The 72,089-nt window shown below is 37.2% G+C and overlaps 1 pseudogene; it reads left to right on the top strand.

The window, feature by feature from the left end:
- Positions 1-12,398: 12,398 nt before the first annotated feature.
- Positions 12,399-25,665, top strand: LOC135228328 (inositol hexakisphosphate kinase 2-like; annotated as a pseudogene).
- Positions 25,666-72,089: the final 46,424 nt, after the last annotated feature.

The following is a 72,089-nucleotide window of genomic DNA, read 5'->3' as shown; positions in this document are numbered from 1 at the left end:
GAATTTTTCTCTGTAGAATTCTATCAGATAAAAAGTGCTAAGAAGAATGCCATGACTTCTCTAGCACTAGGGTATATACACAAAACTGGAACTTCACAATGACCAAAACCTGACTCAGAAAGAAATGGTAACTTTTATACTTTGAGGTTTATAGGTAATATTACTGATTCATATTTTTATGAAAAGAAGAAATAAATTTTAAGTAAATTAAGTGATTGGATGTTTCTTTTACCCATTTAATTTCCTAAGGCTTCCCTCTTCTGGAAGCCCTGGTGCACTAATGTTTAAGAGCTGTGGCTGCTAACCAAAAGGTCAGCAGTTTGAATCCATCGGGCGCTCCTTGGAAACCCGATGGGGCTGTTCTACTCTGTTCTATAGGGTTGCTTTGAGTCAGAATCGACTCAGCGGCAATGGTTTTGGTTTTGGCTTTCCCCCTTCCAGTTATTCAGGGGAGAGAGATATATGCATGTATGTTTAAAACAAACAAACAAAACTTACCATCAAGTCAATTCCCACTCATGATAACCCTGTGTGTTTCAGAGTAGAACTGCTTTCCGTAGGGTTTTCAATGGCTGGGATGTGTTGGAAATAGATCTTCAGGCTTCTTTCTTCCAACGAGCCTCTAGGTGGATTCGAACCACCAAACTTCCAGTTAGCAGCTGAGTAGTTAACTGTTTGTGTCATCTGGAGATAGACACACATATTTATCCACCTTAATACTTATTTTTAAAGTGGGTGAAAATACTGAAAACCAAATTAATCAAAACAACAGAATTAGAGTAAACCAAGTGGTGAGTTTACTCAGTTCAGTAGTAAATGTTCTTCTCATATTTCAGCTCAGCACATCATACCTTTAAAACAGAAAATGCTTGTAATGCATTCATTTTTCCCACCAGGGTTACCAGTACCACACTCTCTTTCCACCTAGCCACAGCTCTTCTGCTACTGCCTAATTCAGAGGCTAGGGGATATACAGGTCTGCCATGGGCAAATACAATTGCGTTTCCTCTCCAACACAAATTCCCATGACAACCAAACAAAAAGGGGAAAAATGAGAGGCCAAGGATATTAAATTTCCCTTAGACTCACCACCTGATTCTCATTTGACCCACTGTCTGGATCATATTAAGCCCATCCTGATCTCTTTTATTCACATTGCTTTTTTACAAGCTGGGCACATGGAAGCCTAAGTTCTAGTACTTTTCTATGTTACTGAACAATAATCCCAGCAGGGCAAGAGGACATTTAAGAAGTCATTTTCTTTCCATCTTTTTTAGGCTATTGGGCTCTTCAGCAGAGGCTATCAGTTGCAGTGATATAAGGACACCTGTCTACCAGAATGAGCCTGAAATTACTAATTCATTTCATATGGGTCGCCAAACTGTTATTAAATAGCACTAGCTCTTGTTTATTGCCAGCTTAGAACAGATTCAAACTGGAGACTCAAAGCTAAAAGGCTTAACCTTCAGCCCCATAACCCTGGGTCACTCCCAATCTGTCTCTGGGGCACTGTTAATTAACAACAGAGTGAAAGGATTATAAATTCCAGAATCCCCATGCACCATCCCTTATGGATACTCAACCTACTGATAGCAAGAAAACTTTCCAGTACACAAATGTGTTCATATTATTGTATCTACACAAAACAAATAAAGTAGAGACATGAGGAAGCACTTATCCTGAAAATTCAGGCTAATATAAAAATATTTCAGCTGAGGTTTGGAAGTTTACCTTTTCCAAATTGGAAAAATGTGCCAGATGATGTCCCTGCATCATATTTATCTTTGCATGTGCTGGTGCCAAAGGGCAAAGAAAAGAGGAAAGTTTCGGTGATTATCCAAACTGTGAAAACCCAGCCAGTCAATAATGAGAGGGAAAAAAATGAGAGAAATCCTTAAGTGACCAGATTAATCTGACTCACAATTAACCAAAATCCAATGCTGCCTTATGGTTTAAAAATAGTCAGAACTATTATAGAGTGGGGGAAACAGGGATATAAAGCACTAGTTTGCAAGTTTTCTACATATTTGGTTTTTTATTGGAATATCCTAATATTAAAGAAGGAGCCCTGGTGGTGCAGTGGTTAAGTGTTTGGCTGCTAACCAAAAGACTGGCAGTTCGAATCTACCAGCCGCTCCTTGGAAACCCTACAGGGCAATTCTACTCTGTCCTACAGGATCTCTGTGAGTTGGAATGGACTTGATGGCAGTGGGTTAATATTAAAGAAAGTCCTAGGATGACCAAATGTCTTTTCTGAGTCATGTGCAATAAACACAAGGATAACTGAGAAAAAAAATAGGGAAGGACTTTCTCCTTGTAGTCCAAATCCCACATACCATCTTTGATGACTAAAAATAATCCTGGGAATTTAAAGGTCAGAAGCTGTTCATCTGAGTCTGATTTTAAGGAACAAATTCCACCCACCACAGGGTATGTTGTAGGGAAATTTTCCTAACATGGATTGAGTGAAAAAAAAAAAAAAGCTACTTTCACAAGTTTGCAACCCTAAGGCAGCATCTCCAATGTGCCTTGCCTGATCAGTGTATACCACCAAACCAAAAAACCAAATCCGTTGCCATAGAGCATATTCCAACTCATAGCAACCCTGTAGTGACCCAGAATAGAACTGCTCCATAGGATTTCCAAGGGGTGGCTGGTAGATTCGAACTGCCAGCCATTTGGTTAGCAGCCAAAGGGTAAAGAAAAGAGGAAAGTTCAGGTGATTATCCAAACAGTGAAAACCTAGCCATGCAGTACTGAAAGAAAAAGAGTAAGAACAGAAATCCTTATGTGACCAGATTGATTTGATTCAGCGATTAACCAAAATCCAAGTGCTCTAAACCACTGCACCATACTTTCCACTATAGATGTGTATTTCTGTTAGTCCCGATACCATCAACCAAGAAGCTTACGCCAGAATCAGGTTAAGAGCTCTATTGGTCAAAATGGGCCTTCGTGTTCTATTATCACTTCAGATGACAAATCCATTCCAACTTGGCTCTCAAGCCTTATGCTGATTCAGGGCATATAGATGATTACTTGTATCAGAATTGATAACCTATTTCTTTTAACTATTTCCACAGTATTTGTGGTTTGTTTTAAAACTGGTGGGATCTGGTACTCAAAATCAGATAGCTGTAAAGAACATAATCAAATAACACTTTTTAAAGGCTATCTCTGGAAATGTTGTTGTTCTTGTGAGGTGCTGTGGAATTGGTTCCAACTCATAGCAACCCCATGTACAACAGAAGGAAACACTCTGCGTCATTCTCACAATCGTTGTTATGCTTGAGCCCATTGTTGCAGCCACTATGTCAATCCATCTTGTGGAGGTTCTTCCTCTTTTTCAATGACCCTTTACTTTACCAAGCATGATGCCCTTCTCCAGAGACTAATCTCTCCTGATAACATGTCCAAAGTATGTGGGATGAAGTCTTGACACGTTTGCTTCTAAGGAGCATTCTGGCTGTACTTCTTCCAAGACAGATTTGTTCGTTCTTTTGACAATCCACAATATATTCAATATTCTTTGCCGACACTGTAATTCAAAGGTGTCAATTCTTCTTTAGACTTCCTTATTCATTGCCCAGCTTTCACATGCATATGAGGTGGTTGAAAACACCGTGGCTTGAGTCAGGAGCACCTTAGTCCTCACGGTGACATCTTTGCTTTTTAATACGAGGTCTTTTGTAGCAGATTTGTGCAATGCAATAAGTCATTTGATTTCTTGATTGCTGCTTCCATGGATGTTGATTGTGGATCCAAGTAAAATGAAAATCTTGACAATTTCAATTTTTTACCTGTTTATCATGATGTTTATTGGTCCAGTTGTGAGGGTTTTTTTTTTGTTTGTTTGTTTATGTTGAGGTATAATTCACACTGAAGGCTGTAGTCTTTGATCTTCATCACTAAGTGCTTCAAGTCCTCTTCACTTTCAGCAAGAAAGGCTGTGTCATCTACGTAACACAGGCTGTTAATAAATCTTCCTCCAATCCTGATTCCACATTCTTCTTCATATAGTCCAGCTTCTCGGATTATTAGCTCACGGTACAGATTGAATAAGTATGGTGAAAGGATACAATCCTGACACACACCTTTTCTGACTTTAAACCATGCAGTATCCCCTTGTTCTCTTCAAAAAACTGCCTCTTGGTCTATGCACAGTTTCCTCATGAGTATAATTAAGTGTTCTGGAATTCCCATTCTTCACAGTGTTATCCATAGTTTGTTATGATCCACACAGTCTAACGGCTTTGCATAGTCAATAAAACACAGGTAAACAACTTTCTGGTATTCTCTGCTTTTAGCCGGGATCCATCTGACATCAGCAATGATATCTCTGGTCCCACGACCTCTTCTAAACCTAGCTTGAATTTCTGGCAGTTACCTGTCAATGTACTGCTATAGCCGTTTTTGAATGATCTTCAGCAAAATTTTACTTGCTTGTGATATTAATGATATTGTTGGATAATTTCCACATTCAGTAAGATCATCTTTCTTTGCCATAGGCATAAATATAGATCTCTTCCAGTCGGTTGGCCAGTAGCGGTCTTACAAATTTCTTGGCATAGGCGAGCGTAACTTCTAGAGCGGCAGCATTTGTTGAAACATCTCAACTGATATTCCATCAATTCCTGGAGACTTGTTTTTCCTCAATGCCTTCAGTGCAGCGTGGACCTCTTCCTTCAGTGGACCTCTTCCTTCAGTGCTATCCGTTCCTAATCGTATGCTACTTCCTGAAACAAATGAACAGCAACCAATTCTTTTTGATACAGTGACTCTGTGTGGTCCTTCCATCTGCTTTTGATGCTTCCTGCATCTTTAATATTTTCCATGTAGAACCCTCCAATATTGCAACTTGAGGCTTGAATTTTTTCTTCAGTTATTTTAGCTTGAGAAATGCAGAGCATGTTCGTCCCTTTTGGTTTTCTAACTCCAGGTCTTCGCGTATGTCATTGTAATACTTTACTTTCTCTTCCTGAGCCGCCCTTTGAAATCTTCTGTTCAGCTCTTTTATTTCATCATTTCTTCTGCTTGCTTTAGGTACTCGAGGTTCAAAAGCAAGTTTCAGAGTCTCTTCTGACATCCATTTTGGTCCTTTCTTTCTTTCCTGTCCTTTTAATGACCTCTTGCTTTCTTCATGTATGATGTCACTGATGTTATTCCTTCCACAACTAGTCTGGTCTTCAATCATTAGTGCTCAATGCATCAAATCTGTTCCTGAGATGGTCTCTAAATTCAGGTGGGATATACTCAAGGTCCTTCTTTGGCTATTATGGACTTGTTCTAATTTTCTTCAGCTTCAACTTGAACATGCATATGAGCAATTGATGGTCTGTTCCACTGTTGGCCTCTGGCCTTGTTCTGACTGATGATATTGAGCTTTTCCATAGTCTCTTTCTACAGATGTCTTCGATTTGATTCCTGTGTATTCCATCTGACGAGGTCCAGGTGTATAGTCACCATTTATGTTATTGAAAAAAGGTATTTGCAGTAAAGAAGCCATTAGTCTTGCAAAATTGTATCATGTGCTCTCCAGCATCATTTCTGACACCAAGGCCATGTTTTCCAGCTACTGATCCTTCTTTGTTTCTAACTTTGTATTCCAATCACAGTAATTATCAATGCATCCTGACTGCATGCTTGAACAATTTTAGGCTGCAGAAGTTGGTAAAAATCTTCAATTTCTTCATCTTTGGCCTTAGTTGTTGTGTAAATTTGAATAATAGTTTTATCAACTGGTCTTCCTTGCCAGCATACAAATATTATGCTATCACTGACAGCCTTGTACTTCAGGATAGATCTGAAAATAGGTGCTTGAATTGAGTGTATTAATATTTACTGAGTACCAACCACGGAGCTAATATTGTGCCATCATGCTAGGTTTCTTTCACATGGTATTTAATTTAATGTTCTCAGCAATCTGAGAAAGAGAGTATTATTATATCTAGTGTACAGATAAAGAAACTGGGGCTTATTTGTTAAGAGTATTAATTTTTGAATTTTGAAAACAAAAACCTTACAACTCAGTAGAAGTGAGAGAAAATGATGGAGTGGGGAGGTTAATTTTATAGACTAGCAGATTCAGGCAATACTGATGCAAATCTCTATGTTTCTTTAAGTAAACATAGCTAGAAAACCTGGGTTAAAAATTGTCCTGAAAAAGTTATATTTTGAATTCCATTCTCAGAACTCATGTAACTCCCTGACTGGAAAGCAAAACTCACTGAGGGAGGTATCTTTCCCTGTAGAATAAATTTCTTATTTCTCAGCCTGGCATTGCCTTACTTGGAATAGGCCTTGGAGATGCCTGGTAACTAGATCTCTGAATTCCTTCTTTTCTAGGATCATCTCCCACTGCTTCCTTTGAGCCCTGATAACTCCAGCTAAACTGAATTCCTAGCTATTGGCAGCAATAAGCAAGCTAAACACGGGCTTACTTGTGCTTATTCTATATATCTATTCTATATATGCCATTACTTAATACATAAAACAGAAAGAATAAGTACAGTTACTGAACTGTAGTGAACAGTTTAACATGCTTACCTTGCTTATTATTGGGTAATCCACCCCTCCTGCTGCCCTCTTCACTCACCTTAACATATTTAAATCCTACTAGACGCTATGACTGGAAACCCTGGCGGTGTAGTGGTTAAGTGCTATGGCTGCTAACCAAAGGATTGGCAGTTTGAATCCACCAGGTGCTCCTTGGAAACTCTACTCTGTCCTATAGGGTCGCTATGAGTCAGAATCAACCCGAGGGCACTGGGTTTGTTTTTTTCTTTTTTTGGTTTTAGACATTATGACGGTCTGATAAGGCATCCCTTTACTAATTTTTTGCTGATTACAGAGACTTTTGGGTTCAGTTATTCCTATGCTCTGTGGCTCTTTTTGGCTGTCCTATGGCTTTCCCAGTTTTGTTCTTTGCCATATAGTATTGTGTTTATCTTATCTCCATTACTTCTTTAGAAATCTTTTGGAGCAGGTGGTATTATACCCGGAAACCCTGGTAGCATAGTGGTTAAGAGCTACGGCTGCTAGCCAAAATATCGGCAGTTTGAATCCACCAGGTACTCCTTGGAAACCATATGGGGCAGTTCTACTCTGTCCTATAGGGTTGCTATGAGTCCGAATCAACTCGAAGGCAACGGGCTTGGTTTTTTTTTTTTGGTATTATACCCATCTTTTTTCCCTACCTCTACCTCCAGCACCTAACACAATGCCTTACACATAGTTAGTCCTCTATAAATATTTGCTAAATTGATATTAAGTTTGATCTCTTAAGTGGAAAAATCACATTGCAGCCAGCCTGATTGTATTGCTCAATATTGCTGCACCAATGGAGCAAGGCATATGCTGTAAATTCTTCACCTAAATGGTAGGAGCTAGCAAAGGAAAGGGTTTTCATAAAACATTATCTACAATCAAAAGCAACCCAAGAAATACGCAAATGCTATAGAATTTTTCCAGTTTATTCTACCCTTCCAGTGTCAATTCATTCCTCCGGTTAGCATATCTGCTGCAATCCAGTGTTAGATTCAAAATAAAGCTAATTTGCATTGGCATAGTGACTTAACTCACTAGTGTATTATTACTATGTAAGCAGGTGTACATGCGACTACAAATAAATGCTTGCTGATAGAATCCCAGCAGGGCTTCTGATGAGTTTTCATTTTGTTGAACCTTACCCAGGAAATTACTGTGTAAAAAGCTTTACTATTAGTTTTTTTGCCTGAAATATCCTTTAGCTACACCTGGCCAAATTCATGGCAATTACACTAACTATACATAGAGACATTCCAAAAATCCCATCAGCTTTTTATGTTCATTTCCTCAAATTTATTACCGAAACAATAGAAATCAACAAGCACACACATTTAAATCCCAAAATGCACACATTAAGACAAACTAAATATTTAAAAAGCCAACAAAACTTGTAAAAATGGGATAACAGAAGTCAATCTTTTCTTAAAATGGAATCCACACTATAAGCTATCAGTTCCCAACTCCAAGCTGCGGTTCTTTAATATCCATAAGAATGATAGGTACATTGTAAACAATGCTTCTCAATTGTAGCCCTATACAATTATAACATTTTAGAAAATATTATCATTTTATTGTTCTATGTGATACATCAAAACGCTGACAATGGAAATTGGGATTCTTAATGTTATAGCACACAGACAATATATAATACATTACGTGACATAATCAGTCTCACCATATACCCATAAAACTCGTTGCCATCAAGTCAATTCCAACTCATAGTGACCCTATAGGACAGAGTAGAACTACCTCATAGGGTTTCGAAGGCTGTAGTCTTTACAGAAGCTGATTGCCACAACTCTCCCGAGGAACGACTGGTGGATTTGAACCACCAACCTTTCAGCTAGCAGCCAAGTGCTTAACCACTGTGCCACTCGGGCTCCTCCATATACCCATAGCCATGTAATGATGAACTTTGTTATACTGATTTCAATACATATCTAGATTTGGGGTATAACAATGTTGGAATTACGAAGAATGTAAGATAGACTCTGTTTTCAAAAATTCAACTCTAGTCTAATGGAAGAAATGATAAACATTAAAATGTAAAAGATAATCATAAATATAAGGCAAGGTATGGCAAAATGCTTGCTACAGACAATTGGTCCTATAGGTAGTGGCAGAATAAGACTTGCCAAGAGGGGAAGTTGTCAGCAATGTGTCCATACGTAGGGTGGCCATACATTATGGTTTGAATGGAAGAATTCCAATTCATGCCTGTACTCCTAGGGCAATTTAACATCACATACTTTCACTCTTAAAAATGTTTCAATTTAAATGATATTTATATATTCAGTCTACCACAACAGCAAAAGGGCAAAAGTCTGACCTTGAAAGAAAGATAGGATTCAAAAAAGCAGAAATGAGTGCTTCTAGAAATCCACAGTAGGTAAATGGTATATGCAAAGGGACGAAGGCAAAGCACAGGCACCTATAGGCTAGATGCAGTAGCATGTTGTGCAATGAGGCCTAATCCGTATCATGAACTAAAAACAAAAGCTTGCATTGCAGACCTAGCCTTGTGGAAGCTATCTTCTGAGCTTTCTCTTGAGAGAACAATAGGGCTTTTTTCCAGGGCATATTTTAAGGGCCATTACTCTGTGTTGAATATGTGGCAAAAAGAAGAACCATTTGGAGACACACCACAGTCCCACATAGTCTCACGTACCTCTGCCAAGGGTGGCCAGATTTAACAAATAAAAATAGGATTCCCAGTTAAATTTGAATCTCATGTAATCAATGAATAATGTTTTTATAAGATGTCCCAAATATTGCATGGGACAGAAAGCATAAATATGTTTTTTTAATATAAGTATGTTTCAAATAAGGAGCCCTGAGAGTACAATGGTTAAGTCCTCGGCCGCTAACGGAATGGCCGGTGGTTCGAACCCATCAGCATCTCCGCGGGAGAAAAGACCTAGGGATCTGCTCCCATAAAGATTTACAGCCTAGGAAACTCTATGGGGCAGTCTACTCTGTCCTTGTAGGGTCGCTATGAGTCAGAATAAACTCGATGGCACAAAACAACAACAACAAAATGTTCCAAACATTGAATGGGACATACTTATACTAAAAATACTTGTTTGTCTGAAATTCATATTTAATTGGGTGCACTGGATTTTATCTATCAACTGTCCTCCTGCTTCATTTCTCGTCCTTCAGGGGTTTCCTTTGACTATTTCTGTGGATGACACATTCCACTCTCCAACCCTTGGATCAGAACACCAGATGCCTTCACTTTCAAAGATGATTTCTGTTTGGGGCTCAGGGGGTTTATATGAGGACTTTTACAATTATTTAGTGATGCTTTTCTGAAATATTTTCTTCGGCCTAACTTTATTTATTACATGCTACAAATTAAAATACAAACTCTGTTACTAATTTACATTAGTCCTCTAAGGTAACTAATACAGATGCTTAATGATCTCCTAACATGAGCTCCATCAATGCCTTTTTCTCACCGTTGGCAATGCCACAATTTAAGCCAAGACATATAACCAGATTCCATTACCTAGTATTTACTGAACTCTGAGCTATGTGCCACATCACGTAAGAGAGGACACAGGGTCAGGCAAGTTTTGGGGCTCACTTCAAATGTCTCATAAGTAGTTAGTGGTAACATTGTTAACTTTTGAACCCAGGAGCTATGAAGGCAGATGTAGCCAATTTATTGATACTATAGCATTCCAGTAGTGCAGCAAACAGTCCTCATCATAACTCTCAAAGGGGTTTCACAATTCCCTGAAACGCAGATGAATATGGGTTGTTGCTTTCTGATTAACTATGCAAATATTGATGCATCTTTCCTCTTTCTATTAATAAAACAATAATAAAAAATAACAGCAGCTATTTATATATATAACTCTTGTGCCAGGCACTATGCTAAGTACGCACTTTTTATGTTCTATTTTACGCAGTGTCATTAAAATGCCGTTAAATTATTTTATTCAATAATCAGGATTCCCTAAACCATTTGAACTCTGAAAAATGACATTATCAGTTTACAATCTTCTGACACATGGACGTAACTTTCTCACAGTTAACACCAGGAGATAAATTTATACTTCTTAATGTTATCGATTTGACAAACACACGGTGCTACACCAAGGAACAGAATTTGAAGACGGAAAAAAAATATTTTTTTTCATCCAAGGAAAAAATGTATTTATTCCCCATGAATAAGGTCAGTATCAAAAATACTCAAAGGCTAACACATCAAGACTTTTTGCTGGTTGCTATAGATATTTATGAGAAATACTCTTAATGTTGTAGTTAATGGAAGCAAATCCTGGAAACTCAACAAACAAATAGCAAATAGCAGCTGATCCGAGAAACTGCTAAAAAAAAAAAAAAAAACTTACAGCATTGTTTTTAAAGTATAGCTCTGACCCAACATCAGTTACCCTCTAGCCATGAAAGTCTGTTACAACTTCACAGACACCTTTCTTGGCTTTCTTCATTTCTGGCTGCCTGCCTATCTCAGAAAGTGGTGTTTTTTCCCACCATTCTGGAGCTATCCTTTAGATTCCCTTTTTCTTTTGTGACCAAGAGGCCCAGTTCAAAGCTCTTCTTGGTTCCAGTCTTTAATCTGAGGGACTAGCCTTAATCATGTGCAATGGACTGTACAGGCAGTGTAATGACTAATGAATTACCTCACCTTCCAGGCAGGACTCACCTCACATATATAACAATAATGATAGAGGGGAGTGATCTCCTTACTTTTATGCCCACAGCATAATAGTGCCTTAACCACACAATTGTCGTATTACTTAAACCGATTACACACATATACAGTAACAGGAAACTGATGTTCCCCCCATATTCACTAAAGAATAAAACTAAGGAAAAATAATCTACAGGAATATTTTCTATTATAGATAATAAAATCCGAAGAAGACCTAGAAATGACATAAAAAATTAATGCCATTCTTTGATCTACTTGTCAACCACTTAAGGAGATAGCTCAAATAAAAGGAACAAACCCAGAACAAATAATGCTATGACCTCTTCACTGAAATATTTTGTGTATGCAATTTCTAATTTCAGAATTTCTGAAGGAAATAAATACTTCATTTTACAGAAACTGAAGTTTTCAATATATAGCATTTTTTAAGTTAGAGCACATTTCTATATGACAAAGCAAAATTCTATCAGGCATTGTAAAATCCCCAACAAAACACAGAGTCACTTAGAGGTAAGGGATCACTAGAATGGAAAAACATGTCTAGGGTCTGACATTTGCAAGTAACGCCCTTCAGTTTCTCCTTGCACCAGAACCCCCAGACGCCTCTATTTATAGGAAATAGTTGGAAGCCTAGGAGCTTCTAGCCCTTTTTCCGTAAGCTTTTACTACTTGCTGGTCAGAGAGTTGCTAGTTGTCTATCCATCATGAATATTGTCAAGAGAATTTATGCTTTGGTTGCGGGTGGGATTAGATATTTTTTAAAGTTCCTTCTAATTCTCAGTAGCTTATGGCTTTGTTATTATTTTCTCTCTAAATAACTGATGTTTATGTCAAAGCATATTAAAAACCTGGCTACAGAAGCAGATCAGTAAATGAATTATTTTATCCGCATAGAATAATAGCTTTATAGAATATTTGGTTGTTATGAATCATCATGATTTTGAGTTCAGTCCTCCATGAGACATGAGCTTGAAATTCCCAGAGGGCATCATTAACCTCTGCTTCGCATACCACTAATGTCAGGTAGCTCTGTGAGTGTCTTATTACAATTATGAACATATCATCTTCTCCATGAAGCTCTTCTAGACACTCAGGTTTGCCTCATCAAGTCTGGTCTGAAATCTGTAATTCATAAGTCTGGTTTCCTTGGTCTATATTTCAGTTAGGCATGGCGGCAAACGTAAATCCAGGTCCATGAAATCAAGTGTTTAATCCATAATATATTCTTATTCTTTGTGTGAAGGTAGGGAGTGGTATAAAATTTGGTCTTCGTCATTACTGGGGTTTTGGGATTTTCTCCCTCTCCCATGGTTGTGTAGAGCTTCCTGGGCTTCACATAGCATCAAAGTATAGCAGCAAACACCTTACCACCCAGTGGTTACTCATCCATCCACATTAGTTGTCATTATGTCTTTTGTCCCTGCTAATCTTTTCTAGTGACTCTGCTGCTTCCATGCTTGAGACATAGACATGTTTTTTTTTTTTATGCCTAGGGTTCTGCCTCTTAATGTACTATGCACCTAACACCCAACACAACCATGTGGGGACTTATCACCTCACTTAGGGATTATCACAGATTGGGGCACGAGTCGCTGCTACTTATGGAACCCATCTGACAACCAGCTTCTTTCCAATTTGCAAGAAATCTCTCCTCTTGTTGCCTGTAACTGTTTTTTCCTCTCTTTCCTTCACTACAGAGATCCAGGAAAAGTCTATTCAACTGGAAGAACAATTAACTTCAAGCAGGTTTTTTTTTTTTTTTTTTTTTTTCTATTCTGCTTCAAGCCTTCCCCACCTAGTTACTTGCTTGAGATGGAGGGGAGAAAAAAATAATAGAGACCAAATATAAACATATCTCAAGACGTAATTCTTCACTAATGCTATCAGGCATTTACTTCTAGTGGGTACTTGTTCTTTACCTTTGAATGTAGTATATCGTTCTATTTGTCTTTAACCTGATGTTTCCTCCTGCTATCTATATGGCAAATGCAGGATATCTGTGATAATGAATAAGTCATGGGTAGTCAGCTTCCGAATTTCTTAGAGGGGAGAAAGGTCTTAGTCTTTCCCATTCTGTAGCATTTAGCTTCTATGTCTACTCCCGTTGAAGTAGCAACACCATTAATTTGATGACTGTGCCACCCTCGATTCTATGATTATTGCCTGCTCTATAAAAGAAGTGATGAGCACAGTATAAAATGGTGGTCGTCACTGCTTGCTGTTTCTTACATAGGTGATAACATTCACTGACTAGCTGTACTCTCTGCAATTCAGCCACTAGCTTCTGTTTCCCCCGAACTGCTTTGTAAATTGTTATATGAAGCAATGCTTTGTAAATTAACTGAGTCTCTCAAACAGACACATAATGTATTTTGCATATTCATAAAGTAGTTTTCTTCAGAACAAATTATCACGACTTTCTTTAAATTTCCAACTGGCCCTCAATAGGTCAAAATGATGAGCTATTTACATCCGAAGCCTCGTCTAGTTCCAAGTGGGAAAAGCAGTGGAAAAAATAAAAGCTTGTGGTGCAAAACAACAGTATCATGGAAAATTTCTGTCACACCAGCAGAATTTACTGAGCAACCATTTTGCAGAAAGTCCTACACTGAATATGATGAGAGAATTTTATCAGTTATGAACTTACACCCTGAGCTGCGTTATTGAAGTAAAACATAAACATTAATGACAAGGGCAAATATTTATCCAGAAGCCTACAACAGAAGATCTAAACAATAGAATTATTCTAAAAGGTTTATTAAAAATAATGGCATGCTTTTTACAAGTGCACCACTGTGAACATTGAAGAGTCATTTGAAATAATGCACAGCAATCCATTGGGCTTGAGTCACTAAACTGTGATGTCTTGGCGGCCCGAATCTTGTGATCAGGAGACAAGATGGTATTTTTTTATCTTAATGGAGAATAGTAATATCTTGGTGGTCTCAGTGATGACATATGGATTTTGGAGTTTCTTCATTATTTATGTATTTTGTCAGGTAACAATATTTTTAAAGGTTTGAATTTTTATTATGCAAATTTATTCTATATATCCCATTACTTAATACATAAAACAGAAAGGATAAGTAATAGAAAACACAGAAGAGATGGCAGGCCTAGATCTGGTCTGGTTTCAATCATTTAACCTTGTGGAGTTAAGCTGTTTAAATTTCAATAGCATCATTAATCCAAAACAGTTCAGGCCATAGGCATGCAAATTAAACAATAAGCTACTACACAAACATCCAATGTGTTTTATAACAAACAACATATATTATGTAGTGTATCATATATAGTACCTGTGTATCTAAAATACACACACTAAAATTCCTAAAATAGTCTACTCTGTATTTGTAAAATGTATTGTTTGTAAAATAAATGAGTATGAAGAAGGTGCTATGGACCTATCTATCATTGACAGAAGATTCGCATTGTTGTTTTCTTCCTAGTTTCAATATTGGACATGCATTGACTTTGCAATTCTTTCATCCCAGACATGTTATAAATATATTCTGAGGATAGGGTGAGAATAAAAACCAGATAACATTATGTGGCTTAAAAATCTCAGAAGAGACTGATCCATTCAGCATATTTCAAAGAGAAGAGTGAATACACGCTGGCTGCCAGGGTGCAGAATGTGAGTCTGCTGTGATACCACTGTTTATGGTAATAAATTATTGAATCTCAAAGCTGGAAAGGGCACCCACAATAATTTTGCCTATCTCTTTCCTCTAACATGAGGAAATCAAGATAAAGATAAATTAGGTAATTTATTCAAAAAACAGAGCCCATAATAACTCTTGATAGAATCAGGCCTAGAACTCTTATTATAAAAATTCTAAGGTTTGAATTACAGGAGGGACTTTAACAATATATATCACGGCAATAAAATACCTTGTGCATAATAGATGCTTTAAAAATGTGCATTAAATGCATGTATTAAATAATTAATTTTCTGGGAACTATTTTTTTTTATTCATAAAATAAATTTTGAAAGTGCCATCATTTACTGAAAACGGTAGCATTTTCTAGGTATAATTTCAGATTAGTGAACACCAGATCAAAATTTCTCTTTTTACTCTCATCTTTCCCAATATTCACCATCTCATTACTTCATCTTTTCTTTAAACTGAAGTATTTTTTTTCTATTGTTTTCTTTCTTTTTTCCATTTACTTAATTTGAAAAGCAAAAGGTAATTCAGATTCTTAAGGTGAACATTGTTTCATGTTCTTTTGTTCAAAACCACTTATACTGACACCTTTCAGATTCCATTGCCTTTATTTTAAGACTCCCCTGTGCTTGTTCTTTGTCTTTTATGAGGAAATTCCCTGAGATTTACTCTGCGCTGTGAGACAAAGCCTCAGCAGCTGTGTCTATGCCCCAGCAATGCCAACAGCCGATTCCCTTGTTCTCCTTCTCATTGCTGGGCTCTTGTTTGTATTGAAATGGCCAGAAGGGACCTAACACGAGCCCACCTGCAATGTCTGAACCCTCAACTTTATTCTCAATGTGAGTATGAAAAGCCAAAATATGCCCACCACACTACAGACAGCCAGCACAAGGCACACCAGTTCCTTCAGTGCAGCTCTGAACAATTTTAAATATTCCTGTCAGGTTACATTTTACACAACACTATCATGATACATGGAATACGTTCAGACATCTGTGAGGTGAGGGAAATGGATGCGATGATGAGGAATTAAAACAGGAGCACTAGCTGCCTGAAAAAACTTCCCTTAGACAGATCAGAAATCTAAAAAAAAAAAAAAAAAAAAATCAATTAATAACTCATTCAGTCTTCCATGCAGATCCTTGTAAAGAAAATGAGGCTATTTTGTCAAAATAATAATCATGTTTTCTGAGGACTGGCCTACTAAAAATATAGCTTCTCCAGAGAAGCAGCTACACGCTCTCTTTAAATAGCTCCATTTGGCTTGCGTCGCTGGTTGTCCTTATCTTAACTGAATAAGAACCGTCTAATATCCTTCTAAATGAAAGTAATTTTTGTACTCAGTCACATTGCACATTCTGCAATTCCTTCCAGATGTGATTATGTAGAACTATCTCTCACACTGACAATGGGCAAAGGGGTTTTGAGATGTTACATAGAAAATCACTTTTTCTGGTCCTTCTGGGATTGAAACAGGAGGGTAGTCCATATGACATTGAATATAGGTGAGTCACCTGCTGAGCTTTGAAAAGAAATGCATTCTCCTGGCCTGTGAATAGGAGCTCTGCATTCCCCTTTGAGGCTAACTGAAACCCTGTGATGAAAACCACTGTATAAATGCAATACTCCTTTGTTCACAGCACCGGCAGGTGTCGTTAAAGCCTTCTGTCCTAGCTCTGACAATGTTCCAGAAACCTGACCTGCCACAATAGGAAGGCCCTGAACAGGATAGTTAATTGTGCCAGAATGGACAATCCCATTGTGAAACTTAGTAGGCAAAGACAACAGATTTTGACGGTTTGATCGTATACTGAAAACAAGAATGTGTGTGTGTGTGTGTGTGTGTGTGTACACACACATATACTTACATAAACATACATATAGTCCTCATAATGATGCTAGGCTGTGACTTCCACCTCGAAATCCAGTGACTTTTGCGATGCTCTCACACATCTAAAGTACAATTTGATTGGAATGTTATGAGCAAGTCCTGCCTGTGATGCACTCAAATTATCCAAGATCCATGACTACTCAGTTTGAATCCTTGTCAATACACAGAGCTATTTTTGTACAGCTGAATTAACCATATCAACAATGGTATATCTAGCTTTTTCACTGTCATTATCATCATCCTGGAACACAATGCCAAGCTGCTCAGTGACCTCCCAAATGCTCATTAAGATGGTAGAAAATACCTGCTGCAAAAAAATTAGATCATATTAGACTATACTGTAGGGAAAACAGAGAATTAAGACAGTTACTTTGGAAAATTTAGGGCAATTAAAGAATTCCAAAACAAATATGCAGATAAAAGATGCAAAAAATAAAAATTTAATTATGTTCTAGAAGATCACTTTTGCAATCATCCAGCCTAGAATGTTTTTTTCTTGAGCTTCACGGTTTAAATTCTGTAACAAGGAAAATTTCATAAAACTTGGAAGACATTGACCACATAACTTTTGATTTTAGAACCAGGTAATCTCAGTTCAAATCTTTATTCCACCATTTAGCACATATGTGACACCAAGCAAATTACTTATCTTGTATATACCTCAGAATCTAATAAGTTTGTTTTGAAAATTAAGTGAGATAATACATATTTTATAATAAATGACAAATTGTGGCTATGTAACTATTTTCAGGGAATTCTACTCTATTGTAGGTGTAGGATATAAAGAATTCATAAAATGTATCTTAACATATTTTTATCACTTTCACTCATATGCTTTTATACAAATGATTTTTCATCCTAAGACAGTTTGATTTTTTATCAATATGGAAAGTATTTAGCAAAGACAAAAATAGTAATGACTTAAAAAAGATAGAAACATTTTTCTTACATAAAATCTAAGCTGGTGGAAGTCCAGAAAGCAAGGCGGCTCTGCTTTATGAGGTCATTCAGGGGCCCACTACTTCGGTCTTAATGTGCCTAGAGCAGGCATGGGCAGATTACCTTACGGTAAGCAAGGTAAGTAAGCATGGGCTTACTTGCGGTTACTTACTAATCTGTAGTGAACAATTTCATATTTTTTCACCACATCAAAGATTTTGCTTCTAGGTATGGCTGGCATCTGTCTCTCCTAACCCACAGCACCTTCCTACAGAATGAAAGCCTCTTTCAAAATTCACAATCCCTGACAGGGACAGAAGACCCAGTAAGCAAGGTAAGCACAGGCTTACTTGTGCTTACAGTCTGTTCACTGCAGATTAGTAAACACAAATAAGCCCATGTTTACCTTGCTTATTGGATAATATGCCTCTGGTAGAGTATCATTCTCATCCATATATTGAAGGAATCACCACCTCCATGTCTGTGCTCTAGGCAGCAAAAGGGTGGGAAGAGGAAATGGTGGGCAAACAGACTTTTAAGAAGTGTATTACTTGGAAATTAGTCAGATTACGTGAGCACACCTAGTTAGAATTTTTTTGAATGTGCTCATTCAATATTCAGTGAGTCTAATTGCTAAAACAAAGGAAGAACAGATATTGGAAGACAATTATGAATTTGTTTCAGAAGGTGTATGCATAAGTTAACTAGAAGATCAGAAAATCTAGGAAAATTCTCAATGAGATGACTTGATACAATAGCCACAACAATGGGCTTAAATATATCAAACATATCAAAGACCACAAAGATGGCACAGGACTGGGCTACTTTTTGTTCTGCTGTATTTTTTTTTTTTTTATACATAAGGTCTCGATGGGGCTCCAACTTGAGCCTGTGATCAGCTTCCAGGTTATCTGGACTGAAGAGCAGTTTCTTAATTCAACAGAATTGTAATCCACATAATCACACAAAATGAGAATGAAACACAACAATGATGTGGGCATTGGTGTATGGCTTTCAAAAATATATATTTATACCCTCATAGGCAGATACTAGAGGACCTGGGTGATGCAAACAACACAGTCAGCTGCTAATCAAAAGGTTGGAGGTTCCAGTCCACCCAAAGGCACCTTGGGAGAAAGGCCTGATGATCTACCAAATCCACTGCTGTCCAGTCGATCCCAACTCATAGTGACCTTATAGGATGGAGTAGAACTGCCTGATACAGTTTCCAAGGAGTGCCTGGTGGATTCGAACTGCCGACCTCTTGGTTAGCAGCCATAGCACTTAACCACTACGTCACCAGGGTTTTGCCTGACAATCTACTTCTGAAAAATCAGCCACTGAAAACCCTAGAGAGAATAGCTCTATGCTGACACATGCTGTCTCCATGAGTCGGAATCGAATCCATAGCAACTGGTTTCAGGCAGGACCTAGCTACAGTTTGGGAAATGCCTCAAAATTTTAAAGAACACTATAGATTGATCAGCTCAGTAGTTATCAAACTGTGATCCAGGTATAGAACCAGCAGTGTGAGCACTGCCTAAGAACATACTTAAATGCCTATTCTGAAGCCAAGCTCCAGACAGATGGGATCAGAAACTATGTGACAAGGTCCTGGTATTTCAACAAGTCCTACTGGTGATGGTGACGCATGCTAAAGTTTGAGAACCACTGGACTAGCCAATATTACTTGGTAAAACATCTAAGCAGTAAATTTGGCGTCATCTGGATAGAACAAACTTGTTATCTTGCCATCTAATTCTTGCCTTCTTCTGTTTTTAATGGTCAGCAAAGATGTCTTTGTTCAGGGACATGAATGATGTCTCTGCACATTAAGATTCCCTGGAAAAATCCATGTGACATTAGTTCATCAGGAGGAACATGGGCCATGTGCTTGGTATATAAAAAAAAAATACTAATCAATAGTTGTTAACCTCACTTGTTCTAATTTCATACAAGATACAAAGGGGATTCTTAACAAATACTTCAAGAAGAAGATAGCTCAAATATTCCAATGAAAAACAGTGACGTTGTTTTAAAGCTGGGAAAGTCCATATGGTTTAACAGCCTCTTTAAAAAGGAAGAAGTCACAGCCCAGAGGGAGTCAGGTGATTTTTCCAAGATCAGACTGATTTTTAGAGGCAAAAGTAGGATGAAAAATGTAGTCTCCTTACTCAAACTCAAGTACTTTCTTCTTTAAAATCCACCCAACTAAATGAAGTAGAAACAGGGAAGTATGTGATTGTTTAACGCAATCTACGACAAAATCATAAAACAAAAATCAAGTACAGAAAGCCACATTTATGTGCAGAGAATAATGGCAGGGGATGCAATTAGTTCCCTATAACGTGGAGGAAATAAAAATTTAGATTCACCACAAAAGACCTACTTCATTCTTTTTTTTTACAAGAGATAACAGCTTTTTCATTTTAAGTCTTAAGTAAGACACAACACCCTGGAATGCAGAGGTTTCAGCTACAAGTTTTTCTATTTCTTAAAAATCCTTTAAGCATACAGAAATCAAACTCCTTACCCAGGAAAACTCTTTTTATAACATCAAAAAGAGATAAAACCACAAAAGAAAGAAAAAATAACTGTCAAAGGGAATTGTCATAGCAACCAGATAAGAACAAATTTGGCATAGAAAGCAATCTGATTATTTCTTCCTTTTTTAATCAAAATTACATACCATCAAGTTTAGAAGCAAAACAATTGGAAAGAGAGTGAAGGAACTTCTCAAGTATATCACATGCACATTACTGTTGATTAACTCTCTCAGCGCTGGAAAAAAAGTATTTGCAAATATTAGTTAATATGGAAATCATTCATTTCTCGTGAAATTTCTAGCCACATTAATTCCTGCTACTCCATACATTTAAAAAGTCACCAAACATTGATTATTCTTTTCCAGAAATATTTTTCAAATTCGTTTATTTTTTAGGTTCCTATGAAACCTCAGCCAGTTCAGATTTTTAACCTTGTTTTTGGCAATTTCTATTGCCCACAATTAGTCTTTTATAGGTAATTGATACCTACATAGCTTTCAGAAATGTTCAATGTTTTCTTGGTTTATTGAAAACAGCGTGATGTTTATGAGCCTGTGTTTGGCCTCCTACCCTTAGTGAACTCTTTCTAACAAGGCATAGAGCAGAAATCTGTACTATACGCACCCAGGTCAGGGCACCTTTTTTCCCTTTTGTGCAGTTTCACGTTTCTGGAGAAGTGAGCTGATGAAACGAGAGCGCAAGATAGGATGACCCTGGTAAAATAGCTCAGCAAATTTCCATGAGGTCAAAACATGTTGACCATATTTCTTGGGTTGGTAGATCCTGGCTGCCCTCTTCAACTTCAGTAAATTGTGAAAGATGTAGGTTATCCTAAAGGCCACTGGGTAGATGCTTATATATTTTCTAAAATAAAATACTCTTGTGGCAAAAAAAAAAAAACAGATCCTTCTAACAAAGAATTAGATGAGACTACAATGCACAGAAATACTTGTGACATTGCAAAATGAATGACCATGAAGACACATTTCTGACTCTTCTATTTATTCCCATATCTACAACCAGTTGTTCAAGTAAAGTGAGAAAACTCTGAGTTTACCTCAATGCTCATTTGCAGAGAGTTGCATCAGTTAATTAGGCATAGCTATCTAAAGGCACGATCACGGAGTGCCAGAGCCAGTATTCATTAATCCCATTTCCCAGTGCACACCCACCTGTGCCTTTGAATAGCAAGGAAAGCTTATCCTTTTTAAAGTTGTGGCTACACAGTGCTGATCAATGAGATGGCTACATTAGCAAACAAATTCTATCTTCTTGAGTCTTAACTGGAAGTCTGAGGACTTGTATCCCTAACTAGAAATTGTAAATAGGGGAGTAAATCAAAATGAATATTGACTGCATTAAAAAAAATTAGAACACCTTGCAGATATGCTAATAAAGAATGTCTTAGATAAATGTTCCTGTTTGTTTTAACCATAATGAAGGACATTCAAGGAGGAAAGTAGAAAATACTTCTTAATTTTATGGTAGTTCATAAAAAATAATTATGCTAATAAAAATTTGTTAATTTTGACCCTTACCATGCAGTTAGCAATGAATATGGAAGTTGCTCTGTGTGTTTCTTGCTAAGTGTAATATAGAACACCTTTATTGAGATATCATTACCATACTACACAATTCCCCCACTTAAAATGTACAATTCAGCAGTTTGGGGTATATTCACAGAATTATACAAGCATCACCACAGTCAATTTTAGAACATTACCCATTTAGTAGTCACTTCCCATTTACCCTTAGCCCCCGAGCCCTAGGCAACCACCGATATACATTGTCTCTAGAGATTGGCCTATTCTGGAATTTCACATAAACGGTTTCATACAATATGTGATCTTTTATGACTGACCTCTTTCACTTAGCATTATGTTTACAAGATCCATCCATGTTATACCATGCATCAATATTTATTCTTTTTTAATGGGCAAATAATTTTCCACCATAGTCATATACCACATGTAATGTATTATTAAATTATTCAATGCGCAATGTCCATTCATCATGAATATTTTGATTATTTTACTTTTAGCTATTATGAATACTACTGCTACCAACATTCACATACAGGCTTTTGTGTAAACACAAGCTTTCATTTCTCTTGACTATACACCTCGGAATCAAATTTTTAAGTCCTATGGAAACTCTATATTCAAGCTTTTGAGGACCTAGCATGTTGTAGTTATTGTTGTTAGGTGTCATTGTCTTGGTTCCAACTTATAGCGGCCCCATGGACAACAGAATGAAATACTGCCCAGTCCTGCGCCTTCCTCACAATCATTGCTATGTTTCGGCTCATTGTTGCAGCTACTGTGTCAATCTATTTTGCTGAAGGTCTTCCTCTTTTTTGCTGACCCATACTTTACCAAGCATGATATCCTTCTCCAGAGACTGGTCCCTCCTGATAACACGTCCAAAGTATGTGAGACGAAGTCTTGCCATCCTCGCTTCTCAGAAGCATTCTGGCTGTACTTCTTCCAAGACAGATTGCTTCATTCTTATGACGGTCAATGTATATTCAATATTCTCTACCAACATCATAGTTCAAAAGTATCCATTCTTCTTCAGTTTTCTTTATTCATTGTCCACTTTTTACATGCATATGCATATGAGGCAACAGAAAATATCACGGCTTGGGTCAGTCTCATCTTAGTCCTCAAAGTGACATGCTTTTTAACACTTTAAAGGGGTCTTCCGCAGCAGATTTGTACAACGCAATACACCATTTGATTTCTTGACCGCTTCTGTCATGTGTGTTGATTGTGGACACAAGTAACATGAAATCCTTGACAGCTTCAATATTTTCTCCAATATTATCATGATGTTGCTCATTGGTCCAGTCATGAGGATTTTTGTTTTCTTTATATGGAGGTATAAGTCCATACTGAAGGCTGTAGTCTTTCACCTTCATCAATAAATTCTTTAAGCACTTTTCGCTTTCAGCAAGAAAGGTTGTGTCATTTGCATATCACAGATTGTTAATTGTTTTCCTCTAATCCTGATCCCACATTCATCTTCATATAGTCCAGCTTCTTTGATTATATGCTCAACATAGAGACTGAATAAGTATGTGGAAAGGATACAATCCTGATGCACACCTTTCCTGATTTTAAATCACAGTATCCTCTTATTCTGTTTGAATGGCTGCCTTTTGGTCTATGTATAGGTTCTGCATGAGCACAATTAAGTGTTCCAAATTCCCATTCCTTGCAATGTTATCCATAATTTGTTATGATCCACACAGTCCAATGCCTTTGCATAGTCAATAAAAACAGGTGAACACATCTTTCTGGTATTCTCTGCTTTCACCCAAGATTCTACATCAGCAATGATATCCCTCATTCCATGTTCTCTTCTGAATCTGGCTTGATTTTCTGGCAGTTCCCTGTCAATGTACTGCCACAACAATTTTTGAATTATCTTCAGCAAAATCTTACTCATGTGTGATATTAATGATATTGTTTGATAATTTTTGCATTCTGTTGCATCACCTTTCTTTGAAATGGGCAGAGATACGGATCTCTTCCAGCCGGTTGGCCAGGTAGCTGTCTTTCAAATTTCTTGGCATAGATGAATGAGCACTTCCAATGCTGCATTCATTTGTTGAAACATCTCAATTGTTATTCTGTCAATCCCTGGAGCCTTGTTTTTTGCCAATGTCTTCAGCGCAGCTTGGACTTCTTCCTTCAGTGCCATCAATTCTTACCATATGCTACCTCCTGAAATGGTTGAACATTGACCAGTTCTTTTTGGTACAGTAACTCTGTGTATTCCTTCCATCTTCTTTTGATGTTTCCTGAGGCATTCAGTATTTTGCCCACAGAACCCTTCTATCTTACAACTTGATGTTTGAATTTTTCTTCAATTCTTTCAGCTTGAGAAATGCCAAGCATGTTCTTTCCTTTTGTTTTTCTAACTCCATGTCATTGTACATGTCATGGTAATACTTTACTTTGTCTTTCTTGCCACCCTTTGAAATCTTCTGATCAGCTCTTTTACTTCATCATTTCTTCCTTTTGCCTTAGATACTCTCCACATTCAGGAGCAAGTTTCAGAGCCTCTTCTGACTTCCATTTCGGTCTTTTCTTTCTTTCCTGGCTTTTTAATGACCTTTTGCTTTCTTCAGCATGATGTCCTTGATGTCATTCCACAACTCATCTGGTCTTTAATAATTAATGTTCAGTGCATCAAATCTATTCTTGAGGTGGTCTCTAAATGCAGTTGGGATATACTCAAGGTCATACTTTGGCTTTTGTGGACTTGTTTTAATTTTCTTCAGCTTCAACTTGAACTGTCATATGAGCAATTGATGGTCTGTTCCTCAGTCAGCCCCTGGCCTTGTTCTGACTGATGGTATTGAGCTTCTCCATTATTTCTTTCCATAGATGTAGTCAGTTTGATTCCTGTCTATCCCATACAGTGAGGTCATTTGTGTATAGTCACCATTTACGTTGTTGAAAAAGGTATTTCCAGGGAATAGGTCATTTGTCTTTCAAAATTCTATCATGCAACCCAGGCATCATTTCTATCATCAAGGCTTTATTTTCCAACTGCTGATCCTTCTTCTTTGCATCCAACTTTCCCATCTCAATCACCAGTAATTATCAATGCATCTTGACTGCATGTTTGATCAATTTTAGAGTGCAAAAGTTGGTAGAGATCTTCAATTTCTTCATCTTTGGCATTAGTGGTTGGTGTGTAAATTTGAATAATATTCCTATTAACTGGTCTTCCTTGTAGGCATATGGATATTATGCTACCACTGACAGATGGGCACATGCTAGCTCAGTGACAGTACTTCAGAGGAGAAAGCAGACAACCAGATCTTCAAGTGCCAACAGAGCACATATGCAGTCATTGGGGTGCACGTTTGTGGCATGCAGGTGTACCAGATAGGCAGTGGGCAGGTCATGTTCATGAATAAGTACCATGGGTGGAAGCTGTCAGCGTAGGCTTCAAGAAGGCACTTTTCCAGTTCTTTCACAATGGGCATGCCTATGCTATGAGCTCCTGGGCCCTGTGCTCAAGAAGTTGGCTGAGCTGAAGTTGGTGTTAGAGTGACGGGAGTCCTACTGCTTCTACTCGAGCACCCTATTACTCATCTACAATGGTAAGAAGTGGCTGGAGTTGGCTCTGGACTCAGATGCTGAGAACTTAGAGAACCTGTCAGGGGAGTCAGCTGACGAGACTGCTGGTGCCTATGCCTATAATCCCAATGGCACCAGCTCAATGGACATGCGCATGATCGGCTCCGCACACACCACCTGCAGGCTATATGCAGAGGACAACATGGTGCACAAGGACCAGGACACTGGTTATATCTTTGGGCAGAGCCTGATAGATGTTGTCACAGAAATAAGGGAAGAGAGTGGAGAGTGAGCTTCCTCACTGTACCAGCATCTGAGAGACTCTACGTCCCAGCTGTGCTGCTTCCAGGAGGAGTTAAGGAGGGTTGCCCCTGCGGCCTAAAGCTGACTCACAGAGGCCTGTTAACCCTGGCCTCAGCCAGCACCAGCCGCCTCAGAGTCTTTATTTAACTATTTCCTCAACATTCCACAGTTGATGATGCAGCCAGCTCTTTCTTCCCTAAGTGCAAACATTCCAATATAAATATTTTTGTTAATTGTAAGAAGATAAAATTGAGTAATAGCCATATTAACTTTTTTAAAAAATTTGGTTAATACTTTTAATTACCTGATTACAATTATACAATTTCCACTATTAAATATTTTGTGTAAAACAAGTTACAATATACAAGATTTTCATGCAACAATACATATCAAACTACAGAGATATGCAAAGTTTACAGGCCTTTTTGAAGCTTTATCTTCAAAACACCTTCAGGAAAATAAACATTTATTCAACCAGATCTCCCAGCTTTAAAAACTGTAATTAGAAAAATACATTTTATTAAAAAAATCAAGACAATGATTGACCAAATACTGATTAATCAGTTACATTTTAAGACATTTAATAATCTGAACATGAGTGCAGGTGAGATAAAAGTCTGTAAATTATTAATATAAAACTGTAGTATAATAATCAGGTGGACATGACTGCTGACAGTTAATTCTACCGGGTAATTGAATTAAGTAGGTAATTTCCTACACAGTATAGGTGAATACTCCAGTCTTTTAAACACAACTGTATTACTTCCTCTTAGCTACATGGAGAACACTCCAATTTGGGAGAGATGGAAGAGCAATAGCTAGCCTTGCCAGGACAGTTTCAGTGGGTACTAAATAAATAAAATATGCCTTTAAAGTTGTTTTTGATGAGCTCTGATTTCCAAAATTTAGTATTTTTTTAAAAACAATGTATCAAAGGAAAGCAGTTGTGCTTCCGATTATTAATGGATGTTTGCAGCTGTTTCTTCTCGTTTTGAGTCGTGCCACATCAGCAAATGAAGGTCTCGAAAACTTTACTCCATCCATGTCATTAAGGTCGACTCTACTTTGAAGAGACACCGCTTCCCCAGTCATGTTTTGATTGCCTTCTAACCTGAGGGGCTCATCTTCTGGCACTGTATCAGACAATGTCCCGCTGCTATTCATGAGGTTTCCACTGGCCAATTTTTTTAGAATTAGATCGTCAATTCCTTCTTCCCAATCTGTCTTAGTCTGAAAGTGCCACTGAAATGTGTCCACCATGAGTGACCCTGCTGGTATTTGAAATACCAGTGGCATAGTTTCCAGCATCACAGCAACATGCAAGCCACCACAGTATGACAAACTGACAGACGAGTGGTGGGGATCTAGCATACTGCTCAGCAATTTTATATTCTCATTAGCGGTATATGAGCACTCCAAACTTTCTCCATATCTTCATTAACACTTGGTATTATACATCTTTTTTTTTTTTTTAATTATAACCATCCTAATAGATGTGAAATGGTATCTCATTGGAGTGTGATTTGCATTTCTCTGATGGTTAATAATGTTGAGTATTTTTTTATGTACTTATTGGCCAATTGTGTATCACCTTTGGAGAAATGTCTATTCAATCCTTTGCCCATTTTTAACTAGGTTGCCTTTTTATTGTTTAGTTGTAAGGATTTTTATATATTCTGGATACAAGTCTCTTACCAAATATATGATTTGTAAATATTTTATCCAATATGTGGGTTGTCTTTTCAGTTTTTTGATGGTATTCTAGAAGCACAAAAGTTTGCAATTTTGGTGAAGTCCAATTTTATTATTTGTGTGTGTATGTGCATGCTTTTGGTGACATATCTAAGAAGGTATGACAATTGGTTTTGTTTGTCAACAAGCTAGGCCGTTGTACCTAGTAGTTTTGCCAAACACTAGACTAGTTCCTGTTCCATAATGTAATCTAATTATCTTCCATAATTTAATATAATGTGATAAATCAGTTTAAAGGGGAATTTCTTAGGGTATGATCCTCCTTCAAATTATAATTATTTGGGCATAACTCTCCCCCTTCTCTTGACTTTGCACTCATCCTATCACCTGACCTACAGATCTTGGAATACAAGCCTGCAGAAGTCTTCACCCCACTGCCTAACCTACAAATTTTGGAACTGGCAGCTCCCCACAATCCCATGAGCCAGCAGAAGTCTCAGCCTGTTGTCTGACCTCTGGATTTTGTATTTGCCAGTTCCCCACAATCTCATCAGCCAGCAGAAGTCCTCAGCCTGTTTCCCGACCTACGGATTTTGGATTTCCCAACACTGATAATTGCGAGAGCCAATCCCTAGAAGTAAATCACTCTCTCTTCATTCATACATACATACAAACACACACATACACATATGTATATATATAAAATCACAGGTTCTGTTTTTCCAGAGAACTCTAAAACATAAAAAAAAAAAAAAAGGCTTTGCATAATCCAAGGTCATGAAGATTTACTTTTATATTTTCTTCTAAGAGTTTAGTTTTAGCTCTTATATTTAGGTCTATGGTTCATTTTCTGTTAATTTCTGTACATTGTGTGTGGAATGGGTCCAACATCATTCCTTTGCATGTAGGTATGAAGTTTTCCCAGTAACATTTATTAAAAACTTTTGTTTTACTATTGAGTTGTCTTGGCACCCTTGTCAAAAATAAATTGACTATAAACGTGAAAATTTATTTCTGGACTCTCAACTCCATTCCATTGATCTATATGTCTATCCAGTAAACACACTGTCTTAATGACTGTAGCTTTGTAGTATGTTTTAAAATCAGAAAGTGTGAGCCCTTCAACTTTGTTCTTGAATGTTGTTTTGGCTATTTCTTTATTTTAAAATAAAGAGTGTATGGCTATGCACAGCTAGTTCAGTTAACTGAAGTCTTATTTATATGAGGACAAGTCCTGAAACTTAACCCTTGCATATTCAAAAGCATTCCAGGAAGAAGAAACAGAAAGTACAAATAATCCAAGGTGGATGTCATTGTGGCTAGAGCAGAACTACCATGGGGAAGAGTATTAAGAGATGAACTCAGAAAAGTAAAGATAAGGAAGGGGGTGTGTGTGGCTAGATCATGTAGGTCCTTGTAGATGATAAGTATTTGGCTTTTACTCTCATGAAAATGGAGATCTATCTGATAATTTTGAACATAGAAATAACGTGATATGACTATTTCTATCAGGATCCCTATGGTTGCTATGCATGGAATAGATTGAACGAGGTTAAGGAAAAAGGTTATCTAGTGTAACAATCAATGTGGGTAGTGATGGTTGCTCATACAACAGTGGTGGCAACAGGACTGACAAGACCTGGATACATTCTGATGGATTATGAAAATAGAGCTAACAGAATGCTGATGAAGCAGATGTAAGGTATGAGAATATGGCAGAAGCAAAGGATCTGTTGAGGTTAACGTTCATGAATAGGAGCCAAAGTAAGAGTAAAGATGAGCGACTGCAAATTTATCAACCTTGGAAAGCATCCTAACACATGTTCCCTTTACAGTAGTTCAGCTTAATGCTGCACTACTCTAATCCTCTTTTCTATAGTATCTAATGATATGGCTCAAAATAACCTTGTGGGACCAACTGAAAAATTAAAAAAAAAAATTGAAGAGTAGTTCAATATATTAAACTATAACAGTCAACAGAATGCTAAAATAGAAATTTCAACTAGCCACACAGATACAAGAAACGTGATTTTTTTTTTTTTTCCATTTGCTAATTTGCAAAGAATATTGTGGCATATTGATTCTTGGCTGTAAGAGAGCCCCAACTTTTGGAAGAACATATAAAAGGTTAGAGTATGGAGAAAAGATACTGTGAAGAGAATATCTGTGAAAAAAAAGCAGGGCTCTGATGGATAAAGGGCCTCAAGGTAAAGCGAGAGGAGCTTATCATGTCCTACAATTAGGAGTCATGGGGAATCTAAAAGAGAAGAGGTGTGCTCAACAAGTGTTTTGGAGATGGAACAAGGAGCACACAGATCACCTTACGCTCCCAAAGTTTATAAGAATGAGGGATAAATGAGTGTCCCCATGTTCCACATTGGTGACAGTACCTGAGTGAGGACATTCTGGGTCTTCTCTAATAAGACACCTAGGGAGCAGATGAAACATATCCACAAGACATTGGAAGTGACCACTCTGGATGGACAAAGAAGTGGCATGTAACCAAGAGATATATATATCCATTTTGCTAAAGCAACTGCAGAAGAAAGAGGCCCAGCAAGAAACCTTTAAGGAGTCCTCAAAAGTACCATACTAACAAAATAATCAAACAAAAGCTTAGGCTAGGCTCAAAGTCTACGAAGCCAGTTTACAACGGTATTCTTCCAAGTAAGATTTTTCATGACCCTTGTATTTACTTCATCTCCAAGGACAATCTGAGGAATAGAAAAGACACCAAATATTCTCATTACCTCCACCCCTTCATGCCATGCAGGCTTTTAGATTGAAGCAAGTCCAAGCTGAAGTAGGAGAAAAGATTTTATTTTAAACCAAATCCAGAATTTTGATTAATATCTTGAAATAGAAATTCTAACTTAAGACTTTATGCAATTTAAAATGAGAGGAGAATCTAGGTCAGCCTATTTCTTAAGAGTGAAAAGAAAAGCTAAGGGTTCAGCCAGAATTTTCATCTAGGGCCAGAGGAAGGTTATTCTCATTGAATCAAGTATAAAGGAACAGTGAAAGGCAAAAATAAAATTTGTTTTCTTATTAATACACTAATTGTGCTTGTCCAATGATATTCAATGAACTATGATATCACCATTAGAATAATATTGAGGGAAATTACGTAATGGCAATAAAAAATGTTCAAGACATGCTTTTAATTAATAAAAAGCAAATTAAAACTATTATTCTGTCTTTGTCAGATGAACACCAGTATATTTATAATAGATAACACTATTTCTTCATTTTGATTATTTGAATATTCTAAATTGTCTGCCCTGAACTTTTGTCTAATAGTAAGAAAAATGTTATAATTTTAAAAGTACATGTTCTTAGAAAATTGATCCAGTATTTTGAGCCATTTTCTCATTTCTATAATTTTCATTTTAACATTTAGATTTTACCTCTTTAAAAGCAAAAACTGATTAATATTTTAAAAATGATTTATAGTTTATAACAAAGAAATTTCATATAAAATATCTGGTTTCCGTTTTGTAACAATTCATTAGGTGTACGGGTAAAGTATCACCATGCTCATTTACAAATGAGCTTAGAGAAGGTAAATGAATTACATAATGGGTAGAACCAGGATTTAAAGAAAGACCTTCTGAATCTACAGTAAGATTCTTTACAGTTGAATAAGTTTTTTCTACTTTAGAAGTATTATTCAAAAGGACCATCACATTAAAAAAATGTTTTACTTCCATTTTTCCCACTTACTTCTTATCCAACAAATTCCAGATGTGCAAGAATCAATGTTCTGTAATTTAGTTACAAGGACATTATTAGAAGTCTTAAAGTTTTACCAAGGTCCTGAAATTTACATATTTGTGTGGTATAGACTGTGAATTTGGAAGTCTAAATATGTGTATGTGTTTATGTGAATGTGTGTATGTGTATATGTATGTGTTGAGAATACCTGTAACATAGAAATGAGAAGTATTTTCTTAGAGTGATAGTAAAACTATGTATTTCAATTATTAAAGAGTGTACATATATATGACAAATAAAAACTCTGGTGAAATCTACATTAATAATAAATCTGTATTTTTAATTTACCCAAAATATGCATGAGAGTGATTTCTAAATTTTATTAATAACTGAGAATCTTGGCACATTAACTCTCCTACTATAGCTGGGCTTCTCAGAAATGTCTCTAGCAGCTTCGAAGGGTCATAACAGCTTAGATGTGCATTGTCAGGGGACAGGTGCACAATTCAAACGTGACTCAAATGTTCAGGCTACTTTAAGTCTCATGACTTACTTGCTTTTCATTCTGAAAGAGAAGACAATCAGGGTCTTCCAACTCAGTTAAACTAAGAGGATCCTGATGGGTGGGAGAAGGAGTAATTAAACAATTTTGGTATAAAACCAAAACAAATCAAACCTGTTGCCATCGAGTCGATTTTGACTCATAGTGACCCCATGGGACAGAGGAGAACAGCCTCAAAGCGTTTCCAAGGAGCACCTGGTGACTTTGAACTGCTGATCTTTTGGTCAGCAGCCAGAATCTTAACCACTACACCATCAGGGTTTCCAGTCTTGTATACTCAGGAAAATCTAATCTGATTGAGTAAGAGTGGGCATTAGGGATGTGTACACAAGGACAACGCAGTCATTCTACTCTTAGTCAACGCCGTACAGATCCAAAATCAAGTTCTGCTCACCAAATGAACAGGCTAAGTATACTCAAGGCTCTCTCCAATAATTTTAAGAATACAGTATCTTTTCCCTTAAGTATACCCTTAGAGGTACATGCTTTACAGCATTCCTTTGAGGGTTTCATTTTCCTTATCTGTAAAATAGTAAGAATAACACAGCCCGTAGATAATTATGGAAGGTCTAAATGGAGCAATGTATGTAAATGATTTTGCTTTTATAAGATGATTTTTTTATCATTATTTTTGCCATTATCATTTCTCTAGTTACGTAAGACATACACTGTGGTTATTAAAAATAGAATCTCCATAACTAGACTACATGGGGTGGATGCCTGTCTCCATTTTTTCATTAGCCATGTTGCCTTGGCTAAGTTACTTTACTTCTCTTTGCTTCTTTTTCATTGTTTGTAAAATGAAGATGATAATGCAATGTACCTCATAGAGTTATGGTAAACTAAATGAGATAACAGAAAGAGCAACCAGTAAATTTTAATCAGTTACTGAAATATTAGTAAGTATCCACAGAGGCTTCTAGCAATACGTATATGATTCTCTACTCCAGGCCCATTAAGCCTGGCTCTAGTAACAAATATGCAAGGGCCAGTAGCCAAGATCCTGTGTAACTAATGCCCTCTTGGGATCAAAGAAAAGAATCAAATTTATTTTTGAAAATTATTGAGGAATTTTGAAAAGAAAATGATATGAAGAAGTGAGAACACTAATCCCCAAAGAGCTATTTATCATAGACCCCACTGGGGGAGCAGAATGCTTTGAGGGCAACTAGTGAACTGGTTAAATTCAGCTGAAAGTTTTTTTTTTTTTTTGTCTAAGAAAGTAAATAATCTGAATTGAGTGTCAATGTGGTTTTCACAAGGGTGAAGAAAATTGATTTGGGTTGTATTAAGAAAAGGAAAACAAAATTTACAACCACAAAAGAGACTGCAAAAATCCAAAACTGGTGTGAGGAAACCAAGGATTTAGTATAGCGTTCATAATTCAGTTTCACTCACATCCTTCAGCCAGCAGGACCTGTAACTAAGATAAAAGTTCCTTTCTCTCTCTCCTTTCCTTTCTTCCTTCCTTTTTCCTTCCTTTCTTTACTTCCTTCCTTCTTTTATTCCTTCTTTCCCTCCTTCCACCATGATTATCCTATTTCCAAGATGTTTCAAGTTTGTAATTTAGAAAGTCAGTCTAGCTAGTCGGACTCCCTGTCTCCTCCCTTGGTTCCACTCTCATTTCAAAGACTTAAAGGTCCGTATCAGTGACAACAAAAACAGCCGCTCCTGGCCACAACCACAGCAGTCAGGGATTTCACCACTGACCTGTCTGTTTCTTACTGCCCATCATTCTACAAAGCTGTTCTTTTCTTTAAATTACAATTCATGATTTATCTCTGTTGTAAGAGCTCAACAGATTCTAGCTCCTTTTCTATACAAGCAAGACAATTTCTGACTCATCTTTCCATTTGGCATTTCTATATTTATAATGATAGCATTTACTTAAGTGATTACTTTGATAATGACAGTATTTCAAATATGAACAACATTTTGAGGGAAAGATATGCTTTCCTAATAACTCTCTAATCACAGCCTATAACTCTATCTGCACAGGACAGTCTTGCATTTGTGCATAATGAAATCAATAAGGGTAATATACTATTTAATTAGAAATCAATGTCTAGAAAAATTTTAATATGGTGGAATATTACTTACTAAACACTTGCCAACTAAATGAACAAATTCCTATGGAAAAAAAATATGAAAGGAAATATAACTCCTGTCTTCATGGAGTTTGGTTTAGTGGAAAGCTTGCCAGATTTAGAACAGCAGTTTTGGTTTTAGGTGTCACTATATATTGTGATTTGTGGATAAATTATTTAATCATTCACTTTGGGTCACATATTTGAGGGTTGAAGATAAAAATATCTCTGCTGTTTACCTACAAGCTTGTCATAAAGACTGAATTAAATAATATTTCTATAAGCATTTGATAAGTTGCAAATCAATGTAAAGAATGGTATTATTATTATAAAGCTTCTTACCAGTAATATGAGTGTCTTTGTTTAAAGAGAATCGGATTATCTTAAACCGTTTGTATGCATTGGTTTAGGTAGATCTCTGACTGAAGACACAGGCTTGAAAAATGACCTTTAAGAGTCTTCTTAAGTTTTAAAATGTTAATATGTTAAAATATATACCCTTTGAATTGAAAACTAGCAGAGTATCAGGAGAAAAACATTAACTTATGAGAAGTTGAAACTGATATAAATAATTTGAGATTTCCAGGTAAATCACATAGTGTGTCAAATGAATTAAGAGCAATTAATTTTTTAGATTTTTCAGGAACCAATCAAAGTGCTCAAAATCCCAACAGAAAGATGTTTCTATCCTCAGAGAACATCTTAATTGGTGACGGTTAGTAACTCTAATTAATTGTGAAATTCATCTTAATCTACTGGCTGAGACACCCACAACTGTTAAAGGAAAACTATTATAGGTACAGTAATAGCCTTGCATGAGAAACAAAAGCCATGGTTAGCATATTTATATAAATATTCTTAAAAGGAAAACTCTTCCCTTTACCTTTCAGATAGTTTTTTTTTTTTTTTTAATTTAACTACAATAATATTGCGTAGTAGTTGAAAACACATAAACACAGATTCAGTAACCAGACTGTCCGGTGGTTCAAATCATAGCTCAGCCTCTTGCTAGATGTGTGACCTTAAGTAATGAGCCTAATCTGTGTCTCAGTTTCCTTATCTACAGAGTAAGGATAACAATAATAGTACCTCTTTAGTAGTGTTATGAGAATCAAATGAGTTGAATTATGCAAAGCATTTTGAACACTGTTTAGCAACAGTACGTTATCTCTTGTTCTTATAATGAGATGCAATGCTTCCCCCTTTCCAGCACTCTCCCAGCATGCATTTCACCACCTCCTCCCTCCAAAAAAGCAGGCACTGACACTTTGTATTCCCTGTCTTAACCTTTTTTCTTTAATTAGTCCAAAGCGAAGGCTTTATTCCTTACCTATGCAGCATCTGCCCACCAGACACTCTACTACTGGGTTACATATACCAAAAACCAAATGCATTGCCGTGGAGTCGATTCCAACTTGTAGCGACCCTATAGGACAGAGTGGAACTGCCTCATACAGTTTCCAAGGAGCACCTGGTGGATTCAAACTGCCATCCTTTTGGTTAGCAGCTGTAGCTCTTAACCACTATGCCGCCAGGGTTTCCAGGTTACATACATGACTAATCGAATCTTCAGAAAGGAGCCCTGGTGCTGCAATAATTAAGTGCTGGGCTGTTAAACTAAAGGTGGGTGCTTGGAACTCACCAGCAGCTCAGTGGGAGAAAAGACCTGGCAATCTGCTCCCTTAAAGGTTAAACAAAGAAACAACAGACCTATTGCTATTAAGTTGATTCAGAGTAGAATTGCCCTATTGGGTTTCCAAGGAGTGGCTGGTGGATTTGAACTGCTGACCTTTTAGTCAGCAGCCAAGCTCTTAACCACTGCGCCGTCAGGGCTCCCCTTAAAAATGACAGCCCAGCCTAGGGAACCCGATGCGGCAGTTCTACACTGTCACACAGGGTCACTGGGAGTCAAAATTGACTCAGTGGTGTACAACAACACAATCTTCACAAACATCTGCAATGTAGACATATTATTTCCCCTGTTAGACAGAGAACAACATGCTTGGCAAAGTAGAGAGTCAGTAAAGAAGAGGAAGACCCTCAAGGAGATGGATTGACACAGTGACTGCAACAATGGGCTCAAGCATAACAACGATTATGAAGACGGCACAGGACCAGACAGAGTTCCATTCTGTTGTACCAAGGGTTGCTATGAGTTGGAACCGACTGGACGGCACCTAACAAGAACAACAACAATTGCGTAGAGGAAGATGAAGAGGCTCGAAGACTCTAAGTAACTTGCTCGTGGTCACATAAGTAATACGTGTAAAGCTGAAATTTGAACCGAGGTCTCACGATTCAAAAACCTGTCTTCTTAAACTAAGCTGTGATGATGAAACCAGAGCAGTACTTGTCTGCAGGAGGTGGGGGGAAGGAGGATTGGTTTGAAAGTGGTGGAAGGAAACTTACTGAGATGATGAAAATGCTCTTCGTTTTGATTGGGGTAGTGGTTACTTGAGTCTATACACTGCTCAAAATTTATCAAACTGTACCCTTAAGATTTGTGCCCTTCTTGTCAAACTGTGCATATAAAATCCGTTTCTTTCATTGTATATAAAATATGTCTCCCCCCAAAACTTTGTACTTTATGATATTTTATTTCCTTACTCCAGGAAGCCTTACTAATGATTCAAGCTAATTGTTCTCTTACTGTTTTATCATTACAGTTATACCTATTCACGTACATAATTATTTATGTTCTCAAGTTTTCAATATTTATAGATCTTTCTTCCAGAATGGATTCCCCTATAGCACCGAACATACGTTTAAATTTTTTCTTCTTCATAGTGTCTAGTTACATACAAATTCATAGAGAAAGATGCCATGTGAGGGACAGAGAGACATTTTATGTTTTCAGCATGCATCTTTCTGTTTGAGTCTATCTATTTTTATCTGGTGAGTAAAGTGTTAATGGGAAATATTATTTATATTTTTATAGAACCAACACCCTTCGTTTGGGGGAAAAATAATTTGCAGTAAAAATATTTTAATTTATTTTCTTTCTTACTGTGATTATAACTGAAAATACAAAGTTCCCCCTAAACACACACACACACACACACACACACACACCCGCCAGGGATTGCTTCAGTAGAAGGATAATAATATCTCACATTGTCTCCTGTTTACTTAGAAAATAAGCTTTTGAAAGTGGTTCTGCTTAAAGTATACTAAAAAGGTCATTTGAAAGCTTTGGACTTGTCTTTCTTTAGCCAGAGGGTGGCTATCAAAAAGCAGATGGCTCTGCAGCTTGAAAACAAAGTGCAATATTAGACCTTATTTTTTATGCACCCGTAGATTTCTATGCATAGTTCAGAAAAAAAGGATAACAAAAGGAGGGGGGATCTATACCTCTTCCTTTAAAAATATATACACATAGCTTTATCCTCCCTGTGGGAGTGGCCTATGAAGATTATATGGTATTTAGGGAGAGGATTCTGCGTAATATGTACCTATATTTTACCGTCTCTGGGATTTAGTGTTTGTTGTTGGGAGAAGTGTGTTTCTTTGTGGGTTGTGTGTGGGTGTGGGTGTGTATGTGTGTGTCCTAGACAACTAGAATGAATAAAGAGGAATATACAAAATTACATTGTCTGGGATAAACTGAGTTGGTCAGGATTTAGAGTGTTAAATTCCACCTTGGACAGTTCTATGAAAAAACAACACCACTCCTCCCTCCCATCCCGTGTATTTTAGAACCACTAACTTAGACTCTGGGTTTTATACTGCTGAATGTTATTTTTGTCCTAGAGATTGTACAAGTAGAGAAAGAAGGATCATCCCAGGGTATGAACAAACCCTGTGTATCCTCATAAAGATTATAGGGGTGAGATGGATATTTATACCACAGAGGTTTGAATAAAGGTACTCTTCTTTCATATGGGTAGATGTTGGCAAGACTAGAATCAGATGAAATGACCACTTCCAATCGGATGAAGTGCTCTTGCTTGGCCTATGAGAAAGTCTCACCTGATATGTAATTTCCTCCACCCGTTATATTGTTATTCCCCTTTTTTTTTAACTTATTTAGATGCTATTCAGTTGATCCCTGACTTATGGCAACCCCATGCACAACAGAATAAGACGCTGTCTTGTCCTGTGTCATCCCCATCATTGGTTGTAGGTCAGGTCATTGTGATGCATTGGGTTTTCTTTGGTTCTTTCTTGGAAGTAGATCACCAGGCCTTTCTTTGTACTCTGTCTAGAAGTTCCACTGAAGCCCGTTCAACATCATAGCAACAAGCAAGCCTTCCCTGGCAGACTATACATGAGGTGCACTGACCAGGAATTGAACAGGGTCTTCTGCGTGGAAGGTGAGAATTCTACCATTTCAGTACCACTTTCCCCTGTCATTCCCATCAGTAACCCCCAATTTTTCAGGCCAGTCTTACATACCAGTATAGCCTTGAATGGCGGTGGTACTGAATTAAGGGAAGGGTCAGTGAAGAGAAGTGTGGGTTACCCCACTTGTGCTCCTCTGCTGGGACAATTTATAAAACTTTGCCATAGTCTATAACTAGCAGAGAAGATAGCCATAGTCTACAGTGGGCCTGGAAATATCTGGGAAAAGTTCACATAGAGCAACAATTGCCACTGGCAAGTCAGAAAAGATGTTAAAAAGTCCCTTCCTTCCCAGATATACTAAAGAAATATTATTTTGAAAGAGATGGAAAAGGCAATTTTTAGACTACCAGAACCACCCAAACCAAACGCAGTGCTGTGGAGTCAATTCTGACTCATACTTACCCTATAGGACAGAGTAGAACTGCCCCATAGAGTTTCCAAGGAGCACCTGGCCAATTTGAACTGCTGACCTTTTGGTTAGCAGCTTTAGCTCTTAACCACTGCACCACCAAGGCTTTCATTTAGATTACAGGTTTGAATAAATAATTACATTAAATACACAATATTTCTGTTCTTTCATTTTTGCGTCCTTTAGTTTTTCATCTTAAATGTTGTACAGCATTTTGGTCTCTAAATGACACAGAATCAAAGATAAACTACTCAGAGGCTGGTCTGCAGTGGGTTAATCTCTTTAGGATTATCCTAGGTAAACCACAGTGGCCAGCTGTGAAGAAATAGTTGTATATGTGGAATATTCAAACAGAAATCGGGCTCTTGTAATTGTGCTTATTCAAAATATAAAGTGTCAGGATTGCCACCATTTTATTTTTTATGACATGTCATCTGACAAGAAAATCACATCCTTTCAACTCACTGATGAGCAAGCATTTGAGCCATGTAGATGTATTTTCCATTTGAACTTTATATTTCTTCATTGTTTCAAATGACCTTGGTTTTGCTGCCCTCAAAATAATCTGCACAGAATTCATTTAGGAAAAAAAAGGAAATTTTTCGTATATTCAAGGTCAAATTATATTGTCAAAGAACAAATAAACCTCTGGAAGCATATTCTCTTCATAAAGAAGTTAAGAACCTATTGTATATGACGCGTTAAATATCTGCTCTAAAGTTGCTTAGAAAATAACTAGGGAGGCAAGGAAAAATAACAAGAGAAATAATAATACAAGGCAGTATATGGTAAAAGGAAACCCTGGTGGTACAGTGGTTAAGTGCTATGGCTGCTAACCAAGAGCTCAGCAGTTCAAATCCACCAAGCGCTCCTTGGAAACTCTATCAGGTAGTTCTACTCTGTCCTATAGGGTCGCTATGAGTCAGAATCGACTCAACAGCAGTAGGTTTTTTTTAGTATGGTAAACACATTAATTTTAATTTTTTACAAATATTTTCACATACACTTATTTCTCTTCTGCAATGTATAAATAAGCATGCTAGCATTATGAGAGATACAACAAATAATAAAAATAGGTCAAGGTGCTTCCTTTTAAGGAGCTTCCAACCTAGTGAGGCAATGACATAGAGAATTTAAAAGCAAATAGTGACTGCAGAAAAGAATATGAGGACTTGCTAGCAAGCCTCAGTTAAAACTGGTTTTGTTGTGCTCCTTTGAAAATTCTTGTCCAATATCATGCTAGAGATTCATTCATATGTATCTTGATATGGGGAGCAAGCCAAATGAATAATAACAATAAGTTAACGTTTATTGAGCTTCACCTGTGTCCTAGGCACTATATTGGCAGTTTTCATTACCTCTTCAGCCTTCTCTCCCACAACAAGTGCTACGTGCTTCCCACAGTTGCAGTGCAGCCTCTCCAAGGAGCCTCTTAATTGCTTTAGGGAGGGGGAGCGCACAAAACTCTAGAACAGAACAGAATGTACACACCATGTTTCTTTCTCAGTGGTTCTAAAAACTGTCCTAGGGGATAGAATAGTAAATGAAACACTAAATTAAAAGTTATCTGTTCTAAAATCCTTAAGGATATCACACATCACTGTAAAGATGAGAGGAATATAAGCTTTGGATGGGAGTGACCATGGAATATTTCAGTGAGGAGAGAGCATACGAGTTGGGTTCTGAGTGATGGGTGGAGTCATGGGATTCATTTCCAGAAGAAGAGCAGTTGCAAAAGCTTGAGAAATGGAAAAAGGATCAAAGAAGGACAGCAGCTTTTACAAGAATTTTTAAGTTAGTTCCCAGTTTGAATCTGCTACTTACATGTTGTTTGATCATATACATATAATTTTTTCATCTATAAAATGGAAACATAACAATCTCATAGTATTTTATGAAAATTAAATGACATGTTCTGTCAAAGAGGCTGCCATATGCAAGGGCTTTTTTAAAAATCATTAATTAAAAAAAAAAAAGCTGAATGTGTTTACTGCTAGCCATCATGTAGTGGTGGGGAGCGTCAGTGGGCATGGCTTATTACGACAATACTTCTCCAAGACTATGTCAAGTTTTGATGAGTTACCACACCATATCATTCTATGAGCTTTGTTTGTACTGATAAATGTTTATACTATTTTACACAAATGTTATTTTACGGCATAGTGCAAATTGATCTGGTCAGATGATACTTGCAAATACTTGGCAAATAAAAATACACATATCATTCTTAGATGCTTGAATGTTCCATCACTTTCGGAAACAATGCTTTGCCTACATCAATTAGACAATGGAGCATAGACATGGGAGGGAGTTATGGAAGATAAAACAAAAAAGATATTTTATTTTAAGAATAGATTTAAAGCACTTCAGTGCACAAATTTTCTTTACCATAGTCACCTACTTGCTTGCCCATCTGGGTCAAGAAATATTTTCAGCCTAGTGATTACCTCCTCTATGAAGTCCTAGTTCTTTTAACTAAAAGCGGCCAGTCTTGTTCTATGACATACATGAACTCTAAAAATTTCTACCATAGCTCTTGTATCATTGCATTACATTTGTTTATTTACATTCTTGTCTCCTTATCCTGGATGGTGAATTCTTTTGCACTTACATCATGTCCTATTCATATTTAACTCTCTCTTGCCTTTCTATGTCACATAATATGTTCCCAATAAATTCTTCTAACTTTCAGTTCTGGCGCTGATGCTCAACCTATCGCACTGCTGGAACTCCTAATCACCTTTGCTGGATCACTAAGATTTTTTTTCCACATATATAAAACTACATCGGCAGGTTCAGTTAAAGATGGCAGACTAAGCATGCATGCTCTCCTGTGTAAGACACCTGTGAAGCTACACTAAAGGAATTAAAAAAAAGTTATTAAACTCAAACAAAGAAAAGTCAACAAATTTCTAGGAAATTAAACACAGATGGAAAAGCGATAATAATGAAGAAAAGAGCAAGAAGTTCCTTTTAGCATGATGGTAGAGGAGGGCGATCTTATGCTCCACAGATACTCCTACAATCAGAGATTCTAACACAATAGTATCAGAGTGTGCAGATGTAAGAAGTGGGGCTGAAAACATGAGAATTATCAAAAGTCTCCAAAGGTAATAGTTTCTTCTTATCCCCAACCTCTCTCATCTTCCAGATCATAGAAAGCCATTCATCTGCAAGCCAAAAATTATAGCATTGTCCACTAAATAAATTGAACGAACTTTCTGAATAGAGCTAAGGAAGCATGCATGTGTAATACGCACAGCAGTCTTCATTATCTGGACATTTAGGAGTCACTCAGAATGTCTGATACCTTACCAAACAACTCGAAAGTAACATGTCAAGTGCTGCCTTTATGCATAGAAGCCCAATCAACCTTTCTACTGGACTCATTCTTAAATATAAAAATATAACTCAGGACTACCAGATTATAAACATGCAATATAATTCTAAAATAAGGAGCTATAATTTGCTTACAGAGAAAGAAACACCAGACTGGCATTAGACTCACAGGATACCATACCTACAAATACCACGAAGCAGTGCCTTCAAAATTACAAGAAAAAAAATTCTTTTATTGTCAAATTCTGTGTACAACCAAGCTATCAGTAAACAGTAAGATAGTATAAAGATATTTTAAGACCCTTAGATCTCAGAAAACTTAACACCTTACTTAAGAAGTGATGGATGGATACTTAAACAAATCAAGGCAATGAACAGAGAAAGAAGAAAACATAGAAAAATCCCAGGAAAACAGTGGCAGTGAAGGAAATCCCTTACACCGTCCTTACTATCTCCTACTCCAAATTCAATTCTTCTGGATGATGACAAACCCTGCTAGTCAATTGCCACCCTAGTCCCAACCATTAGATCAGATGGCCCTCTCTCATAGACTTCCTCACCAGTTTACCATTTCAACCCTACTTTGGAAGCTGGACATGCTTGTTCCAAATTGTCCAGTCGTTCTAGTGCTTCAGGAAAGCTGATTAGAAACTTATCTATGACTCTCCTTTCTCCCCTTTCCCATCCTATTTCCCTAGGTCCTCTCACACTTGTGTAAATTCTAATAATAATAAATCTATTATTCAATAATACCTCTAGTGGATCTGATTCCCTAATTCAACTGGTTGGTACAGGCTCCTTGGAAAGGAAACGTAAGCCTAGCACACTACTTGGCTCTACAGAGAACTATATTTATAATAACACAATAAACATTGTTTATTGGTTTTAAGGAACCCCTGGAGGTATAATGGTTAAGTGCTATTGCTGCTAAACAAAGGTCAGCAGTTCAAATTCACCAGGCTCTCCTTGGAAACTCTATGGGGCAGTTTTAAAATTTTATAATAAAGTTGTAGACAAATGTTGGACGTCTGAACTATGGTATCACAATAGACATAGCTGTCAGAAGTTGGAGGGAAAACAGGGTGAAGGAGGTATAGTGAATATCGGAACTACTGATGTTTGTCAATTCCCATGATGAAGCATAAAGAATTTAAGCATGCTGTATGGAGTTGTGAAAGGAGCTGTGGTGGTGCAATGGTTAAGCACTTGGCTACTAACCAAACGGTTGATGGTTGGAATCCACCCAGCTGTTCTGCTGCAGAAAGGCCTGGCTATCTACTTCCATAAGTCTGTCCTAGGAAACCCTATATGGCAGATCTACTGTCACCATTGGGTCACTATGAGTCAGAATCAACTCACCGGTACACAACAATAACAACAACACGAAGTTGCAGAGTTCATTAGTGGAAGAACTTGAAATAGCAATGTAAGCATTTGGTAGGAGAGAAAGGAGGAGGAAAGAGGATAGTATAAGTAAACTAAGACCTTATCAATCACAGCAGAAAATCAATATAAAAGTCTAAAACCGATAAATCAGAAAACAGCAGTACAAGCATGCTATTTAGAGATACGGATTTGATCATTGAAACACCAAAAAGAGAGATGCGTAGATGTGGTTGCCTATAAAGAATACAAAATTATTTCCAAAGATTGGTTTCTTTTGGAGAAAACCAGGAGACAGGGGTTGTAAGATTTATTTTTCTCCACATACACTTTTGTAGTGATTGAATAAATTATCATGTATAAGTACAATTTATCGATAATAAAAATTTAATTTATTTTAAAAATAACGTTCAAAAAAGGTTGCCTTTAGAGTGCAAGCCTAGGTGTGGCAGGTAAGACAAATTATCTCTTTTCATTCTAAGTCCTTATTTACTGCTTATTCTTTTAATAACTATACATGTTTTTATACATTAAATACATGAACTTTAAGGGGCACCGATATGCAAAGGGTTAAGTGCTGAACTACTACCCAAAAGACTGGCAGCTTGAATCCACCCAGAGATGCCTCCAAAGACAGGCATGGCAATTTGCTTCCGAAAGGTCACAGCCTCAAAAAACTTACGGGGCACAGTTCTACTCTGCACAATGCAGAGTCACCATGAGTTGCAGTCAACTCGACAATTAACAAGAACAACAAGGAGACAGAGAGGTCTTTGGTAGTTCAGGGGTAGAATTCTTGCCTTCCATGTGAGAGACCTGAGCTCTATTCCGAGCCAGTGTACCTCATACATGGCCACCACCCATCTGTCAACGGAGTTTCGTGTGTTTCTGTGATCCTGAATAGGTTTCAGTGAAGCTTCCAGGCTAAGAGGGGCCCTGGTGGTGCAATGGTTAAAGAGTTCAGCTGCTAACCAAAAGGTCAGCAGTTCAAATCTGCCAGCTGCTCCTTGGAAACCCTATGGGACAGTTCTCCTTGGTCCTATTGGGTCGCTATGAGTCAAAATTAACTGGACAGCAACAAGTTTTGGTTTTAGTTTTCCAGACTAAGACAGACTAGGAAGAAAAGCCTGGTAATCTAATTCTGAAAATCAGGCAACGAAAACCCTATGGATCTCAATGGTCCAATCTGCAACTGATCATGGAGATGGCTCAGGAACAAGCGGTGTCTCGTTCAGCTGTGTCTCGTGTTGTCATGAGTCAGAAGGCCGAACCACAGCAGCTAACAACAACAAGGAGACAGAACTCATCAGGACTGAGATCCTCATTCCTGGTATGGAACTTCAAAGGCGAGGGATGCTCTCCCACTGTATTCCAACTGAAACATGGAGGATAGTTAAACATCATCAACACCTAGCAAAAAATGTTCCTTCTTCATCCATCATTAATTTGTTCTTAATTTTTTCTTCTCTTTGTCACTCAATATCTTTAAACTGTGGGTTTTATGTTGTATGTTTTAATCTCTCCCAAAACATTATAAACTCCTTGAGTTTTCAGATACTACCAATTCTTATTGGTGTCTTTCATAGATTGTAGTGGTTTGCACACAGTAGGAACTCACAAATATGTGAGAAATAAGAAGAAATCAGGACAGGATTAATGATAATAATAATAAAAATTCTACAAAGAATATAATCCCATCTTTCAATTTCCTTCCCATGTTACATAGAAAGTAAAATATACTTTATGGTTAGGCAACAAAATCTATGGAGTAAGTACAGGAGAATATGTTGTTAGGATTATCTAGAGTGACAAATAAAAATAGAATGCTAAAGTATAGAATTCAAAATCAATCACTTAACATTTAAACAGATACAAATAAATAAGCAGGGAAGTTAAAGTGGGGACACAGGATCAATGCTGGTAAAATGCAAAATATAACGGGCAGGACACCGTAGGGTCTAGTTAAATGCTCAAAAAAATCTGAGGTACAATTGATTCCTGGTTAGATGATTCCAGAAGGGAAAGATTCTATGAGTCCTGAGGAGGCGTATAGGGAGATGAAAGGTCTGAAATTCCCAGGCCCCAGGGGAATTGCTGTGTTGTATTTGATGTCCTATTTACAATGTAGAGAATGTCAACATCATGTTGTTATGCAAAGCTGAGCGTGTATTTATTGTATTCCCAATCAAGAAGTACTGACACTATGGCCTTGGCTGATGTTGTTATCAATTTCATTCCAATTCTAAATTCAGAGAAGTCAAAAATAAATGCATACTTTATAAGGGGAGGGTTTATTTCATATTTAAATATTTATAGTATTTGTCAGTTTAGTGTACATTGAAGACATTGATCTAACTTTAAAAGTCCAGCACAGAAACTAAACTGACTGCTGAGAACATACTTTTCCTTAGCAGAACACAAAGAATAATATTATATTTGTCATCATTTGGTCTTTCTGTGGACACAATTACATTAGTTTGATTTGAATTCATGTCAAAATAATTACTACATCTTCAAGCTACCAATCCAATATTTAAGGTCATTTTTTCTCAGTTTGTCATGTTATAGATATTTATCGAGATCTGTCCTAAAAGGAAAGGAGCTCTGGGGGTGCTCTGATTAACATGCTTGGCTGCTAACAGAAAGGTCTGTGGTTTGAACCCAGCCACCACTCCATGGAAGAAAGTTGTGGCAGTTTGCTTTTGTGAGGCTTTGGAGCCTTGAAAATGCTGTAGGGCAGTCCTACTCTGTCTTATAGGGTCACTACGAGTTGGAATTTGAATCAAAGGCAAAGGGTTTGGTTTTGGTTTGGTAATAAAAGCGTTGGGGAAAGAAGCCCCTGCCCTTAAAAAGCTCACAATGAATAAAGGCAAGACTTGCATATATTTTAAAAATAACAATACCAAGAACAGTGCAAGATAATTTAAGTGCTAACCAACTGACTCTCTTACTTCCCTCACCATGCTCGTCTTTACAACAACTTTAAAGGCCAGGAAGAACATATCAGAAGAATAAATGAAAATTAGAAAATTTATCTTTTTCTTCCAAACATAGAAATTCAAGTATTACTGTACTAAATCAAGCTTAAAGACGCTATAAAACCTTTTTCTTCATAGATGCAAGAGAAAATTGTTGGTAGATTCTGTGTGTGTGTCTGCATGTGCATGTGCTAATTAACTATCAACAAACTCAGGGTGCAAATAAGATTACTGTCCAAACAAAACAAAACCTGAGTGTCCTGAGTCTCACATATACTATATTCTAAATGTTATGTGCTAAAAAAAAAAAAAAAAAAGCATTTGTTTGTATCCTAAGCCTCCCACATCCCCCAGAATTATTACCTGAACATAAAGAAAATGAAAATCCTCATTCAATCTCTATGCTGAACAAATATCAGAAGCTTGAGTTTATGAAGAAGAACATGGCATCAGAGCTGGAGGAAAACTCATTAATAGCCTGTGATATACAGGTGACACAACCTTGCTTGCAAAAAATGAAGATAACCTGAAATACTTACTGATGAAGGTCAAAGACTACATACAGCCTTCAGTATAGATTACAGCTGAACACAAAGAAAACAAAAATCCTCATAATTGGACCAATAAGTAACATCGTGATAAATGGAGAAAATATTGAAGTTGTCAAAGACTATATTCCATTTGAATCAATAATCAATGCCCATGGAAGCAGCAGTCAAGAAATCAAATCATGTATTGCACTGGGCAAATCTGCTGCAAAAGACCTCTTTAAGGTTCTGCAAGGTGTGCCTAACCGAAGCCATGGTCTTTTCAATCACTTCATATGCATTAAAAAAAAAAAAAAAATGCATACAAAAGCTAAACAATTTAAAAAGACAACAGAAAAAGATTTCGTGCATTTGAATTTTGGTGTTGGCAAAGAATACTAAGTACACTATAAAATGCCCAAAGAACAATGCAACCTTGCCACGCATCTTTTCCAGTTTTGAGCCAGGCATTGTCCCCTTGTTCTGTTCGAACAACTGCCTCTTGATACACGTGCAAAGAAAAAAAAAAATTTTTTTTTTTTTTCTTGGCAGCAGAAAGCTACAAATCCTTTTCTGCTCCTTCCATTGAAAAGTGGGGTAGAATTCAACTTCCCATGAATTTAGGCTGGCCTCAATTACCTGCTTGGTCAATAGACCAGGCCAGAAATTTTTTTTTTGTGTGTGTGTGTGTGTCCAAGCCTAGGTCATAAGAGAAATCTCTGTTCATTCGTCTTGCAGTGCCCACTCTGGGGGAAGTACACAAGCACATGGAAAGTCCAACCTCCCTGAGACTGCAGTGCTATGAGGAAGTGCACATGAGCCAGGAGGAGAGGCAGCATGAAAAGTGAAAGATGCCCAGCCGGGCCTGCCTTTTAGCCACCTAAACCAGGAGTCAGACATGTGTCTGAAGAGTCATCTTCAACTCTCCAGTCCCAGCAGATAGCAACCTGGAGAAAACCCAGGAGCCCAACTGACAGCCAAAATCAAAGCCACAGCCACGCTGTCTTAGTCAAGTTGTTCCAGCTAACTCCAGTCATTCAAACACACAAAATGGGCTTCCAAGAATCATCTAGCCATTCTGTCCTGACTGATTTCCTGACCTACAAAATGGTGTCTTAGCTTGTTAGTGCTGTTGTAACAGAAATACCACAAGTCAGTAGCTCTGACAAACAGAAATTTATTTTATTATGGTTTATTGTGGTGGTTAGGTGCCATCAAGTTGTTTTAGGCTCATAATGACCCTATAGGTACAACAGAAAAAAATGCTGCCTGGTCCTGCACCATCCTCGTAATCCTTGTTATGCTTGAGCCCATAGCTGAAGCCACTGTGTCAATCCATCTCATAAGGGTCTTCCTCTTTTTACCTGACCCTCTACTTTACCAAGCACAATGTCCTTCCTGATAACATGCCCAAAGTGTGCAAGGCAAAGTCTCACCAATGTTGCTTCTAATGAGCATTCTGGCTGTACTTCTTCCAAGACAGATTAGTTCATCCTTCTAGCAGTCCATGGTATATTCAATACTCTTCACCAACACCATAAGTTGAAGGCATCAATTCTTCTTTGGTTTTCCTTAATGGTTGTCCAGATTTCACATGCATATGAGGCCACGGAAAATAGCATGGCTTGGATTAGGCACACTTGGTCCTCAAAGTGACCTCTTTGCTTTTTAACACTTTAAAGAGGCCTTTTACAGGAGATCTGCCAAATGCAATACATCATTTGATTTTTTGACTGCTGCTTCCATGGGCATCTATTGGCTCAATCACTTTAGGAGGTTAGAAGTCCGAATTCAGGGCACAGCTCACGGTGAAGGAGGCTCTCTTGCTCTTTTTCTGTGGGCTCTGGGGGAAGATCCATGTTTCAGCTTCTCTAGCCCAGGAGTTAGTAGGTTCCTTGGCACCTTTCTTCCCCTTTTTTGTGCTTCCTTGCTTCTGTGCTTAATCTGCTCCTTTTGTATCTCAAAAGTGACTCAGTTTAAGGCACACCCTATGCTGATATAATTTCATTAACATAACGAAAAAAGTCTTATTCCCAAATAGGATTACATCCACAGGTATAGGGGTTAGGATTCTAACACATATTTTTTTTCGGGGGGGGAGGGAAGAGGACACAATTCAATTCATAACAGTAAGTATAATAAAATGATTGCTGTTTTTTATGGCCAAATTTTGATATAGAAGATTATGTAGCAATAGATAACTGATGGATAACTTTTTGTCTTTAAGCTTTTTTTAATTACTTGTTACCTATTTCCTCAACTTGAAATATCACCTATGTCTGATCATAAAACTCTTCTGCCTAACTCTAGATCTGATTTCTTAAGTTTCAGTTTTATATTTTCAACTGCCTTCTGAGTGTCTGTACCAGATATTGCACAGATACTCTAAAATCAGCAGGTCTAAACCAAATTCTTTACTTTCACTGCAAACATGCTTTCCTTAATAGGGAATACCATACTTTGAATCTCCCCAAATCAAAATTTCAAAATCATCATGGTCTCCACGATGGTGCCAAGGAACCATAAGCTTTCCATAGATATATAGGCTTTTCCAAGATCTATACAAATTTTTGAGACCTGAAACAAAACATGCACAATGATTAAGAGTTTGGCTGCTAACCAAAAGATGGGCAATTTGAATCTACCAGCTGCTCATTGGAAACCCTACGGGGCAGTTCGACTCTCTCCTATAGGGTCGCTATGAGTCATAATCGACTCGATGGCAATGGGTTCGGTTTGGTTTGGTTAAAACAAAACAAGAAAATTAGGTCCAAAATACAAATACCAATACCTCAAAATTGAAATTAATAAATATTTAATTAAAAGTCTACAATATTTGATTATATCAAGCAGCTAGTCAAAAAACTCTTATACACTTAAATATAATAAACTTCAAAACTGTTCTTGACAAAATTTAACTGTATAATACACTTTCAAATATTTTACAGTAAAAATCACATTCATGTTACACTTGATAAAACAAATATTTATTGTTTTATGTAAGTATGGTTTCCACCTAGGCCTCTACTTCCATCATTGTTGGTGAAGAGAGGAATGTCAGTTTAATGTAACGTAGCTTCCTGATGACCCTCAGCGGGGACTAGCGTGAGTTGGCCTTTCCCCCCAGAAGACCAGGCATGAACCAGCGCACTGGGGACATCTCACTTCCCATACTTCTGCCTTCATTAACATGTTGTTTTTCTTAACTCTTTTGACCTCACTTGTAAAGAGCCGGAATGCTTAGTTTAACACCAGACCATTCGAGAAGTCTTCTAATCTCATCAATACGGATTGCGATCTAGCACGTATGCTCAGTGGAAAATCATTCTTCCTTATGAGAGTCAAGAAAAGACAAGGACCACTGGGTCTAAGACCACGTCTCCCTAAACCTTCTCTCTCACATCATAAGAGGGGAAGAAAATACCCCAGATCTTCACTCCCCTCATTCCTCAAGACTCATAATCTTGACACAAGAATCTACCTGGAACCTATGGTGTATTCGTTTCCTATGGCTCCTATAAAAAATTACCACAAATGTAGTGGCATAAAACAACTGAAATGTATTCTCTTACAGTTCTGGGGGCCGGCGGCCTGAAATCAAGGTATCAGGAGGTCCACATTCGCTCTGGATGCTCACTGCCTTTTCCAGCTTCTGGCAGCTATAGGCATTTTTTCACTTGTGGTCACACCATCCCAATCTCCACCTCTGTCTTCACATTGCCTTTTCCTCTGTGTGTATCTGTGTAAAATCTCTCTCTTCTTCTCTCTTACGAGAACACATCTCCCTGTCTCAAAATCTTTAATTTAATCACATATTTTGCAGGAAATCCCATTGCCATCCATATAAGGTAATATTCAGAGTTCCTGGGGATTAGGACCTGAAATCTTTGGGGTACATTTTCAGCATAACACTGAAGTCATATGTCCTATATTCCCATTTATATTAACCATCACAATACCCTCAGACTTGCCCAGCCTCTCCTGTACTCTAATGCCCACAAGGCCCTATATCTGTTCCTTTCTCCCATTTTCTCCAGTTTCTGCAACCCTTCCACATTGCCTTCTGGAATTTACAAATCATTAACAGCAATTTCCTCTCTATGCTTTCTCTTTTCTTCCATTTTTCTCTAATAGAAACATGCCTATCTATTGGTAACACTAGTTCTTTGCCGTCTTCTCAAGTGGTTACTGTTTCTCTCCCCCACCCCCCCACTACTGGGCCTGGAGGTGATATAATTATTGGTATTAAATTCTACTGCAAATTCCTTCTGTATAATAGTGGGTAAGCAAAAATTTTATTTTTGGATGTTAAATTGTATAATTATCCTACATGTCAAGGCAGAGTTGACTCATCTTTTCATCTTACAAATGCATCCTTGATTTGACATCCATTCTTCTGGTTTCCCTACTTCCTTACTGGCTACTCCTTCTCAGTCTCATTTACTGGTCTCTCCTCTTCTCTCCAGCCTCCTAATGTTGAAGATCTTGTGGGCTCAGTACTCAGATTTCTTATTTTACGGTAAGCAACCACACTGTAATATTCAATATAATCACGGTGAATATTTAATGATCAACTTTTTTAGACAATGATGTTTCCCATAAAGGAGTCATTTCTCTGATGATTTTTCATTTCATTTTCATTTTGTAAATGAGATAAAGCAAAGACAGACATATATATATGTCTTTGCTTTATCTCATTTACATATATATACATATATGCAAATATACATACATATACACACACATATATAGGCATACATACATGCACGTGCACATATATATATATATACACACATGCACGTGCACACACACATATATTTGTATCGGTATCAAGAATTATTCTGCTTTATTTATTTCATACATTCCCTGTTGGCCCATCATACCATCACCACTCATAAAAAGAAAATATTTCCAACATTATTGTGGCCAAAAAGAAGACACTCAGTGTTCAATGAAATGGATATATAGGATCAAGCCCTAACTTGACCAATCCTCCAAGAACGTGATTATTGCTACTAAATTCTACTGCAAGTTTCTTCTGTGTGATAATGGATAAGAAAAAAGCTTAAAAGAAAAAAAAAAGAATTATATATGTCTATGTTGCAGATTGGTGCTTTGAGTACATACAATCCACAACCTCATTCTCCTACCCAGTGCCTTTCATGTAATGAAAAGAAAACTGGTAGATCATTGATTACTCCAATTCTAAAGCAAGTCCTTTTTTTCTTTTGTTTATTTTGTTGGCGAAAGGGTAAGGGAGCCTTTAAGAGAGAGGCATGTTGAAAGCAACCCTTGAATATAAATGTAAATTACAACATTCCCACAAGTTGTAACATATCATTATCTCTCCCATTCTTTAAAGAAAGAGAAATGAGGCTAATAATCATCCAGTTACATATTGCAATAGAATAGTTTCAGTTCTTTTTTTTTAGACTATTATGTTCATTCATTTATAAATCAAGATGTTTAGAGCTGGGGTGGTCATTTCTGACCTTTTGGATGCCCTAAAGTGAAGGTTGCTTCTCATTATTGGACAACTCTATTTTTTTTTATTGTCAGTAGGCTTTTCATTGTCTATATCTCTTATATTGCTGTTTCTCTGTACTTGGATAATAAAAGTCTTGCTTCATTTCTTTACTGCTTTTACTGAGTCGTTTTTATTCAGATGACATACAATTTCATCCGATTTCTAACTGAACAGCAAGTTGGAAGACAGAAGTCCAATGTTCATTCTTTCCAGAACATCTCCATCACAGATCTGAATTGCATATGGATTAGGTGCTTCTTATTTCACAATTGTGGTCCATTAGCACCAGAACTGAAATCTCTTTGTATACATTAAATCTTTCTCCTTCAGTAGTACGTGATGTTTAGCTGATTGTCAAAGTATTTCTTTTATCACATTCCCACTGTCTATTTTTTTTTAAAAAAGATCTCATTGTTGAGCTGCTTTTTATTGATGCAAAGAAACCTTATATGCAATTTCCATCCCATTAACTGTTCCAAAGAGATAATCCTCATTTTAATGGTGCTGAACAGTAAAACACAGTCAGTTCTGAGTTGCTGTCTGATCTTTTGTTCAGCTGTCTTTTGACCCTCTCTGACATTTCAGCCATCTTTCTAGTCTGAGCTTTTATTATTTGCCAAGGAGATACAAATTTGTAGCAAGTTGTAACTTGTTTGAACAGAGAGGTTGCTGCTGTGTTTCCAATTATTTATTACAATAAGGGGTGCTTTCAAATAGGAATTCAGTAGATAATTCAAATAGTGTGAATGTGAAATATCTGTGCTTATTATCAAACATGTTATAGGTATTAGAAATATGGAACATGTTGCTTAATATTGAATCTCAGCTTTAAAATCAGAGAATCTTAGGTTTATAACTTAGTACCTACAAATACCTCCTTAGAAGCTAGGATGGTGAGACTAGGTCTTACATACTTTGGACATGCTATCAGGAGGGTCAGTCCCTGGAGAAGGACATCATGCTTGCTGAAGTAGAGGGTCAGCAGAGAACAGGAAGACCCTCAATGAGATGGACTGAAGCAGTGGCTGCAACAATGGGCTCAAGCATAACAATGATTGTGAGCATGGTTCAGGACCTGGCAGTGTTTCGTTTTCTGTTGTCCATGGTGTTGCTATGAATTGACACAATGGCACCTAACAACATCTCCAAGATGTATGTGAATATGTGTGTTGGGGAAACTATTTAACCACTTACTGCGGCAGGTTCTTTGTCTATCAGCTTATACCTACATCATAGAGTTGTTATGAGGAAAAAATAAAGTATTTAAGGCTTAAAGGCTGGTACATAGTAGGACCACTCAGAGACATTGTATTTATTACCAGTAAATAAATGCCCAAGTCATGAAAACCTAATACTGTCATTCAGAAGTACAGTATGGACAATATTTCGATTGTTCTAAGTATTATTCTTTGTCATTATCCTTCCTCTTTGGCCAATTTTTATTGGGATGAATAGTATTGTTAACGTGAGGGTCTGGGCCACCCAGGCTGTGACTTTGCAATCTTTGTCTAAATGAGAACTGGTTTCTGCCAAAATCCTCTCCATATGTATTTCTGCTCAAAGAACCACTTTGTACAAATCTGTAGCCAACACTTTACATTGTTCAAAGTAAATTTGCAACCATACTATTTTACACTATCATAAATATGTAGCATGCTTGATCACTCAGGTATATATATATGTATGTAGATATATATATTCCCCCTTCTTAGAGGTAGAACCTCAAATGGCATAACATAGCAGATATCATCCAGGCAGTGCAAATATTCTGCTGACTTAGACTGTCACCATAATATATCTGCATTCACATGCACACTGCCTTATTTTTTTTTAACAGAAAGTAAACTAAAGGTTAGATAAGTCCATTCCTAAGTAAATATATTTTAAAGTGTTTAAACCTCAAATCACCCGCCAAATGTTAGTTCAGCCATTGCAAATACATTCAAGGTGTATTTGAGAATTAGCGCGCTCTTTGTATTGCTGCCAAAATTTCAGTTTGTAGTTCATGACATCACTAACACCTAAAACTGTGCAGAACATTTGGAGTCAGGATGTGGCTAGAAAGAACAGAAGCAAAACAAACCAATTACAAAGGCAGTCTTGAGCTCCATTTATATTTGAAAAATCCTTCACTAGCAGACTTCTGAAATCACTGCATGGCCTTGTAGAGCTAAAGCTTTCAAAAGAGAAAATGAATAAGAAGACAGGCAAAGAGAAAACATAAAAGGAAAAGAATGAGAGAATTTTCAAGGAAGCAATAGACACAATAAAAGCCAAGGCGGAAAAAAAAAAAAAAAAAAAAGTGCTTTTAAAAGCCGATTTGAGATTAGGATTAAGAAACTGTCTGTAAACAAAAACGAGTTTTCAAAAGGTTGAATAATATTAAATACCTGATTTAGTTCTTCACATTTCAAATGTGTCTGGTGTAAAGACAAACAAGGCTTATAATCACAGGCAGAATGTTGTAGATCCGAAAAGGATCGAAATGAGTAATTAGTTTAGACTCTTTGGACAAATGCAAAATTTAAGAATTAAAATCTGAAATTGCCTGCACAAGCTGGGGAAGCTGTCGCTTGTTACCTCTGCGTGCTTCTCTTCCTATTCCTTCCGAACTTGACCTCATTCCCCTGTGAAATGCCACATTTTCTGGATATAGCAATGGTCCAAAAGTGACCCTGAGAGGTCCAATCAGAAGTATTTCTCAGTGTATAACTTTGTATACTAAGAGAAAAAGCTCTTTCCTCTTGGGTTGCAATCTAAAAAAAATGTTCCTTGGAACTCTTAGACCCCTAATTCACCAGTTTTCCAACCACAGGAGAAAACCCGCCTATAGAAAAAGAGACAAGATTATATGCAGTCAAATCTGCGAAAGGTGGAACTTGTGTAAGGCAGAAACCTGCCAGAGAAGGAAAACTTAAATATTTCCACTTAGAGAGAGTGATTGAAAAGTGGTATTGCTGCACTCTGTCAAAGGCAGAAAAGTTTCGAGACTGAGAAAAACAAGGCAGTTCCGTCAAGTTCTTGCTCTCTCAGCTTTCACTGTATATACTGTATATCTACTCAGATAACACACGCCTTCTGTGTTTGTTTGCCAACTACTCCCTCCCTCCCCTGCAAGGGATTTTCCTAAGCGCAGGATGCTAACATTTTTACAATCACGTGTAAAAAAAAATTTCTCATAGTGGCACTTAGGAAAATCCCTTGCAGGGGGAGGGAGCGGTTGACAGACAAATGTAGAATACACATGTTATTTACATAAAAATATGGTATACGCTCTTGAATCCTGCTTGAAGTCTAATCCAACTGAGAACCTGCAAATGTGAAAGTTCATTATTTCACTTTTTGACTTGTGCTACTTTGGTTTGAATTTCTTTCACTTGCAACCAAAAGTGTCCAGTCTAAAATTTTGTCCATATTATTATGTCCTTCATAAGTACAGTAAAAATAGTGTTTTCATAGCTACAAATATAATTTCTTTGTCAAATTTCTTTCCATTGGACCCATGTATCTAATCATATATATAATTTATATAACTATATATAATATATACAATGATATAGTAGTATTGCTATATACTGGAATGAATATGTACTCATAGAAGTGTGTCCAGAGGCAGCCTGAGAACCTAGGTCTCCTAAGGCTATTGTTCTTTCTTATGTAGAGCAAATACATTCATGTTTTACATTCGGAAATCTGTTGAGTATTCTTTGTACCCTACACGTTATATTCTGCTAATATCGGTTTAAAGGGTATGTCAGACTAGAAACCATTTTCAGAGGTCTGCTCTTAACTCAAATTCAAGAGATCTGTTAATTTCTATACTCTATTAAATTTATATCCGTTCAAATGTTATATATCTTTATCTGTCCATCTATATTTATATATAAAATGAATTTTACAGAAGATATATACATTGCAGAAACTGAAGTATAGAGTTTTATCCTATAACAAGATACAAAAATTTTTCTATAGGCAAATATTACTTTTCAGTTGTTATTCATCTGAATAACATTATATACATAGCAAATGTTACTTAACCAAAGGCTGTTCTCGTATTTTAATAACTCATAGTTTGAATAGTGAAAAAGTATTTACTACAGAATCTAGGTTCCTAAGGATCGTAGGTTCCTAAGAATTTGAGGTGACTTTAACTAACCAGTATGTGTTCTGTGTTCAGCCAGTAGCTCAGTTCTCAGTCCGGAAGTAAATGTTTCTGTTTTCTAAATAGAGAAGTGAGTACATTGGTCATCAGCCTTTGAAATAATCTTGGTGGTATTAACTTTCTCCCTTAGAATAACATCAGGGGAGTTACTTTTCTAGAACAGACCTAAACTAAATTCCCTTTTAAAGGCTAAAATATTTCTGTCTGCATGACTAGCTTAAAATGTTAACTCAGTTTAATTATTCTATTCAAATTCTAATGAATGACCTCTTTGACTTTTTTCTATTGTTTTTAATTTAACCCATGTTTTAACAGCAGATGGTTAAACACAAAATATTTCTAGATTTTTCTACTATCGATGTTATTAAATCAGAATTAAGGGAAGTTAAGGAAGGATACTCTTCTAGTTCCAGAAATATTCCAAACAAGATGTGTATAAAACTTAGAAATGCCGCGTAAATGTTATAATTACCTTTTCAAATTAATAGTAAAACATAAGGAAATTAGGATAATATCCTGGAGCTATAAACGAAGAAAATATTTAAATTCACAAAGTGAAATCTAGAGAGTACACTGAGGGTATGCGTCAGTTTAGGTAATCTTGGACCTATGCAAGGCGTAAAGTTGGAACCAAGATTCCACACAAAATATCCAGACCCTCTTCCCAATGCCCCCAAAGGGCAGCATCTTCAGTAAAAACAGGAAGCATAAGAAAGGAAGAGTGAATAAAAGAAGGTAGGAACAAAAGCAAGAGAGAGAAAAGAAAGAAAGAGAAAGGGGTAAGGGAAGAGGGGAGAGAAAGAAAGCCCCCCAAAAAAAAAAAAAGAGGGAAGAAGGAGGCAAAGATTAATCCACATGCAAGAAAGATGACAGGAAGGTTTTTCATTCTCGGCCTGGGCTCATAATAGAAAAGAGATGCCTCAGCTGGGGTGCTGTAATTAGAGACCTATGTCATATAAGAGTTTAGGGTTAGAATTTATTATCTATATAATCTATAGATTCCTTCAAGACATTAATCTAAAAATTGGCCCCAGCTTGGCAATACCCCAAGGACACTTAGCAGAAACAAAGATGAAACTCTTTGGAGTAACATGCCCCTAACCCAAACATAAGAATCCCAACAGATAAAAGTCTCACTTAAGATCAGTGCACATTCATTTTATCACAGACACTATGATTTTGGAGTTTTGCAGTGAAAAAAGCAGACAACAAACCAGTTCTCTTAAGTAGATCTTTTATTTTAAAATATATAGTTACTCTGGACTTTGTGGAAAAATAGATAGGAGAGAAGCAAAACTGATACCAGAGAGATCAATTAGGGGCCATTGCAATAACTCAAAAGAGAGTAGATGATTGTCTCAAAACAATTTCAAGGTAGTGACAATAGGATCCCACTATAGACTGAATGTGGGCATGAGAGGGAGAAAAAAAATAGATAAAGATGAAGTCAAGATTTTTTCATCTGAGCAAAAAGCCATAAAGAATTGAGGGTTGTCATTAACTTGAGATGAGGAAGACATAGGGAGAAGTAGATATAGAGAGAACGAAACTCAGTTTTGAAGATATTTCATTTGAGATGTTGACTATCATCCAAGGAGAGATACAAAACAAGCATTTGGATGTGCAAATTTAGAGTTAGAAGGCAAGGTCCAGGCTGGAGATACAAATTGGGGAGTCATCAGTCCATAGTTGATATTTAAAGTCTTGAATCAGAATGAAACCATCCAGGGAGTAAATACAGACAGATAAAAGGCTAAGCCCTGATGAGTTGTACGAGAAGTGGGAAAAACATCAGGAGAGCTTGGAAGAGAATGCAATTAATTACAGTCAACACTGCTGTTAAGCCAAGTAAAAATGGGACTGGGAATAGATCTTTGGATTTAGCAGTATGAACGTTAACGATAACCTTAATAAAAGCTGTATCACTAGATGTACGGATGTTGTTGTTAAGTGCTGTGGAGTTGGTTTCGACTATTAAAAAAAACTATTAGCGACCCTATATACAACAGAAGGAAACACTGCCTGGTCATGTGCCATCTTCACAATGTTTGAGCCCATTGTTGCAGCCACTGTGTCGATCCATCTCCTTGAGGGCCCTCCTCTTTTTTGCTGACCCTCTATTTTACCAAGCATGATGTCTTTGTCCAGAGACTGATCCCTCTGAAAACACGTTCAAAGTACATGGGACAGACTTGCCATCCTCATTTCAAAGGAGCATTCTGGCTGTATTCTTCCAAGACAGATTGGTTTGTTCTTTTGGCAGTCCATGGTATATCCAATTCTCTCTGGTCTTCCTCATTCATTGTCCAGTTTTCACATGGATATGAGGTGATTGAAAATACCATGGCTTGGGTCAAGCAAACCTTAGTCCTCAAAGTGACATCTTTGCTTTTTACACTTTAAAGAGGTCTTCTGCAGCAGATTTGCCTTATAATACTTTGTTTGATTTCTTGATTGCTGCTTCCATGTGTGTTGATTGTGGATTCAAGTAAAATGAAATCCTTGACAATTTCAATATTTCCTCCATTTATCATGATGTTGCTTATTGATCAAGTTGTGGGAATTTTGTTTTCTTTATGTTGAGGTGTAATCCGTACTGAAGGCTGTCTTTGATCCTGATCAGTAAGTGCTTCAAGTCCTCTTCACTTGCAGCAAGGAAGATTGTGTCATCTGCATATAACGGGTTGTTAATGAGTCTTCCTCCAATCCTGATGATGCGTTTTCTTCATATAGTCCAGTTTCTTGGATTATTTGCTCAGCATATAGATCGTGTAAGTACGATGAAAGGGTCCAATCCTGACACACAGCTTTCCCAATTTTAAACCATTCAGTATTCCCTAGTTCTGTTCAAAGGACTGCCTCTTGGTCTAGGTACAGGTTCCACATGAACACAATTAAGTATCCTGGTATTCACATATATGGGGTATTCACATTCTTCACAATATTATCCATAATTTGCTATGATTCATACAAACGCCTTTATATAGTCAATAAAACACAGGTGAACATCCTTCTTGTAGTCTCTGCTTATTTCAATGTTTTTGAATTTATTGAGGCTTGCTTTGTAGCCTAAAATGTGGACTATTCTGGAGAATAATCCATGTGCATTGGAGAAGAGCATGTACTGTGCTGCTGTTGGGTGGTGTGTTCTGTATAGTCTATATAGTCTGTATAGCTTGAGTTGGTTGACTGTGTTATTTAGATCTACTGTATCTTTGTTGAGTTTTTCTAGTGGTTCTGTCCATCATTGAAAGTGGTGTGTCAAAGTCTCCTACTATTACTGTAGAACTATTTCTTTTTTCAATTCTGTTAGAGTTGTTTTACATATTTTGGAGCTCTGTCATTGGGTGCATAAATATTTATTATTGTTAAGTCTTCTTGGTGAATTGACCCTTTACTTATTATTTAATGCCCTTCTTTGTCTTTTATAATGGATTTTGCCTTAAAATCATTTTATCAGAGATTATTATTGCCACTCCTACTCTCTTTTGGTTACCGTTTGCTTGATATATTTATTTCCTTTCTTTGATTTTTAACCTATTTATGTCTTTGTGTCTATGGTGTGTCTCTGGTAGGCAACATATTGATGGGCCTTTTTTTTTTTTTTTCTCCATTCTGACACTCTCTATCTTATGACTGGTGCATTTAATCCATTTACATTCAGTGTGATTTTCAATATGTGTGAATTCACTGCTGCCATTTTGTTTTGCTTTTTCTGGTAATTATGATTTCTTTGTTCAACTTAATTTTCTATGATGAGTTCTTTTTGTATATAATTTTCTTTTCCTATCCTTCATTGTTGTACTGTTTGTGTTTACTGAATCTTTTTCATTTTCTTCTTCTTTCTTTTGGTGAGTAGATTTGTTAATTTTCTTTGTGGTTACTCTGAAATTTACCTTTATCTTCCTAAATCTAAAATGGTCTGATATATCTTAATATTGCCTTGACTTTCTCTTCACATGGAAATTCTATAACTATACCATTTATTCCCCCTTTTTTGTTCTGAAGTTATCATCTATTAGAGCTTCACATCTCTGGTTCCCTGTTATCAGTTTTGCAGCTTTACTTTTGTGAGGTTTTTATCTATGTGACACTGTGGTGTGTCTTTATCTAAGATTTGTGTCTGATGTTGTTGATACTCTATCCAAAGGACTCTTTTAATATTTCTCGTAAGGCTGGTCTGATTTTTACAAATTCCCTTAATCTCTGTTTATCTGGGAATATTCTGGTTTCACTTTGATTTCTGAAAAATAATTTTGTTGGATGTATGATTCTTGGTTGGCAATTTTTTTTTTTTCTTTCAGAATTTTATATATGTCATTCTATTGCTTTCTTGCTTGCATGTTTTCTGAGGAGGAATCAGTGCTGAAGTCTTAGTGGTGCCCCTCTGTAAATGATAATTCATTTTTCACAAGCTAATCTCAGAATTCTTTGCCTTTCATTTTGGAAAGTTTGATTATGATATGTCTTGGTGAGTTTCCTTTGGGGTCTATCCTGTATGGGGTCCATTGAACTTCTTGGATGGAAACCTTCTCATCTTTCATATTTGGGAAGTTTTCTGCCAATTTATCTTCAAAGATTCTCTCTGTACCTTTTTCTTCTCCTTCTCTTCTGGAATTCCTACTATGCATAAATTATTCCTCTTGATGATGTCTCACACAACTCTTAGGCTTTCTTCTTTTTTTTTTTTTCTGATTGTTCCTCAGACCAATTTATATCAAGGGATTTATCCTCTATTTCTCTGATTCTTTCTTCCATTGGTTCAATTCTACTTCTGTGTTAGGGCAGGTGTGGTGTCGGGGGGCAGGGCACATGTGCACTGCCAGTTGCCAGTCCAGCAGTGTGGGAGTATGCACGGCAGATCTCTGTGTGGGTGTGGTGGTGGGGAACTTCACTGGATGCCAGGTAGGCAGGGCAGGTCTGTGTCAACAGTTGTCGGTGGGGTGAGAGGGAGGGGGGCTTGTGGTCACCAGGAGGGTAAGGGGAAGAGGGGAGCATGCACTTCTGGTCATTGGCATGAGTGCCAGGGCACCCCTCTTAGAATGTTGCTGGCTATCAGGACCTGATCCCAACCAAGTCTGGGGGGAGGGGGGCTGTCTGGAGTCCAGTCAGGTGGAGGATCTTCAACTGCCACTCTACAGATCCTCCCCTTCAGGGGAACCACCCACCCAAACAACCTGGGAATTGCTTCTGGTGAATAATTCTGTCCCTATTTTCTGGCTCCCTCTCTGCTCTATGGTTGCCTGGATCCCTGGAGCTCTCACCCAGCTTCCTGCAATTTCCCTCCTTAGATCTGCTTCATATTCTGCTCACCTTGCTTCACTCTGAGTTTGTCTACACAGTATCTCTGTCTTCTATTGGTAATTCCATGAATTTGTCTTCTTGTGCTCCTCACTGGGGAACACTGTTCACTTTGTCTCAAGATGGTCTCACTGACCCAGGCTGGTGGCAGGATGCCTGCAATCCATAAATCTCCTCATTCTCTGTTTTCATTCAGTTTCTCCTTCCATTCGGCATTTCATCTAATTCTTCATCCTTTTGTTTGCTGCTCAGGGTTTTAAGATTGCCATCTGTATCTGTTTTACTTGGCTTCTTGGGTCTTTGCTGAAGGGGTACAGCATGGTGTGTCTGACTAAGCTGCGATCTTGGGCCGTCTTGCTACAATATTTTTTGAGAGTTATCTGACTATATGCAATAATGTTGAAATTTTGAAAGTATTATGACTCAGCACACCCTCTTCTAGACTCATAGCAACCTTTTGAGAGAATAGTACTGGCCCATTGGTTTTCCGCTGTATTCTTTACAGAAGCAGACTGCCACCTGTTTCTTTCATACAGCAGCTGGTGGGTTTTACCTACTGACCTTTAGGTTAGCAGCCAAGCACTTAACCACTGCACCATCAGGGCTCCTTTCTAGGTATATATATATATATATAAAAATACCCTATAGAAATTCATGCACATGCATACAAGGGTTTGTAGAAAAGAATTTTTTCAGGGCCATTCTTACTGAGGGAAAATTGGGGATAACCTAAAAGTCCACTATGAGAAAGGGTAAATTGTCATGCAATGAAATAGTATGGAGAGTTAAAATGCATGAAGAAATAAATTGATCAATCAAAAATATAAAAAAGATTATGTGAAGCAGAGATACAGAAAATATACCAGAAAAAAATATGTAAGAAGGAAAAAAGTAGAGACAAAATAGCCTAGAACTAAGTACTCTCTCACACACACATAAATGATTACAAGTAAAATTGGGAAAACCTGAAGAAAATTGGTAGTTGGCATCAATATCAATATTCTGGGTGATATCTTATGCCAGATGTTACCATTGAGGGACACTGAGTAAAAAGTACACATAAACTCTCTGTAGTGTTTCTTAAAACTGGGTATGAATTTATATCAAAATAAAAAAGCTTTTAAAATATGTTTAATGCTGTATTTATGACAAAGTCATTTTTTTATCATAATCAAAACTTGCCAAATCTGGGGAAATAGTAAAGACAACTATTTGAGATGGTTCAAAACACTTCCTTATGTCACTCACTTTTATGGGGTCATGTATAATAACAGTGGGATCAGGTGAATACACTTAATGAAAGAGAGCCAGGATTTGACTTTGCTGACAAAAGTGAAATAAATTATCTATGCAAACCCATGCCATAAAATGTTCACATTAGGTGTGCTACCAGCAACCTTTGATAGTAAAAAGGACAGTGGACCCAGCATTTCCACTCCTAGGTATTAACTCAAAAGAATTGAAAGCAAGGGTTCAATTAGATGCTTTGTATAACAAGGTTCATTGCACCATTATTCACAATAGGCAAAAGGTGGAAAGGACAAAATGTCATCAACATATAAATGGATAAATAAAATGTGGTATAATCCTACAATGAAATATTATTTAGCCATAAAAGGAAATTAAATTCTGATACATGCATGTAACGTACATGTATGATGAGTGAAATCTCTGACACAAACGCACAAATATTATGTGATCCCTCTTACATGAAATAGCTAGAATAGGTAAATGCATAGAAGACAAAAGTTTAATAGTGGTTAACATGGCCTAGAGAAGGGGATAGTAGGGAGTTATTGCTTATTACAGGACACTGACCTTCTGTTTGGGGTGATGGAAAACTTTTGGAAATGGACATGGTGATGGTTGCACAACCTGGTGAATGTAATTAATGTCACTGAATCATATTTAAAAATTGTTAAAAGGGCAACATTTTTGTCATATATATATATTAGCATACTTTTTTTAAAGAGGGAGAAGTGATGAAAAATAAATTAGAGTTGATGAAAGTTGCAACAGGCTCCCCAAAAGTAAAGACTGTAAGTTATAGACAAGCTACTGAGAAATCTCCTTCCCCCACTTCCAATTCACAAAGAGGTTAAAGTGACTTCAAAAACAAAGTTGGTCTCGCTATTGCCAGTGATCACTCCAAAGCTAGCTGTCATTTTTCCTCAAAACGAACAAATTTCTTCCAAGAGAAAAAAAGAACTGTATATTTATCTGGTTGCAGTCAAATTTCTTGGAAAAGGATCCAAAGATCATTGCCCAAATAGATTCTGAAACCAATTGTGAAATGACAAGGACATTGTGTTTGGTTGCAACTTGTGGTGGCTCTCCAGGTACTCCAATGACACGTCCACTGATTTCAAGTGCAGTCATGGGCAGGAAAAATGCCTGCTGAATAGCGATGCCTGGCGTCAACTAAATGAAGAGACATTTATATGTAATCATATTTATAATTTCAGGTCATGTGTGTATTGATAATACAGTGTCTGAGGACTGGATTCATCATGAGCTTGGACTCACTCTTATTTTATAACAGAAAGCTGAAGTTCATTTGTAATTCTTTCTGGATTTTTAAAATAGAATTTTTGTTTGTTCAGACTTTATTTTATATATGAAATGTTTTACAGGTCTATCGTCAACAAAGAAAATGTCATTTTTTTTTTCCTCATAGAATCTGTAATTTTCCCTCCTATAGGTTTTTTTTTTATAGGTCAGTGATCCTTTATTAAAAAACAAAACAAACAACAAACAAAACTGTTAGTTCTACTTTTAGCATGCACATTTCCAAATAATTTCTACTTGAATTTAATTAAATGAGAACTAAATATGTGGATCCTTTCAAATATTTTTACTATATTCTGGTATGTTATATGACCTTTTTTTTTTTTTTTTTGGAAATCTGAAATCATGCAAATGCTGCTCTTTGAAATACCAGAGATTTCACTCTCCTATAAAATTTGCATTGTTAGGGATATATAGCATAAAAAAAAAACCCAAATGCTATTAAGGTTTTTAAGCTGTCAACCAGATTCTGCACACTACACTTACTCTGTTCCCATTTGTACCAAGGAAAAGTGCAAAGTCAAACATGTCCTTACAAAAAGCACTATAAGCTGCATGTAAATGAGGCCACATTTCCTGAGGGTCTATCTTCAATTTGATAGTGCATTTAAGTACTTGCTTTCACTCAGAATAGACTGAAATATACAAATAGAAATTGAGAGCAGTGAAAATGCCATTTATCCAAGATTTTCCCCAGGAATAAAAGGATCAAAACATATTACGCTGTCTCTTTTAGAGCAGCTGGTTGATTAATTAAACGATTACTTTCCGTCAAGAAAAACAAACATTAAATGTAGAAACAAATGCTTCAGGCAGTAAGTGACCAAAAAAAAAATACAAAATTGGCATTTTATTGGAAAGTATTGCTCTTAAGCGATTAGATGTTTTTCTTTTCTTTTCTTTTTCTCCCAATATCATACTGATAAATGCAAATGGTTTGGACTTCTAGTTATGTATAAAAAAAAAAAAATACTTACCATAAATTTGTCATGGTAGAATTTGCAGATGTGTAAGTCAATTAATTCTGACCAAAAAATTCCACTGTTTTTCTTCCTCTTTTCATGATTTGTAGGTATATCCCAGGATTACAATATTTGTTGTTACGTACTGTTTCACGTGTCTGTCAGTTTATTGTACTGTGGGGGCTTGTGTGTTGCTGTGATGCTGGAAGCTATGCCACCGGTATTCAGATACCAGCAGGGTCACCCATGGAGGACAGGTTTCAGCTGAACTACCAGACTAAGACAGGCTAGGAAGAAGGACCCGGCAGTCTCCTTCTGAAAAGCATTAGCCAGTGAAAACCTTATGAATAGCAGCAGAACATTGTCTGATATAGTGCTGGAAGATGAGCCCCCCAGGTTGGAAGGCACTCAAAAGATGACTGGAGAAGAGCTGCCTCCTCAAAGTAGAATTGACCTTAATGATGTGGATGGAGTAAAGCTTTCGGGACCTTCATTCACTGATGTGACACTACTCAAAATGAGAAGAAACAGCTGCAAACATCCATTAATAATCGGAACCTGGAATGTACAAAGTATGACTCTAGGAAAATTGGAAATCATCAAAATGAAATGGAATGCATAAACATCGATATCCTAGGCATTAGCGATGTGAAATGGACTGGTATTGGCCATTTTGAATCAGACAATCATATAGTCTACTATGCTGGGAATCACAACTCGAAGAGGAATGGTGTTGCATTCATCGTCAAAAAGAACAATTCAAGATCTATCCTGAAGTACAACACTGTCAGTGATAGGATAATATATATACTCCTACAAGGAAGACCAGTTAATACGACTATTCAAATTTACGCACCAACCACTAAGGCCAAAGATGAAGAAATAGAAGATTTTTATCAGCTGCAACAGTCTGAAATTGATCGAACATACAATCAAGATGCATAAATAATTACTGGTGATTGGAATGTGAAAGTTGGAAACAAAGAAGGATCAGTAGTTGGAAAATATGGCCTTGGTGATAGAAACAATGCCAGAGATTGAAGGATAGAATTTTGCAAGACCGACTTCTTCATTGCAAATACCTCCTTTCACCAACATAAATGGCGACTGCACATATGGACCTCACCAGATGGAACACACAGAAATAAAAGTGACTACATCTGTGGAAAGAGACAATGGAAAAGCTCAATATCATCAGTCAGAACAAGGCCAGGGGCCAACTGTGGAACAGACCATCAATTGCTCATATGCAAGTTCAAGCTGAAACTGAAGAAAATCAGAGCAAGTCCACAAGAGCCAAAATATGACCTTGAGTATATCCCACCTGAATTTAGAGACCTTCTCAAGAATAGATTTGATGCATTGAACACTCGTGACTGAAGACCAGACGAGTTGTGGAATGACATCAAGGACATCATCCATGAAGAAAGCAAGAGGTCACTGAAAAGACAGGAAAGAAAGAAAAGACCAAGGTGGATGTCAGAGGAGACTCTGGAACTTGCTCTTGAGCGTTGAGCAGCTAAAGCAAAAGGAAGAATTGATGAAGTAAAAGAACTGAACAGGAGATTTCAAAGAGCCTCTTGAGAAGACAAAATAAAGTATTATAATGACATGTGCAAAGAGCTGGAGATGGAAAACCAAAAGGGAAGAACACACTCGGCATTTCTCAAGCTGAAAGAACTGAAGAAAAAATTCAAGCCTCGAGTTGCAATAGTGAAGGATTCCATGGGGAAAAGATTAAATGATGCAGGAAGCATCAAAAGAAGATGGAAGGAATACACAGAGTCATTATACCAAAAAGAATTAGTCGATATTCAACCATTTCAAGAGGTGGCATATAATCAGGAACCAATGGTACTGAAGGAAGAAGTCCAAGCTGCTCTGAGGGCACTGGCAAAAAACAAGGCTCCAGGGATTGATGGAATATCAATCGAGATGTTTCAACAAACAGATGCAGTGCTAGAGGTGCTCACTCGTCTATGCCAAGAAATATGGAAGACAGCTTCCTGGCCAACTGATTGGAAAAGATCCATATTTATGCCTATTGCCAAGAAAGGAGATCCAACCAAACGTGGAATTATAGAACAATATCATTAATATCATACGCAAGCAAAATTTTGCTGAAGATCATTCAAAAACGGCTTCAGCAGTATATCGACCGGGAACTGCCAGAAATTCAGGCCGGTTTCAGAAGAGGATGTGGACCCGGGGATATCATTGCTGATGTCAGATGGATCCTGGCTGAAAGCAGAGAATACCAGAGGGATGTTTACCTGTGTTTTATTGATTATGCAAAGGCATTTGATTGTGTGGATCATAAACTATGGATAACACTGTGAAGAATGGGAATTCCAGAACACTTAATTGTGCTCATGAGGAACCTTTACATAGATCAAGAGGTAGTTGTTCGGACAGAACAAGGGGATACTGATTGGTTTAAAGTCAGGAAAGGTGTGGGTCAGGGTTCTATTCTTTCACCATACCTCTTTAATCTGTATACTGAACAAGTAATCCGAGAAGCTGGCCTACATGAAGAAGAACGGGGCATCAGGATTGGAGGAGGACTCATTAACAACCTGCGTTATGCAGATGACACAACCTTGCTTGCTGAAAGTGAAGAGGACTTGGAGCACTTACTAATGAAGATCAAAGACCACAGTCTTCAGTATGGATTACACCTCAACATAAAGAAAACAAAAATCCTCACAACTGGACCAATGAGCAACGTCATGATAAACGGAGAAAAGATTGAAGTTGTCAAGGATTTCATTTTACTTGGATCCACAATCAACAGCCATGGAAGCAGCAGTCAGGAAATCAAAAGACGCATTGCATTGGGCAAATCTGCTGCAAAGGACCTCTTCAAAGCGTTGAAGAGCAAACTGGACAATGAATAAGACCTAAGAAGAGTTGACGCCTTTGAATTGTGGTGTTGGCAAAGAACATTGAATATACCATGGACTGCCAAAAGAACGAACAAATCTGTCTTAGAAGAAGTACAACCAGAATGCTCCTTAGAGGCAAGGAAGGCGAGACTGCATCTTATATACTTTGGACATGTTGTCAGGAGGGATCAGTCCCTGGAGAAGGACATCATGCTTGGCAGAGTACAGGGTCAGCGGAAAAGAGGAAGACCCTCAAGGAGGTGGATTGACACAGCGGGTGCAACAATGAGCTCAAGCATAACAACAATTGTAAAGATGGCACAGGACCAGGCAGTGTTTTTTTCTGTTGTGCATAGGGTCGCTATGAGTTGGAACCAACTCGACAGCACCTAACAACAACAACAACAATGTCCTGTTTCATCACCACTACCCATATCATAGTTACTTCTACAAGGGTTCCCAACTGGAACCCATTTTATAGGCGTTGTTGCACAGTGGGTGAAAGTGTGGCTTCTGTTGTCAGGCACACCAAGGTTTAAATCCTGAGCCTTCCCCTTAAAAAAAAAAAAAAAAACCCTTACTAGTAGCTTAAATGTTGATCTACTTTTCTAAGCATGAAAGTTTAAAAAATTATAAGGTCTTGTTTCAGAGACATGTTTTGGGTATCTACTATGAGTCAATACTATACTAATGAGTTAGGTGCTTTATATAAAGCATCTTTTTAAATCTTCATGACCCAATTTTGCAAATGAAGAAACAGACTCAGAGAGGTAAGTGATACCCCTAAAATCACAAAGCTAGTAAGAGGGAGAGCCAGAAGCCCACTCCAGCTCTTTCTTTTCTCTAGTACTGTCCATGCATGCTCTTTCCATTAACCTAAACCCTACTGAGCTTTTTGTCTCACTCACTATCTTATCTGTAGTGCTTAGAACGGTGATGGTGACAGACACCCGAATATTTTTGTACTAATTTACTGAAAATTCCTCCATCAGAAATGCATTCTCTGTTATACTTGCAATGTCCTAAGTAAAAAATAACGAAGAAAAAAAATTACTCATTCCCAAAACATCTGTTTATAATGTCTTTTGACATAGTATTAGCATCGCTGCTGGCTATGGACATACCTGCTGGGCAGTAGGATAGCCAAAATAATTGAAAAGCTACTGCACATAATCGTTTCTTTGCTAAATATATATGTTAATCACTAGCAATTCTATTAAATCTCAATTTTAATTAGTATTCAGTAAATATTCTAAAAGATGAAAATATGCTAGGCAGTTCTTGTTTTGTTTTTTTTAATCCCTAAAAATAGGGCATATCTTAGTGTACTATTTTAATCTTTTAATGAAAAATAAAGACTAAAACTATACAACATGATAAGTTTGATAATATGTATCTTCAATAAAAGCTATTCAAGTAACTCATTGAAAAAAAAAGACAAGTTAGAGGTAGAATAGGTAACAAAAGACCATGTAAAAATCACATTTTTTTCAAACTATAAATTATATAGGGTAAAAAAAATGATAAAATAATATTTTGTTTAATATAAGATTTTATATAAAAATGTTTTAAAACATTGTGGTACCAGAATTCTTTTAGTGTTAATTCATTAAGCTCTGTGCCTAGACAAAGTAGTTTTTAAACGTTACTTAATTTCACATCTATGGAAGACTCAAAGCCATTTAGTCATTTAGAGGAGGAAAATATGAATGAAATCAACCTTGACTTTCCCATTACAAAAGTTAGAATTCCACAGGATAGGATTAAGGGCACACTTCACTTACACTGGGCAGCTGCTCAATAAATATTCACTGAATGAAGGTTAAATGAATGGTGAGTGAGTGACCTAAAAACCTGATTTTAGTCATTTATTTTACTCTTTTTTTCTGTGAGATATTTTACCTATATTATTAGTAAGTAGCAGAGAGGGCTTTTCTCCTTTTACAACAATGCTAAAAAACAGCCAGGTGCTGTCAAGTTGATTCTGACTCATGTCGATCCCACGTGTGTCAGATTAGAACCATGCTCCTCAGGGTTTTCAATGACTGATTTTTCAGAAGGATATTATGAGGTCTTTCTTCCAAGACTTCTCTGGGTGGACTTGAACCTCCAACTTTTCAGTCAGAAGCCCCAAATAAATCCTGCAGACAGAACTCTGAACACTAAAAAATATCTAAGTACAAGTGTGCCCCCTAGTGGTTCTTAGGAAACAATAAACCAAAAAAAGAAACGTTGCCATGGAGTTGATTCCAACTCATAGCAACCCTAGAGGGCAGGGTAGACCTGTCCCATAGGGTTTCCAAGGAGCGGGTTGTGGATTCAAACTGCTTACCTTCTGGTTAGCAGCCAAAACTCTTGACCACTGTACCACCAGGGCCCCTGGGAGAAGATAACCAAAACCAAACCCAATGCCGTCGAGTCAATTCTAACTCATAGTGACCCTATAGAACAGAGTAGAACTGCCCCACAGAGTTTCCAAGGAGCGCCTGGCAGATTCAAACTGCCAGCCCTTTGGTTAGCAGCCATAGCACTGTGCCACAGGGTTTCCTAGGAGAAGACAGAGAAGCTAAATCTAACAAGTATAAAACCAAAAATCAAACCCACTGCTGCTGAGTCAGTTCTGACTCATAGTGACCCTGTAGGACAAAGCAGAACTGCCCCACAGGGTTTTCAGGGCTGTAAATCTTTACTGAAGCAGTCTGCCTCATCCTTCTCCCCTGGAGTGGCTGGTGGATTCAAACTGCCAACCTTTTGGTTAGCAGCCAAGCACTTAAGCACTGCACCAGTTAATTCCTTTGTAAATCAGAAAACTTAGAAATTAGAAGATTTTTTAAAAGATATCAAAATGTCCAAAGTTCAACAAAAATTAATAAAACACACAAAATCACAAGAGAAGGACCATTCAGAAGGAAAACACAAAGAAGAGGAAATTTTACCTATGGAGACCAGGTCACTGGAAAAAAATAAAAAATGTTCAGTGGATGATGTCACTGAGAAACACTCAAGAAAATATGATAACTTTACTAAAGAATTCGACCTCTATAAAGATGGCAACAACTCCAACAAAGACCAAAAAATGAGTATAAGATCACATATGGATGGGTATGGTCATACAGATATATGGGTACAGACAAGTATATATATACCTGAGAACAGATGTATGTGTAAATACTGATGTGTGTGTGCAAACACATATATTCATTGAGGACACAACTACAGATACTCCTCAGACATAACCAAACATTTTCCAAATTGGTTTTCTGGGTTTGAAGGATTAGGACCATAAGCTTATGGAACAACTCAGTCAATTGGCATGATATAGTTCTCAAAGTTCAAGTTCTGCATCCTAGTAAAATGAGTAGCATCTGAGGTCTTAAAAGCTTGCAAGTATCCATCTAAGATATGACTATTGGTCTCTACACATCAGGAGAAAAAAGTAAGAAGGTAACCAAAATCTCAGAGAAGAAACAAAGCTGCAGAACTGATAGCCTACTTGAGCCATGGCCTCATCTATACTGAGATGAAGAGACCAGAAGAACCAGATGATGCCCAGCTATCATCACTAATCATTCTGACAGGGATCACAATAGATAGTCCCAGGTAGAATGGGAAAAAATTGTAGAATAAAATTTAAATTCTTAAAAAAGCCAGACTACCTGAACCAGTTGAGACCAGAGGACTCCCTGAGATGTTCTTTAAACTTTGAACCAAACTATCCCAAGATCACCTTTTAGTAAAATAGCAAGGTGGCACACAACATTAAGGATATTACCAGTAGGAATGGTGCTTTACTAAATTCCATCTGTATGAGACCAAAAGACTAACACTTACTCTAAAGTAAAGATGAGAAGATATGGGGACAGGGAAATTAGAGTACTGGAAATTGAACAACTAGAACACAAAGAGAATGTTGACACATTGTGAAAAATGCAACTAATGTCACTGAATAAGTTGTGTGGAAATTGTCAAATGG

Source organism: Loxodonta africana, chromosome 20 (assembly GCF_030014295.1).
Source record: "Loxodonta africana isolate mLoxAfr1 chromosome 20, mLoxAfr1.hap2, whole genome shotgun sequence".
In the NCBI taxonomy this organism is placed as follows: domain Eukaryota; kingdom Metazoa; phylum Chordata; class Mammalia; order Proboscidea; family Elephantidae; genus Loxodonta; species Loxodonta africana.
This window is presented reverse-complemented; position numbering and strand designations above follow the sequence as displayed.